The sequence below is a fragment of the Enhydra lutris genome, unplaced genomic scaffold, assembly GCF_002288905.1.
Source record: "Enhydra lutris kenyoni isolate GAN:26980312 unplaced genomic scaffold, ASM228890v2 scaffoldscaffold28, whole genome shotgun sequence".
NCBI classification, from domain to species: Eukaryota; Metazoa; Chordata; class Mammalia; order Carnivora; family Mustelidae; genus Enhydra; species Enhydra lutris.
In genome coordinates this window covers 22301580-22373668 of record NW_019154112.1, presented here as the reverse complement: position 1 = coordinate 22373668, position 72089 = coordinate 22301580, and the positions used below count along the sequence as shown (strand labels likewise).

General features: G+C 36.8%; 1 protein-coding gene across 1 annotated transcript; it reads left to right on the top strand.

Moving 5' to 3' along the window:
- The first annotated feature begins 11947 nt into the window (after window positions 1–11947).
- LOC111152519 (family with sequence similarity 83 member B) lies at window positions 11948–70962 on the top strand. The gene is made up of 4 exons (XM_022511006.1): window positions 11948–12403; window positions 60310–60474; window positions 61237–61361; window positions 68661–70962. The coding sequence occupies exons 1-4, from the start codon at window positions 11948–11950 to the stop codon at window positions 70960–70962; spliced, it is 3048 nt and encodes a 1015-aa protein (XP_022366714.1).
- Window positions 70963–72089: the final 1127 nt, after the last annotated feature.

Sequence of the window (72089 nt, the reverse complement as noted above, 5' to 3'; positions counted from 1 at the left end):
TCATTTTTCCGTTTTCCTGAAACTTACAAAATAGATTGACGTTTCAAGAAGATATTCAAATAAGGGTGCAAATAAGATAGTAAAAAAGAAGGATAATGGTGTTATTCAAACTGGATATTGACATGCCCACATCCTCTGTGCAGTAAGTTAAAATATTTGTTAATTGATGGGTTGAAAACTGGATTCATCACAGGAAAGGTACTTTTTAGTGTCACTGTCTAATGTAGAAAAGTTCAAAGGTCAAAAAAACTAAGTAGGGTACTACTAATACATATAATTGAAACTTTGTTTAAAAAAAAATCTCAGTAAGAAAATGACACTAAAGAAAATTAAAATCTTTCTAAGACCATTGGACCCAAAACACAGTTATGCAAAAGTTGGGACAGGAGCCTATGAACATTGTAATTAAGTGTGTGTTCACATATTATATATAGAATAAATGACTTGATAAAATCATGAATTGCTTGAGTTAAAGAAACTAATTATTATGTTTAATTTTCACATCTCAGCATAGTGGTGTCCTTATTTGGGGTATCATCTCCCTTCTCTGACACAGTTATACTGACGTGGGCCTTACAGACAAATGGGAGTGAAATGGAAGAGCTGCCAGGTGCAGTTTCTGGCCCAGGTCTGGTTTAGAGAACGATGACTAAAACTTTAGAAGCCTGAGCCTTCACTCAAGTCATTACAGTTTCCCAGGGTAGAACCACTGTCACAGAAATGTAGCACAGGAGTGGGAACACTGTTCACATAGGATCCACAAGACCTAGAAATCCATCTTTACAAATTAACAGCATTTTACACATTAAAAAAAATGTATTTTTATCTTTTTGGTTAACTTCTGTGTGTGCACGTGTTCTATAACTAAGTGAGAGGAGCCAATGAAGAAAACCATACGAGGTCTAAACTAGGACGGGCTAGATTTCCAATTAGATTTTTTGGGGGAATTCCTGAGGGAAAATAAAAAAGAAGTACTTCATTTCATCTGTGATAGAGCTATCTAAGCAGGCTTAATTAAAAGTGAATCTTGAGAGAAATAGACTTTGGAATTGCTTTACATGTTCTGTTTACTTATATGGCTCTTTATACAAATCAAATTATACAAATTAAAATCTTTCTGGGCTAGGTATATTATTAATACTTAATATTTTTTGGCACGTTAACTAAATAAACTTGTGTCTCCTTGCACAGTTTCTACAATATTATTTGTTTTAAACCTCTATTTTAATTTTTTTTTAAAGATTTTTGTTTATTTTAGAGAGAGAGCTCGCACACAAGCGGGAGTGAGGGGAGGATCAGAGGGAAAGGGTCAGGCAGAATTGGAGCACTGCGCAGGGCTCGATCTTAGGACCCTGAGATCATGATCTGAGCTGAAATCAAGAGTCGGATGCTTAACTGAGCCACCCAGATGCCGCACTTCTCTACTTTTTAATAGTCCCAAGATTTTTTTATTGCCTCTAAATACTTACAACACTGACTTTTGATTGACATTCCCAAGGTGCATAAGGAAAACACATTTTCTTCAGACCTTTTGTTTGTAAACTTCCACTTTTTCATAGATGAAGCACACTGTTTTTGTTACCAGTATTTGGAAAGCCACTTTCATTGTTCATCTGGAGCACATATTTATGATGTTTTCCTATAGCACCAGTTCTGTAAATGTCAGTGTGTGCCCAGATTGGCTTTCTGTTGTCTTAAGTAGACTCAGAAGCTGGGACAAGAGGGCATATGAGACACATTCAACATTTTGCTCAGTGGGGCCCTTGTGCTCTCATCTAAATATATCAAGTCCTTGTTTTATATTCTACAGAGGTTTAGAAGCTGAGGTTGAAAGATCCTGAACCCACTTCTGTGGTAATCAGGGAATCATGGATAGGTATTATGACTTGGAGAGGGTTGGTCAGGCAAACAAGTAAGGAAATAGGGAGAACCCTAGTTATTTCCCCTTTGTGATGACAAGTGAGGAAGAGTGGAACATAGATCCCAGCATACTTAAGATGTAAGACAATAGGCCTTATCTAAGACAGAAGTGATACTCAAGGAATACCCGATATGACAGTGGCACAGATAAATTAGAATAAACAGCTTGGTGGCCTTTGATCAACTTCCGTTTTAGTGAGGAGGACACAGCCAGTGGCAAATAAATGTCTTGATTATTTTTACATAATTATAAGTGCTAGAAGTTAAATAAAACCAGGTAATAGAATTAGGCATAACAGAGAGGGTAGGTTCTTGACCTCCCTAAGGAGGTGCCACATGAGTAAGATAGGAATGAAAGAAAGATAATTCCAGGCTGTTGGAATGACTAGTGCAAAGATCCTAAAATGGGAATTAACTCGGCATGTTCAGTGTAAAGAAAGTAATCTGGGGAAGGTGTTCAGAAACCAGGCGGATAGATGAGTCTGGAGCCGAGGGGAGCAGTCACATCTGAACATCTGAAGATATTAAAATCATCCGCAGATATAGAGTATTTCCTGTTGTAAGACTGGATGACGTTATCCTGGGAGGAATACTGACAGAGAAGAGTGAAAGTACAGCTGAGTCAAGTTCCCAAGTCCAAGCCCAGATGGCAGAAAAATAAGTAGCTTTGATGGCATTTGAAGGAAATTCTTAGCCTTTTGACCTACAACCCAGTATCCCAAGCAATGATATTCAGATACCATTGGCAGTAACAGTAGTCTGTCTTCAAAATCATTTCTTCTAGGACTGTAGGACTCTCAAGGGGAGGGGAAAAAAAAAAAAAGATTCTGATCTTGTTGCAAGTTTTCCTACCTTTAGGGTAGAGAGATCTCCATACTTCTTGAAACTAGAATCTGTCTGGATTTGCATCTGGATGACGTGATAGATAAACTTAAGCTTCACACTGCTCAGTTTTACCACATTGGAAAATATAGACTTTGAAACTTCTCAGTACTCCTCTGGAATATATAGTTTACTCTAATTTCACCTTAATGGCATACTAAATATCTATAATTATAATCCATTTAAACACCCAGTGAATCCTTTCTTCCTGGTGAAATGAATTCATATAATGACAGAACAAATATCAAAAACAGAGGAAAACTAAGTCCTACTTTACAACTAATTTGTATCACTGTGTTAAAAAATAAGACTTAGAACTTTGTTTCATGAAGATTAATTTAAATACACAGAAATGATTTTCAGACTGATTTGAACGTAATTAAACATTTCAAAATACTGTTCTTAGGGAGAATTCCCAAAGGACACTTGATAACAAGTCTATCCTTTTCACAAAGTGCACATTTGAAATTGGTATTTATGTTTATTTTTGATAGAGATCTATGGATTTATCTAATTACTTTTGCAGTGCTCAGTGGTTTTGTAATTAGTCTTTTAAAAGCCCTTTTCAATGGGTAATAGTTCGTATTATCAAAAAACTAACCTCCATTTAATAGAAACAGCTATGTGCTTCAGTCTTAAAAAGTTCTGCATGGATATCACCATTTTAAAAAAATTTATACTTTAGGATTTGTTGGGCCAATCATATTTAATCAGCTCTCATTCTATTACGCTGTTATTAAAGCAGTGTATTATTAGCTTGTTATGTAACAATTATGTACTAAGCATTAATAATTGTGCTAAACAAAGATAATCTCCACCATCACAGAGTTTATAGTGAAGAAGGTGGGGAATAATGCATTTAAATAGTACATGGAAAGTGATAATATGTGCAGAAATTGCTATGGGCGCTCCTTGTGATGCCTTTGTTCCTAGCCCCGGAGAGTTAGGGAAGGCACTGCACCATCAGTGAACTACTTACTCAGTCCTCATTAAGTGTATGCAGTTACTTTTATTTTACTTTCCTTCTTGGTCCCTGAATCCATATAGCTTTAGTTTCTCATATTCTGCACTTGTTCATATGTTGCTCTGTTAGAATTATTAAACTCTTTTATATGCAGCATTTTGAATTACCTATGCCCGTCAACTTAGTACATGAATGGAAGAAGAAGAGGATATTCGAAAGTAAAAAATAACTATTGGAATAATTCTTTTAAAAATTCCTTTTTTCCCAAAGCAAAATAGTACATGTGTATTGGTAAATGTTTGGTAAACACAGAAAAGTGTAAAGTAGTTTTAAGAAGTCACCCATAAAACCACCTCTCCAAGGCAGCCACTTCCATTTTTTTTTTTTTTAATATTTTATTTATTTATTTGACAGAGATCACAAGTAGGCAGAGAGGCAGAGAGAGAGAGAGAGAGTGAAGCAGGCTCTTGGCTGAGCAGAGAGGCCGATGCGGGACTCAATCCCAGGACCCTGAGATCATGACCTGAGCCGAAGGCAGCAGCTTAACCCACTGAGCCACCCAGGCGCCCCGCCACTTTCATTTTTATGTATATGTTTTTACTTTTGTTTTTGGATGAATTTTCTTTAATTATAATTCTGCTGTTATATAGTTTAGTAGCCTGCTTGCTATCCATAGAGTATCATAATATACGCATTTTTGGGGTGCCTGGGTGGCTCAGTGGGATAAAGCCTCTGCCTTCCGCTCAGGTCATGATCCCAGGGTCCTGGGATGGAGCCCCGTATCGGGCTTTCTGCTCAGTGGGGATCCTCCTTCCCCCCCTCTCTCTGCCTGCCTCTCTGCCTACTTGTGATCTCTGTCAAATAAATAAAATCTTTAAAAAAAAAATAAGCATTTTTGCATGCTATCAAAACTACTGGAGGCGGCTTTTGGCTTCTTGGCTTTTTGTTTGTTTTGCATTTGAGAATGAGTGTGTAGAATATTCTTTATGTCACCTCAAAACAATGAAACTGAGGGGCTGGGTCTGAGTGGCTCAGTTGACTGGTTGAGTTTCTGACTCTTAATTTCAGCTCAGGTCATGATCTCAGAGTGGTGAGATCCATGCAGCCTGCTTAAGGTTCTCTCTCCCTTTCCCTCTGCATCCCCACCTTTAGCTATGCCTGCTTGTGTGCGTTCTCTCTCTCTCTCTCTCTTTCTTAAAAAAAAAAAAAAGAAAGAAAAGAAAAAAAAAGAAAAGAAACTGACCATAGGGGACGGGAGGGAAAACTGATGGGGGCGGGAATCAGAGAAGCAGAGGAACCATGAGACCATGACTCTGGGAGACAAACTGAGGGTTTGAGAGTGGAGGGGCGTGGGATGGGGTAATCTGGTGGTGGGTATTAAGGAGGCCGGTATTGTGTGGAGCACTGGGTGTTACACGTAAACAATGAACCCTACATCAAAAACTAATGATGTACTATATAGTGGCTAACTGAACATAATAATAAAAAAAAACGAAGCTGAATTGTGAAGGCTGACTTAGAAACTGAGAAGGATATGAGGCAGTTCCTTGTCATATGATAAACACTTTTTTTAACCACCTCCCTCCCTCCAGACAATGTTAGCAGGTTTCTGGGCATCACAGATCTTTTCAGCAGGCAAAATGAATATCATATTAGAATTTTGGCAAGGGTGCCCTGGAGCCCAGCTTATTACACATTATAAGATTCTTTCAGAAATATGCCCTCTGCTTGATTACATACAGAAAGAGGATACTCATTAAGAAAGTAAGAGAAAAATAGAACCATATTATTATCACTATCGTTATTTTTAAAGATTTTACTTATTTATTTGACAGAGACAGAGAGAGGGAGGGAACAAAAGCAGGGGGAGTGGGAGACAGAGAAGCAGGCTTCCTGCTAAGCAGGGAGCCCAATGCAGGGCTCAGTTCCAGAACCCTGGGATCATGACCTGAGCTGAAGCCAGATGCTTAAGGACTGAGCCCCCTGGTGCTCCAACCATATTATTAAGTAAAATTCTCCTCTATATTACTATAACCAGGGTGTGGGGTGCAAGAGTGCCTGGCTCCAGGGTCTGAAACAGACCAGGTTCAGCCACTTGCTGCGGACGAAATCCAAAGGCAGAGACAGTAGTGGTAGGGAAAAGAGAAAGGAGTTTATTTCAGTGAGGCCACCACCAGGGAGACAGAGGACTAGCTCCTCAAACATTGTCTCCAAAGTGCTGAAAATACCTCCAGGTTTATATAAGGAAAATGTGGGACAAAGGTCAGTGGGTACCTGCAGGTGGGTGGGAAAGGTCAGGCCCATAATTGTCTTGGGGTCAATCATGAGGGGTGTCACTGGCTCAGGGCAGTCCTCATTGCTTGAAGGGTAATTTCAGTTACCATCACGGGATGGTTTGCCTGAAGGGTCTTTTGCTTGAGCTAAAAGATAAGCTGGGAAGAAGAGTTTAATCAATTACAAAGTACACACTGAGGTCAAAATGGAAGTATTTGAAGTCATCTTTCATTACTACCTATTTTGGCAGTCTTTATGGCTGATACAGAGTTGAGGGCTTTTATCTCATTTAGTCCCTTTGCAGTCAGTACCGTTATTTTACCCATTTTCCTAGTGAGGGACATGCAGCTTAGAGCCCTGAAATTTTGTGACCAAAATCTGAACACCAGTATGTGGCAGAACGAAAGGCATAACTTGAGCCATCTCACCCCCTCTGTGTCCCTGAGCTAACCAGCAATTTGTCACTCAACCCTACTTTCCCCCTTCATGCAGTTAAAAGACTGCTTTTCTGGGGCACCTGGGTGGCTCAATGGGTTAAGCCTCTGCCTTCGGCTCAGGTCATGATCTCAGGGTGCTGGGATCAAGCCCTGCATTGGGCTCTCTGCTCAGCAGGGAGCCTGCTTCCTCTCTCTCTCTGCCTGCCTCTCTGCCTACTTGTGATCTCTGTCAAATAAATAAATAAAATCTTAAAAAAAAAAAAAGACTGCTCTCCTGTGTCTCTGTTAGTGTTCCCTTTGGATTAAACCCTCTAATTTTTCAGCTCTTCTTTGTGACATAATCTGTCTCAAATTCTGCTCAATCCTGTACTTGTATGGTTAATTTTAAAATATTTATTTATTTATTTATTTGAGAGAGAGAGAGAGAGAATGAGAGCGAGCACAGGCAGGTCGAAGAGCAGAGGGAGAGGGAGAAGAAGGCTCCCCGCTAAGCAGAGAGCCCGATGTGGGGCTTGATCCCAGGACCCCAGGACCGTAGGACCCTGCGATAATGACCTAAGCTGAAGGCAAACTCTTAACCAACTGAGCCACCCAGGTATCCCTGTATGTTTAGTTTTTACTGTAAATTAAAACTTTTACATTTATTGTATTGGATTTAATCTCATTCATGTTGATATAGTGTTTCACCAGTTTAAGATCATGTTGTGTATTAATTCTGGCACCTGATGCATATACTGTTTATTTCTGCCAACTGTATCAATGTGTTTCTATTGATTCATCCGGATGATTGTAACATATATTGATCAGGATCAGGACAAGATGAAACAGTTTACAGCACAAGATTCAACCCCATTAGGATGACCTTATCTCATCCATTGGATTTTCTGGAATGCTTGTGTCATGATAGAATGCAATTCAGGAGTAATTTAGGTGTTGGTAAAACAGTAATTTGTTTTAATTCCACTTGCATTTTAAGCCATGCATAGAGTAGTCCTCTAAAGTTTGACTATCCAGTATATGCTCTCCAAGAAAAGGGTTTATTTTTATTTTTTTTTTCCTTATGAATTTCTCTGTAGAATTACTCCATGATTCCAAATGACAGTGAATGGGTATGTTTTAATATTGTTAATATATATTGGGGGCCTTGTTATTCTTATGTCTAGACTATCATTTACACTGAGGATGGAAAATATATTGAGTAACAGGTAATACAAATAAACCCTGGAATTAAGTACTTTGATAATATGAAATCAGTAATGTCATACCATTGCCCGATTAAAAGAAATTAAAGGATTAAAAAATGTTTAGATATGGAGCAAGTGGAATTTTTATTTGGGATTTATAAAGTGACTTGGAGGCATTTAGTTTCCTTTTCATGACTTGGATGAGATGGGTGATTCCATCTGTGATCTGCAAATGGAGATATTTGCTTTCAGAACCCTGTGACTGTGTGTGCCGTGTGTTCATGTATTCCTGGGCCTGTAGAAAATCAGACCCTGTGGAAGACTGTAATTGGTACTGTTGGGCTGTCTTGTTGTAAGTATTATTATAAAGCCTGCTGAGAATTTTTTTTAAAAGTTTGGATGCCAAAATTTGATATCAAATTGCACTTGGCAGCTTGACAATTATAGTAAAATTTGTAATGTAATAACATCTTTAATGTTTTAATTGCCATCTTAAATTTTTGGCAATCAAATTCAAAGTCAAACACAATCTTGGTAGCTAAAATTTCAAGGGAAAAAGAGATACATAATTTTCAACTATTGTGGACCACGGATTAAATATGACCTCATCCTAACTGGATTACATCTGCAAAGAAGACCCTGTTTCCAAATGAGATCACATTCACAGGTACTGAGGGCTTGTACTTGAACATACCTTGTTAGAAGACATTATTTAACCCATAAGAGCATTTAGGAGTAGAATAGAAACAGCCTAAGACAGAGGCTGGAAAAGGTACCTCAGAGATACCAGCAGCTGTGATCCTTTTTGTGTTTCTTTCAGAATCTTGACCTTGGGTCATCTACTTGTACATTTAAGGAAGTTGTAATTTCTCTTTGGAACATTTTTTTCTGTTGACCTGTTCTTTCAGGAGTCTTTTCAATGAAGCTTCTCAGATCAGAAACCATAAACAAGCGTGTCATTTGTATATTTTATTTTATAATGAAACTGCCAAAATGTTTTCCAGAGTAGCCCATGAGTTGAAATCTAATGTTTAATACCTTTGGAATTTATACTTCCCACAAATGACACCAAAGATTCAATATCAAATAAATTTGTAATGCTTTTGAGGCATGGATTTGAATCCCATATTTTATAAGCCTATTTTCTTGGAATGAGTCACTTTACAGGCAGATGAGACAAGTGGTCGGTTTAGCTTTTATATCATAGTGAAATTTTATTTTTCTCTACTCATTAACTCTGTTATGTATGCTTATATACTTTTTAGGAGTTTTTAATTGTTATTAATAAAATAATACACCTTTACATGTTTAAAGGCATACCCAATTAATTTTGTCCTCAAATTAAGCCCTTCCAATGTTCAGGGATTGAACTCCTGAGTGCTATATTAAGTCTGTAACTAAATACAGGTGCTGTTTTATTGTAATACCCACTTATGCAAGTGCCATTACCTTACTGGTCTCCCTTAAAATTTGTTTATAAATGGTTCTTTCACATTTATCCCTTGTAAACAGCTCTTGTGATAAATGCGTATCTTTAGACAGTGGTTAGAGGGTGTAGCTTCTCTAGCAGGACAGCTTCAAGCTTGTTTATTTTTTGGCTTAGCTCTTTTACATAATATCTCAAATTCCATGCTCACAGCTGTTGCATTTTTTTCCATGACGTGATTTTCTGCTTGTATCTGTCATTGCCATTTGATGAGAACTGTAGTGTTTTATTTTTTTCCATCTTCATTTGTTTTTTTTTTTCCCCTTCATAATTAACTGTGTGTCTTTGTCTTCATGGCTTTATTTTACGTTCATGGTCCTTTTTGATGTCTCTGGTTTTGCCGTTTACGCATAGCTCGAGTGATTTTTTTTTTTTTTTTATAGTTGCAGTGTACATATTTACCTAGATAAAGCTTGGGAATCAATACAGTTTTTTAAAGCACTTCATGCATTTTAGCTTCTACATAGATAATAGGTGTTTAGCTTCACATGTTACAGGAGTTCAAAGTTACATTTTAAAATTTAGGAAATAACTGCTAAGAAAATTAAAGATTTTTGTAAACAACCAGTAATTAACTACTGTCTTAAGCAATTACAAATAATAGATGTGATTTTCATGGGATCACTGGATGCTGTCCCTACATGAACTGGAATTATCAAATGAACACTCCACCTCAGTAAACCTTAGGGAACTATACTATAATCCAATGGATTGATTCGGTCAAGTAAATAAAAACCGTATTTCTTTGTTAAAAATGAGTCCAGTGTAGGTACAAAAAATAACTTTAATGTACATCGAAAATGTCATTAATTAGTAGTATGATACCATGCATATTAAGTGAACAACTTGATGAAGATTTCTCAACCATGGTACCATAGACATTTTAGGTCAGATAATTTCTTAATGCAGGTGGCTGTCCTGTGTATGGAAGTAGGTTTAACAACATCCCTGGCTTCTACCCAGTACATGCCAATAGCATAAACATGTGTTGTTTTGTTTTCTTGTATCAATTTAATCCTTAGGCTCTCTATACTTTTGGACTTTGTTGGTAAAAATTTTGAGCCTAGGGATGGGGACAGGATTGTCTCCACTAAAAGAGCTAAGTGGATCCTTTTATCTTCCTTGTTTGTTAGCTCTGCCTTAGTATGTGTGCTGAACCTTTTCTGCTCTCCCCACCCTTTCAGCAAAACTTGTGGCCCTGTTTCCCATTTCCTGACAACGTCTCTGTATGATTAGTGACTGGTAACATCTTTTGAGCTGAGGAGTTAATACTGGATAATGGCTTTGTGGGTTACCCTCTCAAATCAGGTTTGAGTTTCCATAGTCCTGAGTCTGAAAAAGCTGGGTTAAGTGGAAAATTTTAAATTAGGGCAGAGCCCTTGACAAAGATATTTTTGGTCAAATTAGTCTTTTAGTGCTTGTAGCACATCATGGAGCTGAATTTTGTTTGAATCTATACAACGGAGAACATGACTTCAAAAGATTGGAAAGTCCCTTATTTGATAGAGATAAAGTCTGGTGTGGCATCTTACACAGTGAAGGAGAGAATGAATGACAGTTTGTGGGCATTGTGAGGGTTGGGGTATGAGCTTGGTTAGGCAGATTTGAATTCCTAAGAGAAATCCCTGAATTATCCTGGCTATGATAAATTTCTTTATCACCTAAATGCCGTCAAACCATCAAATCTCAGGAGTTCTTACTTTGAATCAGCTCTTGAATATTCTTGTCACTACTTGACTGGGTGTTTGAACACTGAAAGATTTAGCTACTTGTCTCCCCTCCACTCCCCTGATACTGCCAGACTAATTGTTTTAAAGACTGGTTTTGTTGAATCACAAAAGTCTCCTGTGTCCCTCCACACCTGGCTCCACTGTGTCTGTTCAAATTTGTCCCGTTTGTTCCTAGTGAAAGGAGCCTGCTTTCCAGCAGTTTTGTTTTTGTTTTTAACTAATTCATGAATATATCAAGCTCATACCTGTTCCGTGCTTTTGCTGTTTTTCACTCTTGTGTGGGGTTAAAACATTCCTTGCTGCCTGATCGCATTCTTACTTATCACCCTAGGTTCAGCTGAAGCCTATGTCCTGCACAGGGATATACGTAAATAGTTTATTCTGTATTGATTTCTACTTGCTTTAATCTGAAAGCATTGACTATAGGCAGTACTCATTTTGGCCCTTATCAATATATGGCTTTGTTCAAAGTGGTAACAGTTTTGTGTGTATGTTTCGGCTATTCAGCTAATTAATACATTTCTGGAAGGCAAGTATTTCTGGTTTCTATATTCCATTAGTATGTGAGTATATGCGTAACAGGTACCTAGTAAAAATTTACATTCATGGATGTCCAGGTACTGATTGCATTCTATTTTAAAATATTGTAAAACCCAAATGCAGAAAATGTATAGAAACTGATAGGACCATGTATAGTCCCAGATTAAAATGAAGAAAGGTGACCTTTCTGGATGTCAGAGAAAGGAAGGTGTTTTTTCTTAAGTGAGAAACAGTAAATAGAGGTACCTTGGAAAAGGAAAACCAACTAGTGGCTTGTAAAAGGAAATCTGTTTAGCTTATTTGTAACATGTATGTGAATTATGGTGCAATTAATGACACTTTGGATGTGAAGTGTATGTCATATTGAGTTACTGTCAGTCGAGGAAATGAATAAATGCAAAACTGTTGGTTGATGTGGATCACAAAAAAATATCATTACAGAATCCTAACTGATCTTCATGTCCTTCCTTTCAGATACGCAGATACCTCTCATCACTGCACCAATGGACATTTGAAAGTGCTGTTGTCAGATGCTTGGAATCATGGAAACCTCATCGATGCTGTCCTCATTGAATGATGAGTGTAAATCAGACAATTACATTGAGCCTCACTACAAGGAATGGTATCGAGTAGCCATTGATGCACTCATTGAACATGGGTTAGAAGCATACCAAGAATTTCTTGCCAAGGAACGAGTATCAGACTTTCTAGCCGAGGAAGAAGTTAATTATATTCTGAAAAATGTCCAGAAAGTTGCACAAACTACGGCTCACGGTACTGATAACTCCTACGACGATACCTCATCTTCAGGGACTTACTGGCCCATTGAGTCCGATGTGGAAGCTCCAAATCTTGACTTGGGCTGGCCGTATGTGATGCCAGGACTCTTGGGGGGCACCCATATAGACCTCCTCTTTCATCCACCGAGAGCACAATTACTTACAATTAAGGAAACTATTCGGAAGATGATCAAAGAAGCAAGAAAGGTAATATTTTCATTTCTAAATGAAATTTTTCTTTTAAGTGAATTTTTTTTTCATCGAAGTAGAGTTGACACACAATGTGACACTAGTTTCAACGTGTATAACGTAGTGATTCAACAAGTCTGCCTTATCTGGTGCTCACCACAAGTGTACTAACTCTACCACCATACAACACTATTATGATACCATTGACTATATTCCCTATGTTGTACTTTTCATCCCTGTAACTTATTCATTCCACTCTAAACGAAAAATATGTGGAAAATGCACCAGAGTAATATAGCAGGTATGTTAAAAGAATCTCTGTATGTGTGGACCATGCCTATTATTCTCAGAAAATACACATATGAGTACATAGGAGGGTTGTACTTCCCATATCTTGTGTATATTTAACAGAGTGGTTAGGTCCCTGCTACAGGAGATTTCTGTCTTTTAATGTACCTTCTTCTGCCTGTGAAGGTGAGGGTATATGAACCGGCAACAAGCTGATGTGATATATTCATTGAGTTAAAAGCACTCACGTTTTCCTTAATCTCTGAAAGGAAATATGTTATTGGGAAATCTGGTGAAATTTTTTTTGTCCTCAAAAGGACTGAACCCTGATTCTTGCTCTGGACATAGTTTGCACTATTAAATAAACCATAGATTTATTTATTAATTTCCTCAGTTGTGTGGAAACAGTATAAAATCAGGCATGACAATGTAAAATTCTGAGGTAAGGTCCTGAAGTACTTAGCATTTTAGGCCTCTGTGTTCTTTATTAAATATTTATATTGCCTTATAAATCTCAGAAATTCTTTTTTAGGGCTTGAATAAAACTGTAGAAATTTTCTTTAAATCAATCAAGTAAAAGTTATTGAGTGTTTGCTAGGTAATCAGTACCATGATAGACAATTTTGAGATGACAACAAAATTACCTAAGCTGTTTATTGAACCCAACCTAGAGTTTTAAAATGAAAGGTTAAGGAGTTATGATTTTTCACTATAAAGTTTCTGTTTCTTTCTCTTTTTTTTTCTTTTTTTAAAGATTTTATTTGACAGAGATAGCGAGAGAGGGAACACAAGCAGGGGGAGTTGGGGTGGGGTGGGGAGGGGAAGCAGGCTTCCTGCTGAGCAGGGAGCGGAGACCAAAGCAGGGCTTAGTCCCAGGACCCTGGGATCATGGCCTGAGCAAACACTCAACAACTGAGCCACCCAGGCATCCCTAAGGTATCAGTTTCTTACAGATGCCATGCAATATAGAAATGTAGATCTAAAAGGGACCTGAGGATCCACACATACATGACATTGCTTTGTTTCATGTCACTAAGACCCGGAAATGCTCCAAAAGCTTGCTTTTATGAAGTACAGAAGTATAAGACTCTTGAAATTCTCAGTGACCTTATCGTTTGCAAGATAGGCAACTAAAAGCCTCCTAATCATGTTAGGGAAACGCAGTGTTCTGGGGCTAATGTCAACTGTGGACTTTGCAAAAATAAGGTGACTTTTTCCCCCCCATGCCTTTTGAATTCAAATAACCTGGCTTTTAGCCATAAACTTAGCAGTATTACATGAAAGAAAGTACTAATCTAGTCTATTTGTTAAAAATTACCTATAAAAGCAGGCACATGGTAGGTGTCCAAACTTACTGAATGAATTAAACTGTTAGTTCAATTTTCTGAATTGAACCATGAGTATTTTTATCTTTTTTTTAAAATTTTATTTATTTATTTATTTAATTTTATTTATTTACTTAACAGAGAGAGTGAGAGAGAGCACAAGCAGGGGGAGCAGCAGAGGGAGAGAGAAACAGCAGGGAGCCCAATGTGGGACTCAATCCCGGACTCTGGGATCATGACTTGAGCCGAAGGCAGACACTTAACCATTTGAACCACCGAGGCACCCCGAGTATTTTTAACACTACCATCCTATGCTCTGTGGACACATTATATAATTGTATTTTGTAAAACAATAGAACAAAAGCCAAGAATATACATGAATTCTTGTAAAGGTAGAATAACAGATATCAAGTACTGTAACATTTGCTCATTTCTGTTTCAAGAGACAGTATGTTTTTGGACTATAATAAAAACTGAAAATTTGAAACATCACTGAAGACTAAGATTATTATTATGGTAAACTTAGTTATGAATTCATGAGCCTACATCACAGCTAGTTTTCTTTGGAGCATTGTATTTCTGTGGTAGAAAATGAAATTCAGGAGATATCCTAAGTTCGTGGGCTAGCACTCACTGGAAACTGAACATCCGTCATGACCGTTTGATGTGTTTTTTTCTTTCTTTCTAATGTGGTGGCTATTTACTTAGTGAGCCTCTAAAAGTAATATTCTCTGCCTGGTCATTGTCTGCTGGGAGCTCCCACTTGCATTGGCAAGATGAGAAACGTGAAGTCCATACTGTAAAACAGTGATCTAATGTTCTGCTTCTCTTCCACAAAATCGAAGCAGCATGAAATTAGAAGGAGAATTTACCTTTATTGGATTTTATGTGTATATATTCCAAGAAAGAATTATTTGAACCTTGTGCATTTGAATATAAATCATACTAGATAACATAGTGTTTTGTTTTGTTTTCCAAAAGTGTTGGGGAACATTTTGATTTCTGCCAAGATGCATTAAATATTGAGGTCAAGTGGTCTATATATGTATGTAACATGTATTTCTCCAGTCTTTTGGAAATATCTTTGTGTGTCACTATGTCTATTTAATGATTTTTGAAGGATCCAGTACTCCAGAAAAGAAAAAGTTATTGAACTAATTTTTACAAAATGTTACACTATTTAGCCCATAACTGGACAAAGTCTTGTGAAAAAAAATTTAAAATAAGAAGAGCAAATATTATTTTGAAGTAAAATTTCATCAGAACACATTGCTTTGTAGATTAAGTGTGGTTTTCATGACTGTTATTTACTTAGCAGATAAGTCAGGTTCTTATAATCTTTGGAATCAAAGGAAGCTTATTATCAGGGTCAACTTTCTGTTTTCAAATTATTTTCAGAAGGCGAATTCTCTTTATTGGATAACTCTCAGTGAATTGTCATGGCATTATGAAGAAGATGGTATTTTTTCCATAAAGTGTTTGAGTAATATATATTTTAATGAATAGAACAAATTTTCTTGGCTTTAGATTTCTTAGGGAGATTCTTTAATCAACATTATGAAACTACTGAGATATGAAGCCAAACAAGTAGGTCAAGGAACCGGCAAAGCAGAACCCAAGGAAAGTGATCTCAGAGAATAATTTAAGTGCATTTTCACTGTCCTGTTTGCAATTGACAGAAAGTACTTACAAAAAAAAAATTTTTTTTAAATAAATAAATCATGGAAAAATCTTAAAATAATGAAAAGAATCCAAAAAGCACTTCTCTAAGAGGTCCAAGCATTGCAAGTCTGACTACCAAATTAACTTTCTAGTCCCTTGAAAAAGGAAATAAAAATGAAACTATATCATATCTATCTTTATTGGAAATACTTTGTTTTTAAATTTCACTGATTTATGTGCTCTTGTTTCTATCTCAAGTGAGACAGTCTCTGAATCATTCTATTTTACAAGCAAAATATAATCTTTATAGTATTTCAAAGATCCATAGATTTTTCTTTTAACTTACTCATTTTATTTTTGCCAGTTGTCACTCAGAAATTTTATAAAGGTGGGCACCTGGGTGGTTTAGTCAGTTAAGGGTCTGCCTTCAGCTCAGGTCATGGTCCCTGAGTCCTGGGATCGAGTCCCACATTGGGCTCCTTACTCAGTGGGGAGTCTGCTTCTCTCTCCCTCTGCTGCTCTTTCTCTCTGTGTCAAATTAAAAAAAAAAAAAATCTTGAAAAAAAGTTGTATAGAGGTTTTTTGTTTTATTTTCTTGCTTTTTCCTTTTGTATGTTTTTTCTTTATATGTCTCCTTACTTTGTCATTAGAGAATTTTCCTTTGGGAAAATCCAATTAGGAATAACTTCTTTCCATACCAGAAAATAGCTCAGAATCCTGTTGAGACAACATGCATCCACTGGAGATGGAGATGCTAAGTCTGTTTTCCATACCAGAAAATAGCTCAGAATCCTATTGAGGAATAACTTCTTACTTGTGCCCTAAATGCTCCATATTCTTATTGACTGGCTCTTTTTTCTAACTCCTTCCTATTTTTCTCTATGTGGTTGCCATAATTATATTCAGGTCAACTTTATATCATCTGATAGCATCTAGCAAGACTTTTCCCAGGTAATTACTTGTCTCTCAAGAGGTGTTCCCAAGATGATACATGCATGTATTCCTAATTACTGTGAACACTTCTTATGAAAGTATCCTCTCTAATTACTTTAAAGAGTAATCTTTCATTAAAGTAATTTTTCTTCTAGTCTCTCTGCGGATATCCCAAAAATTATGATTTCTTCTGATAGTCTTCAATATGGGAATACTTAATCAGAATGCTCTTTTCATCTGGTTCCTTATTCTAGGCTACCTATCTTCTGTGAGGTATGAATCTTACTCTTGTGAAACAGGGACTCAAGAAGACACATAAGCATGAATCTAGTGAGAATTAGGGCAGAGTAGTTCCTGAGGTGTTCAGTACTGTCTCTCCTGAGTCACTGCTGTTGGGTGTGGCTGTTATGGCCTGGGGAGCTATTAGTAATACAGGGAAACATTAACCAACAATTGGCCCATGGCCACAAATGGGAAGGTGAACAGTCCATGGGGCTTTTCCTAGGATTTGCCTGGCATTGTAAAGGTAGTGCTAGACTAGAAGCTCTGTTATCAGGGGTCTACCACTAACTAGTCAAGAGACTGAACAGGTCATGGTACCTCCCCAGGTATCTTCATTTATGTAGTGAAAGATATGAAGCAAAGCCTTTCGGTGTTTTTTAAAATCTAGTGTTTCTATCCAGATCTCTAACAGTGCTTACCAATTCACGATTATTTCAATATGTTATACTCCTTGCTGAGTTAGTCTATTATATGAATATTTTTTTGTGTCCTAGTGTGTCATTTCCATCTGCATGACTTTGTGGTCATATCCTGCCCACTAAGTGATATTAATATATTTATCAGGGCTTTTATTAGGCTAGGATCATCACTGCCTTGATGCTCCTGATTTTTATTAAGAATTTCCTCTCTGCCCTCCCTATTGCAGCTCTCACTGTGAATCTTTTCATTCTTTGAACTTGAGTCAAAATTTGTATTTTTTTGTTTTGTTTTGTTTTTTCCCCAGGAAGTGTTTGTGTAGTCAGATTTAATGACATTTTTTATCCTGTGACATTTGTGTGTATAATTGGGAGAGGGCAAGATCTTGTTAAAAATGCACTGGCTTTGCTGTGTGAACTGTTGCTGTGTCTGTTTCGGAGTCTGCTCTCTGCACTGAGCTCCTGTGACATACAGGGAGAGAACACTTTCCACATTCTCCCCAGTTCATTTACCTGCTCCCTTCCTATACTATTAGCAGTAAGTCTGATGATACAGTATACAGTTTTTAACACAATTGCTTAAGGGAGGGGAGAGGAGAGAAGATAGCATGTAGGGACTCTGACCTTATTGCAAGATCAAGTTTTGGGCTTTCTTTGTTGACTTGAAAACTTACATGGACAAAATACTGTAGCTTCTTTGCTCTTTCCCTTTCTTTTTAAATTACCCAAATTTCAAATAATGCTCTTTTTTTTTTTTTTTTTTTTTTTTAAGAGGCTTCAGGGTATGAAGGCTCTGAATCTTGGGGTCAATTAGAGCTGGGTTAATCCCAGCTCAAACAGCTGTTTGTATGATCTATTATACTACAAACTCTCTGAGCTTTATTTTTCCCACCTGTAAAATGGAGTTGCTAATACTCCATAGGCTCCCTGTGAGGATGGAGTTGAGGTAGTTGACATGTCATACATGACACATAACACACATTCATCCATTCGTTCATTCATTCATTCATTTTAAAGATTTTATTTACTTATTTGTCAGAGCACAAGGAGGGGGAGCAGCAGGCAGAGGGAGAAGCAGGCTCCCCTGCTGAGCCAGAGGCCAGATGTGAGACTCCATCCCAGGACTCTGGGATTGTGACCAGAACGGAAGACAGACATTCAATAGACTGAGCCACCCAGGTGCCCAAACTCAGATTCGTTTAGGGCCAAGCTAGAAAAATAACTGCAGGGGAGAAGAAGGCATGTGGTATTCCATTCCAGCAGGGGGTGAAAAGAACAAGGGCAGAGGGAAGATAACTTGACTTTGTAGGCATTCTTGTTTAAAATGTAATAAATGAAACGTACCTTGAGGCTAAATGAGATAAGGTTAAGACCTCAAGTGCACATTGAGGCCTCTTATCAAAAGTTCACTTTCCTGAGAATAAGAGGATATTACCGTCTTTTGCTTATCTGTCCCTCTAATGAGATGTAAAATGTAATGGCGGTTTGCTGTGGGAGCCTTTTTGAGATGATGAGGGCTGTAACACCAGATTGACATTTTGTATTTAAAGGATTCTGCCTGCCCTTCCATAGTTGCCACAGATTCATTTTGTGGTGTATACTTTTATATTAATTCTTCTTCTTTTTTTTTTAAAGATTTTATTTATTTATTTGACAGACAGAGATGACAAGCAGGCAGAGAGAGAGGGAGGAAGCAGGCTCCCTGCTGAGCAGAGAGCCCGATATGGGGCTCGATCCCAGGACCCTGGGGTCATGACCTGAGCCGAGGGCAGAGGCTTTAACCCACTGAGCCACCCAGGCGCCCCTATATTAATTATTCTTTTTTAAACTAGTCACTCTTGAAATTATCTTGAAAAAAATTGTTGGTTTTTATCATCAGGACTAAAAATGGGATCTGGTTTTGAGTAATGGATTTCTGTTATGTAATCTAGTAACAGTATCTGGTAATATATACCGAGCATCTATGTGTTAGGCACTGTGCTAAGCACTTTACCTGCATTACCTTAAAGTGACCTTTACAACTATACTGTCAATTACATACTTTTATCATCCATATTTTACTGATGGATAATCTGCTTTTTTATGATAGGTATGACTCCAAAATGACCATAATTGGAAAGCAGGGATGACATCCTATTCCTAAATGGTGGTATTAGAAGATATGGTGGAGAGGCCCTAGGATTAACACTAGATGGTGGAGATGTAGAATCACTGGTTTCTAAGTGAACCAAATGCAAAGCCATTATGGGCTTGCTATTAGAAGTCACAGTAATGTGGGATGCTTGTGTGGCTCGGCTGGTTAAGCGTCTGCCTTCAGCTCAGGTCATGATCCCAACGTCCTGGGATCGAGTCCTGCATTGGGCTCATTGCACAACAGGGAGCCTACTTCTCCCTCTGCCTCTTCTGCCTGCAGCTCTCCATGCTTCTGCTCTCTCTTTCTCTGACAAATAAATAAAAAATCTTAAAAAAAAAAGGAGTCACAGTAAGTGCCAGCCACTGACAGAAGGTTATGATTAAGTTGATGAGAGGTGGGATTTGGATGCAGACTACATCAGGAGGCACTAAAAAGAAATGGGTTCTCTTGAGTTTATATGCAGGGGAAATTTGAAGAAGTAAGAGAAGGGACAGTCACATAATGATGTTGTCCTTTGGCCTCTCTAGGCTTCAGCTGTGAGGGGGATCAGTCCGTCTTTGCCCAACTTTATAGGTAAAAAAAATATGACAGTGTGTTCAGTCATTCCAGCAAATATTTAATGCCTGCTGTATGTCAAGTACTGTTCTAAATTCTATGGATAAAGTATATAAGGTATATAAGAAATAAATAAAGTATATAAGAATATACTTTATAAAATATATTCTATAAAGGATAAAGTATATAAGAAACCTTGCCTATGAATGGAGCTTACGTACAAATGAGGTAGATAATAAGCATAATAAATGCTTATGGAGAAAAAAACTGAGCACAAATATGGTTGGGTCAGGAGGACTGAGAGTGGTAATGGTGTTAGTCTGCATTTTAAATAGCGTGCTCAGAGGGTACCTCATCAAGAAAGCAACAGTTGAAGAAAGAGGAAATGAGCCATGCATATCTCTGCAGCAGAGCTGGCTAGACATAGGGTAGGCTATAGGGCAGGGACAGGGCTTCCTGTTTGTTAAAGGATGCCATTAAGGATGCCAGTTGGTGGACTCAGGAAAACGGGGACATGAGTTAGTGGGTTCAGAGAAGTAACCCGGAGGCCCGCATGAACTGTTATGCTCTATGTAAAATTGGGAGCCACTGGAGAATTTTGAGCAGCAAAAGAAAGATACAATCAATTTCAAATATGCTATATTAAAGGGTTCATCTGGCTTCAATATTGAAAATAACTGTTGGGCTCAAGAATAAGCACATCAGAGGCTCTGAAAATAATTCAAGTGTGAGATGATGATGTGTTAGATGGTCAGGATGGCAGCAGTGATGGTTAGTTTTTGGATATATTTTGAAGACAGTAAATGTAGTTGTGAAATAAGTTACAGAATATCAAATTACTTCAGAATTTTTGGCCTGAGCAGTTGGAATGATGGCATTGTCATTTGAAGGTGGCGTCAGTCATCAGAGATTTGGAATCAGGAAGCACAGAGACCAGGTTACAGAGGCCTGGAAGTTTCTATTTTCACCACTTCCCCAGGATGGTTGATCAGTAACCTAGCCACCAACACCTACAGACATGTCTGAAAAGCTATTTGGGAATCACATCTGAATCCAAACACAGACTGGATTTGGAGATCAGTCTTGATCCTCAAGACGGTGTAGGTGAGGGATGAAAAGTAACTTACATAAGATTCAGATACAAAGTAATGGGCAGATACAGAGTGAGAGATAAGAAGACTGGCTGGCTGGATGCTGACACAGGACCTGATAAAGCAGGAGCTTACATAACCTGCTGAGACGTGGAGGCTCCCAAAGGCAATTATTTTGCAACTCTCATATGCTGGGTCAGATGAGTGAAAGACAGAATAAGATACTGGAAAGTTGTCACTTGGGAGGTCACTTTTTTCACAGGTCATTTGGGTGGATAAATTTGGCATTTTCAGATAGTAGGGAATGTGGTGTGGTTTTGAAAAAAAGGCATGGGTTGGTGGGAGGGGTAGATTGGGATCAAATTGTAGAGGTCTTTCAAAACAAGTTCAGTGGTTGTGGCCAGTAGGAAGTCATGAGACAGGGAAAAACACTGGGCAGAGATAAGGAAATAAAATCTAGATGTTTTCTTCCTTGTAAGAGAAGTGGATGGATCGGGAAGTATATGCACATAAGTGTGTGTATACATTGTAACACCTCTGTAGATCTCTGAAATTGAATGTTGATATGTAATATACTTGAGATCATACTTGAAATTATGTATAAAAATTTGCCTCCGGGGCTGCCTGGGTGGCTCAGTGGGTTAAGCCTCTGCCTTCAGCTTAGGTCCTGATCTCAGCGTTCTGGGATTGAGTCCCACATCAGGCTCTCTGCTAGGCAGGGAGCCTGCTTCCTCCTCTTTCTCTCTCTCTCTCTCTACTTGTGATCTCTCTCTGTCAAATAAATAAAATCTTTTAAAAAAAAATTGCCTCCTACTTTTTTCACTTAGGATTTTTCCCATAATAACATAATTGATTTCCTGTACTGATAATCAGTGGCATCACAAAGCAGGAACAGTGAGAGCTGTCTGGCCTGGATGCAGGTAATAAGGAAGTTCATTATCTCTAGGGAATTTAAAAATAGCAAGAAGATTCACTAAAAGGCAGTCTGCTTTTTAGTACACCATATGCTGGCAATTGTAAATAATGTCAGTGATGATATGCTGCTCCTCACCAGGGCAGATCCCTGCTCCCCCCACCCATTCTTACCCCTCCTGTCATTCGTTGGTTCAGCAGCGCTGATATGATGAGAGTCTCATGGTAATATTCCTTTCGATAGGTTCAAAGCTTCATAACTGTTTTTGTGTAATCATCAGCCACTCCATAATTAGTTGACTCGCAAAGCTTTAAAAGCAGAAAAATAGTAGTACACATTATTTTCCCCACAAGCTAACATTTTCCTTTGGGCTGTATTTTCTTATTAATAATCACCTTTCAATTTCCCCCTTAAGAATTCAAACATATTATAAACAAGTAAATAAATGTGAAAAGCAGAAACATTGCCATTTGGCTAAATATCAATCCAATAGGTGCTACTGGAAAATCCATAATCATGAACAAAACTCAGTATCTGTTTCATAGTAGTCATATTGAAGCCTGCTGAAATCCTGGAGCAGTGACTGGAAAAAAAATAAAAAAAATAAAGAGTCGTGAACCATGTAGTCTTTTTACAAATGGGCAGTTGGAAATTGAGAAAATCCAAAAGTCTGAAGTCACCCAACTCATTAGTAGCTATTAGGGCAGATAGTATGCAGGCTTCTCAATTTCCATTACCAGACTGTTTTGTTTTTTTTTTTTTTTTTTTTTAAGATTTTATTTATTTATTTATTAGAGAGCATGTGCACATGAGGCGGAGAGCAGAGGGAGAAGGTCAGATAGACTCAGCACTGAACAAGGAGCCTAATGTGGAGCTCTGTCCCAGGATCCTGAGATCATGACCTGAACCAAAATCGAGAGTCAGACACTCAACTGACAGAGCCACCCAGGCAACCCTCCATTAATCAGGCTGTATATTATGTTACTTCTCTACTGGGAAGGAGAACTAAATTTCTCAACAACATCAATAATATCTAATGTTCATTGTCGTGTGCCAGGCAGTGTTTTAGGCTCTTTATTTGTATTAACATATTCATAACCACTCTAGAAGATAGATGGCTCTATTGCTTCCTCTCAGAGGTGAGAACAAAGAGATCAAAGAACTTACACTAGGATTTAGAAGTAGGAAATGGTATTTGAGCCCCAGCAGGGAGTTCAAACAGAACACATAACCATCAGTATTACCTCTGATAGATCATTCCATGCTGGTACCATGTAGACCAGCTGAGTTCTCTTCTCACCAGGCTTTTGGGCAGGTCCTGTCACACTTGATTCCTGCTTATCTACCAGATAAAGTCCCACTCAGTAAGCATGGCATATATAAGGCTCTTGATGCGTTCTTACCTTTGTGCTTTATCTTCTTTCCTCCTCCCATCAATCACCTTAAACTCCAGTTTTATTGAATTGCCATTTTCTGGGCATGCCATGGTAGCTTATTCCTTCTTAATTTTGTAATGGTTATTCCCCCACTTGCAGCTTCTTTTCCTGTATTGTCTCCTGTACAGTTTTTAAAAATCCATGTTAATGATGAGTCATCTCCTATGATATTGCCACCTTTGTACTTGTCCTTTGATTTTAATTCTAATTCTAATTCAAGGCATGGTATACATCATTGTTTCTTTATTTAAAACATCCCATATAACTTTCATGTTCATTTTTGTAATTTTCATAGTTTTTGCTCTACTTAATTTTTGGATATTTTCTATATAGTTATCTTTAAGTCATTAATCCTTCATTTGAGTACTATTTACTATTAAACTCATCCATTGAGTTCTTAATTTTGGTATTGATATTTTTTAATCATGTAATTCTTGATTGCCTAAAAAACAGTTACTTTAAAGTCTGCTTATGAAAATACCAATATTTGGATTACCTACAGGTCTGTTTCTATTTTTTGTTTTTTCTCTTGGTGTTTGCTCATTTGGTCTGTCTTTGCATTTACTTGGGATTTTTTGATTGAATGCTGAATATTTAGTATAAAAAATTGTAGAGGTGGTCTCCATTAGATAGGATTTAGTTTTCTTTGATTTGACAGCTAAAGTAAGATTAGATACCCCCCAGATAGGGATTGGGATATAATGAGACTGAGATTTAGTCTTTCAGAATAGTGATTTATCTCCAGTTTTCCCTTACCCTTAGGGTAACACTTCTGGGATCTCCTTTAAACACTGATGTTGTTTACAGGGGCCTCTTCTCTTAGAAGAACCTGAAATCCAGTGTGATTCTCAAAATCATTCTTAAGCATTTTCCCCTCTTACCAACTTCCTTCTGTTTGGTTTCTTATCCTTTTACTCAGGCAGAAATTTTGGATTTGGCAAGTGTCTCAAGGGCATCAACACAAGGAATCTTGAGCTCACTTTATTATGATTCCCTTTGCTCTGTGATTACAGGTTATCAAGTTCTTTTCCCTTTGTGGTACTGGCCTCCAGTTTTGTTTGTTTTCTCTAACCCCCTGAGATTGCTAAAAGGTTTTCACCATAACTTACTGTTTAGTATCAGTGCCTTGCTCTGAATTGGCAAGCATGTAAAAGTGTTAGGTGAAAAAGTGGCAAGAAAAATTTGTCTTACCTTGTTATTTCTCTTCTATCTATGATCTTGGCTCCATAAACACTGGCTGCATTTATTATTTTTTTTTCTGAACCTTGTTATTTCCCATAGGAGAGTTGAGCTAATAAAATTATCATTGTCTTGTATTAGAGAAGTCCCTTTTAGTTTATTTTGAATGCGTTAGTATGATTAAGTATCACAAAATCTGTAGGTGAATTTAAGAAAAAAAAAACACATATTAGATATATATTAAGGAGTTTAAAATAAAAACCAATGATAGTTTTCATTTCAGCAGCACATATACTAAAATAGGAACAATACAGAGAAGATTAGCATGGCCCTTATGTAAGAATGACATGTAAATTCATGAAGCATTCCATAATTTTGCTGGATGGGGGATGGGTCTTAAGGAGGACATTTGTTGTGATGAGCACTGGGTATTGTATGTAAGTGATGAATCACTGATTTCTACTCCTGAAACCAATATTGCACTGTATGTTAACTAATTAAAATTTAAATAAAAATTTAGAAAAATGATAACTATCACTATTTAAATGTTTAGAAAAAATTATTTGAAATTTTCTGTCTTGTATAAAAATAAGTGCATTTCTTCTCATTCAGTGAATCAGTTAATGGCTAGTTTTATTTTATTCTTATTTGAGTATTTCCAACATGTTTATGAATGGAAACCATCCTGTATATTATTTTAACTTCTCATGCCTTTGTCAACATTTCTCTGTATAATGCATGTCGTGAAACACATTATTTTAACCATCATTCCAATGAAATTTTGTCTGCATAAATTAAAAATGATAAATTCTTGTGTTTAGAATATTAGTCAAATAGTATACGTGTGAGAATATGTTTAGGTATAGATATGCTACCTATGTAAGGATGGACATTCATGTATATATATGAGAGTATAGGTATAGACTTTTAGTTCTACATGTTTAAAATACTAGAGAGAGAACTGCAAGTCCTTGAAAAATGCAAATATTTAACTGGGAAATTTAATAGAGCTTAAGTGCTCTCAAGTTTAGGGTCTTAAAAAATTAACTCTTTGTGTCAAAAATATCATATACAGCCATATTTAATTTAATAATAGTTTATAAACTTTTTATAACTTTTGTATTTTTGTACTTTTGTATTTTTTTATTTTTTAAAGATTTTATTTATTTATTTGACAGAGCTCACAAGTAGGCCAAGAGGCAGGCAGAGAGAGAGAGAGAGAGAGTGGAAGCAGGCTCCCTGCTGAGCAGAGAGCCTGATGCGGGGCTCGATCCCAGGACCCTGGGATCATGACCCGAGCTGAAGGCAGAGGCTTTAACCCACTGAGCCACCCAGGTGCCCCGTAACTTTTGTATTTTAACACTTTCAGGTAAACTTATTTTTTAAAACAAAAGTATATATGCCATGATCTATTCAAAACATGAAGATGAAAACAACCCTGAATGAAACCAAGAGCAAGAATTTTGTAGCTTTATGTTCTTCACAGTTGTGCTCTATAAAACGCACGTTTGGGAAAGTGTAATATTAATTTTTTTCAAGTGTCTGTTTACCTTATCTTTTTCAAAAACATTTGCCACATTCAAACAGTAAATGTATCCATTGAGCTGAATACACTAACTTTTTTCTCTTTGTAAGTTACATTCCAAATAGAGTATTTCAGTTAACAGTCCAATGTGAAAAAACCATGTGGCTCATTCCTAAAATAAAAGATTGCTCTGTCAGCTGCCATTTTATGTTTTGTTATGTTTAGACCAATACTGATTCAATCAACATACCTTTTAGGATTTATTTACATAGTTTCATAGTAGCAAAATCCCTAGAGCTCAAAGCCACAGATTTCCCAGAGCTTAGTTTCACATAAATACGTGTATCCACACTGTTTTATTTTTAAGGGTGATATCAAAGAAATTGAGAGGCCAAACAGATATTTTAAAATAATACTTAAGGAAATGTGACCCAAAGAATGCACTTATTTGTTAATTCTCAATACCAGAAATAAAAAAGTCCATTTTCTGTTTTTCCTGGTTACTGCTGAAGAAACTGGTGCAGATTGCTATAACCTATGTAACAATATATTCGACTCATGTGGTCATATTAACTGAGAAGAAACAGTGATAAGAACAATTTTTTTTTTTTTTAAATTACACACTTAACATGGGGCTTAACATTTAAAACTGGACTGAACATTTTTGTTTTGCCAAGGGCTGCTTTCATAAAATCCCCAAAGCTTCCTTTCCAACTGGGGACTGTCCAAGCAAATACCTTGAAGTTTTCAGCTTTTCCACCTCAAATGCCACCCTCTCTTCTAATCAGTTTTCTTCGGAGGAAAAAACATCTGTGAGCTTGACCCACACCCCTGCGATTCTATTACTTTGATTTTTGTTTTTGTTTTTGTTTTTTATTGTAGTTGACACATGATGTTAAATTAGTTTCAGGTGTATAGGTGTATAGCCAAGTGATTCAAGGACTATATATGTCATGCCATGTTCACCACAACAAGTGTGGCTACCACCTGTCACAATACAGATTACAACATCACTGTCTTTTATTTCCATGACCCTTATTCATTCCATAACTGGAAACCTGTATTTCCCACTCCTCTTCACCCATTTTGCACCCCCCCACACCAACTACCAGTTTGTTCTCTGTATTTATAGTTAGATTCCACATATAGGTAACATCATATGGTATTTATCCTTCTCTGATTTATTTTACTTTGCATAATATCCTGTAGATCCATCCACGTTGTCACAAATGGCAACATCTCATCCTTCTTTATGGCTGAATGATATTTTGTTTATATATATATATATATATATATATATATATATATATATATATATATACACCACATCTTCTTTATCCATTTATCTAATTGACAGACATTTGAGCTGATTCTCTGTCTTGGCAATTGTAAATAATGGAACAACAAATATGGGGATGCATGTATCTTTTCAAATTAGCATTTTCATTTCTTTGGGTAAATACCCAGTAGTGGAATGATTGGGTCATATGGTAGTTCTATTTTTAATTTTTTGAAGAACCTCCTTACTGTTTTCCACAGTGGTTATACTAATTTTCATCCCTACCAAGAGCGTAGAAAGGTTTCTTTTTCTCCACATCCTTGCCAACACTTGCTATTTCTTGTCTTTTTGATTCTAGCCATTCTGACAGACGTGAAGTGATATCATTGTGGTTTTGATTTGCATTTCCGTGATGATGAGTGATGTTGAGCATCTCCTTGGATAGTATTTATATGCAAAAACATATAAAAGGAATCTTAAAGAGGACTTTATAATGGACATTTATATGTGTGATGGGTATTAACTGTTGTTTCTTAATGTTTCCTGAAAGTGAATGTTTAAAAGATTTTTCTCCTTGGGTCTGTTCTCTCTGTGCATTTTATTCCTTAGTGCTGCTTTCCACTCCACACCTTCAGCTACCATGCTACGCATGACTGTGGGGTCACCTGTCTTCTGAACATTGGCCTTGGATTCTAGCTGACCGTCCGGTGGCATCTTTACTTGTTTGGCCCACAAAACGTTTAATGCAGTGTGTCCCAAGTAACAGCTACAAGTTTATGAACTTCACAGTACCTCCCCTCCTGTCATCTCTCTGTGAAAGGCATCACCACTTTCTTAGCTACCGAGGCCATCATACTTTGGAATCACATATGATTCATCTCACATCTTACACCTCCAGTTCTATGTGGACTGGACTTAGTGACTCTCTTCTAATGAAAACAACATGGCTGAAGTGATGGTGTGACCAGGTTACAAAAGATATGATGCCTATTCCTTGCTCCCTTTCAACTACTTTCTGTGGGGAAGCCAGCTTCTGTGACTTGAGGTCACTCAGCAGTTTACAGGGAAGCCCGTGGGCTGAGGAAATAAGACCTCTTACCAACAGACATGAAAGTGAAGCATCTTGGAAACAGATAGGCCCTCCCAGCCAATTCCAGATGACTGCAACCTTGACTCTGAGTCAGAACCACTCAGTTAAGCTGCTCTCAAATTTTTCACCCACATAAACTGTGAGTTAATAAACATATGCTACTTTAAGCTGCAAAATTTGGGGAGTGATTTGCTATGCAATGATAGATCACCACCACAGGAGGCCTGAAATCTGTGAGTGAGATGAGATTCCTCCTTAGAATTCTCTTCATTTATACCACTGACCTGTTCCCGGACACTGTCTATTTGTATTGTAGTTACTCATCAATAAATTTTATACTTCGGTGAATTCAGGCAAATTTATACAAGTCTGAACTGTTTAATAACTATGTAAATACATCAGAGCTTAAAATATGAACCAATTCAATTCAGTATCAATTCAGTAACAATGTATCAATTCAGTAACCACACTTTATGTCTTAGGAGATTCTAGATCGTTTACCATCACCTCATGGTTCTTAAAAGACATTCTCAGCATCTTACGTTTCATATTCCCAATTATGTTATATGTCAACATCCATGAACCAATTAAAATATTGTAATTCTTCTAAATCAGGTTACAAGTTGCAGCCGATTTCTAAATTGAATCTATGGTTAAAGACTTGAACAAAGTGATATAGATGGGAAGTGATTCTTTTTTATAAAAACCTAAAGTTTAGCACCAAGGATTCTCCTTTGGTAACATTTATATGCAAAGAAATATAAAAAGGAATCTTAAAGAGTATCTTATAATAGCCATTTATATGTGTGAGGCCTCAATATTTATGACTATAGCCATCCTACTTCTCCATTTTGGGAGTGATTTGACAATCTAATCACTTTAAGGGTTACAAGTGCTAAAAGATAATTGGCTTTTTTGTCATCTTATTTTAACCTGAAACAGTATGTTTTATGGTGGTCAGAGAACAGTCCTCTTTAATTATGCCACCAAGGAAACTCTTCTTTTCCATTTGGACATTTATATTTGTAGAGGGTTAGTTTAAGGGTGAGAGAGAAGAGTTCTTTCTAGGCTCATATTTAACAGTGTGTAATTTGCTCTTTAATCACGTTAATTCTGTAGTATATGCAGCCGGTGGCCTTCAATGATGGTGGTATCCACTGTGCTCAGTGGCTCTCCCAGGTGTTCCATATCTAAATTCAGGAAGCAATGGATCTACCAAGAATTTATAACTCTCAAGGCCTAGAAGCATTTTTTTCTTTAATTTCCTGATAAATAGTGGTCAGATGGTATAAGTAGTCTATTGGATTCTGATGAATGTCTTGATTTTAAGATGATAGTCTCATAGGTAAATTAGGGGACTATAACCTACTTTCTATAACTTAACATATGTGTTTGATGTCTGCCAATAAAAAACACATATGCCAAAAAAATGGACAGATATAATCTGTTTTATGCAGGTGTCTAATATTTGAGAGAACATACTTGAAGAGATTTTAATTAAGAATATATGTCATCTTAGGGAACCTAAGAAACAACTCTACAGGGGTTTGTCCTTAACCATCTGGTATTTGAATTAACATTTTTATTTTTGACTGGAATAGAATGCAAAGCTCTTCCTTAAGGTTTCAGTAGATGACATGCTAGAAATGTATAGGCCCTTGGGATTTAGGCTTCTAGTGGAGAATGGCTTTGTTTGGTGAGAAAAGTATTAGAAATGAGCAAGGACAAATCTGACATTATACCTTTCAGAGAGAAATTTCAGAATATATAAGGGTACGTGGCAGCTTGGGGCTGTGGTTTTGAGTGTGGACTCTGGATCCAGACTGGCTTTGAATCCCAGCTCTACCAGCTTAGTTTTCTATTATGTGCTAGGTATGGTGCCCTGTGCCTAAAAGAATATTTCATTTGATCCTTGAAAACACTGTAGGTATGTTTTATTTTTCTGTTTTTTCAGATAAATTGAGATTTCAAGAAAGTAATTTGACCAAGATTATCAGCTGATATACATGGTAGATGGAGGACTGGAACCCGTGTCTGACTTACTGCCAAGGGTTTACAAATACTTTATTGTTGTAGACTTTGTAACTCAGAAGGGATGTGGGAAAACAGTAATAACAATAACTTCCAAATACTGGAGGGAGGGGTGAAAATGAGCATGACAAAGAGCTATTGAAACAATGATCATTCCTGAGCTGGGAGAGAACAAGTTTTGGTTTGACTGAAGCAAGCATATTCTTGGGAAGGTGAAAGGGAGGGTAAAAGGCCCCCTCTTCAGTCCTTATCATTTTAGCCTTGCATTAAGTTCTATTATATGTCTTTTTATTTCCTTGAGATTTCCTTCATGATATGTGGGTACCTTTTCTGTTCTCAGGTAGATGTGCGAGTTTGTGGTTCTTTTACTTTGACAAGCTGACAAGCAGGATGTGTTCAAACATGGTTGTTTCATCAGAGAATGTTAATACACACTCACATAACCAAGGTGATGCCTGTCCTTTTTTTTTTTTTTAAGATTTTATTTATTTATTTGACAAAGAGAGACAGCAAGAGAAGGAGAACACAAGCAGGGGAAGTGGGAGAGGGAGAAGCAGGTTCCCCACTGAGTGGGGAGCCCTATGCGGGGCTCGATCCCAGGACCCTGGGATCATGACTTGAGCCAAAGGCAGATACTTAATGGCTGAGCCACCCAGGCACCCCGAGGTGATGCTTGTTCTACCATTGAGCATGTGAAGTTCACATTCATAGTTTTAACTTTGTATGGGTTGTATGTATTATGTATAATGGTTGTTTCTGTTGAGAGACACTTAAACAAAATTAAGGAAAATGGGTTTCAAAGCCAGTAACCAAGAACATGGCATAGTTTGTTTGTTTGTTTGTTTGTTTTCAATCATTGGTTAAAATACTTTATCAACTGCTTAAAACAAAAGTATATGCCTAATGTGTTACCTTTCATGATTCGGTTGCCGGTTTATAGCATCTATCTAGAATGATGGAAAGAACCAAGAAATTGATGAATCAGCCCTAAAACAGCCAATATAGACATGACCAGAACCTACAGCTTTTTGGTGAGGCATGCTGTCTGGTCCTCCTCCAGAGCCTATTTACCTTTACTTTACACACAATTAAAATAAACTCCCTAATCTTTCCCAACCCAGATCAGATTACAACTATTACATTAGAATACAGGGAGCCATGCTGACAAGAGGAAAGATCAGTTTGATATCTTGATAACAAGAGAAAAACTGGGAAGCCGCAAAAGAATACTCTGAGCTTTAGCAGTTACAACTTAGAATGTAGTGATTGGCACGGTCAGCAACCTTCTAAATTGCCATTGTCAGTAAATATGCATTTTCACTGTTTTTTTTTATCCTGTACCATTGCTGAATTCATTTATTAGCACTAATAGTATTTTTGATTGCTTTAAGATTATACATATATATCCTCATGTATATTTATTGACATTAAAAATATTTATACTGTGTTATGATAGGTAAACAATGAATCCCTTCACATGGATTCTGCAAGTTCCCTATAACGCATCCAAAAGACAGAGGATTAAAAAATTAAAAAAGAGGGAAGGAAAGTAGGAAGGAAGGGAGGGAGGGGTGGAGGCAAACAGGCAGACAGGCAGGCAGTCCTGAGACTTCTACCCAGTTGTTTTTGGCTCAAGAACATTTATTATCTCCCTGTGAAAAGAGAGACTAGTGATCCAAACTAAATTATCTTTTCTGCAATATTCTTATGATTATGTTACATTTAACTGTTTATTAAATCAAAAGCATTTTATACATTGAAAAAATTAAATAATTTGCCATTGTCTTAGAAACCTTTAAATAATTCTAGATTTAAATTATATTCGGTATACTATGCTTGAGAAGTCAAGGAAGATAGTTCTTTACGTGAGAATGTTTTCCATTTAAAATCCATTGGACAAAAACAACAAAAATATTTTGGTACTTAAAGTCACATTCAACTATCAGGAAAACTCACTGTGGATGTTAGGCAGAACAAGAACAAGGACCTTCTTTAATAAAAATCAAGCATATTTGTTAAAAATTAAACGTAATTGAATATTACAGTCAAGCCTAGATTCTTAGTGGTCAGTAGGAAAAGAATAAGAATGAAAAATAACATAAAAATAGATTTGACGCATCTTGACTATTAGTATTTAGTTAAAAGTTGTATCTGTATTTTCTTCACTTGAGGTCTTCTCTGTTATTAATATCTCATTTAATTTTTTATTCAACACTGCATCATTCCTTCCCATGTCCTCTCCCTGAGACCCTTTGGACAACTTACTACCTTCTAACAGGGCGGGGACAGCTTTACCTGCTAATTCTGCTGCTACACTGGTGTGCATGTGACCTAGTGAAAAACCACAACAATGACATCTGGATAGTAGGGAAACCTCAGATGGGACACAGCTATGGGTACCATCATTAATCTAAAATAATGTTTATAATCTTACTGATAGGGAAGCCTTGATTGCATTATTATGTATTCTGGGTAGTTTAAATCTTATAAATAGAAGGCTCCTAAATAAAGTCAAAATTTCTGGCATTTACTTACATAATATTGTGGTCTCTATGAATAGAATAGAGGGGCAGAGGGTTAAGGAAATTGTCTTAGAACTTTTGACAGAAATCGTAATAATTTCCATCTAAAAAATTTGGCGGATTTCTAGAAAAATACAAAAGAACATAAAAACCTAACTGTTAAGTTAGCTGTCAAGTTCAGGTCAAAGAGTTTAAGCTTTTGTTTGGTAGATTTATATTCTGGAACTTCTTAGTAGTTCTGGACAAGTAGGATAATAGGACAGTAATAAAGACATGGAAGCAACACTGAGATATCTCACCGAGGAAGAACTGAGCAACTCAGTTCACAGTCCGTAATGCTTTGGCAAGCAGGGAGGGATTAGGCATGTACCAAAGAAAAATAATGCCTGTCCTGTTTTCCTAATCAGCCACCTTACAGTTTAAAGAATTTCAGTGTTCTAGCTCAATCAAGTCAAACAATCAATTATTTGTGCCAAAGAGAACACCTGAATAAGGAAAATATCTGAATTAGTATACATTTTTACCAGCATTTTCAGGCATGCTCAAAATCATGGTATCACTTACATACTTTGCTTTTTCTATTCAGGTTGGCCTTTCTTAGAGTCTTAGAGTGGCTAATGTTACCTTCTCCCTACCTCTTTGGATGTTTAGCTACTTTACCTTTTTCTTTTCTTTTCTTTTCTTTTTTCTTTCCTTTGCTTAAGTAGCGTTTCCAAGGAACCAACATAGCTTTCTTTATACGTCCCCTGGGAATTAATGCTGGAGATGAACAAGAAGGTTCTGGCATACTCAAACTGGCCTTTTGCTGTCAGTTGCTGTTCTCCTCCCAAGCTGCTTATAGCTCAGAAAAGAATTCTCAGCCAACCCCAGGACTCTGCAGGAATAATACGATTCCTTGGGAGACTTATCACTAGCTGTTTTCAGGTGGGAAGCAGGCCCGGGTATTCACTATACTTTGTGCAGAGACTCAGACCTGGAGATGGCTGGGCTTGTAGGTCATTTGTTACTTGTTGAGAATTGGGACAAAAGCAGAAAGAATGAATTACTGCCCATCATTAGTTCACAATCACTGTCTTCTGGATATCTCCATCCGAGTGCCTCCTCTACCCCAAACTTAGTACTTGCCCAACTGAACTCTTTATCTCTACCCTTCTTACAAATTGGATATTACATTTATATTTTCTCACTAGGATAATGGTATCACCATCTTACCATGCATTGAAAATAGTAACCTTGAAATAAGATATTTTTTAACTCTCCTTCTCCCATATACCTTCTTTTACCCCCATTTAATTTTTTTCCTTTTTTTTTTTTTTTTTTTAATCAAGACCTGTTGATTGTCTCACCAACATATGCCAAACTGGCTTTATCTGTCTGTCCCCAGTGCCATCTGCTCTACTTCAGGCTTGCATGATCTCTTGCCCATACTGTTGTGGGAAACTCTTATCTGTCTGTTCTCCTGCAGTGTCCCTTCCTATTAATTTCTTCTTAACCTTCAAGTTTTAATTAACACATTGTCTTTGCTAAGTGTTTCCTGAACTTCCCACGTTAGTTCAGTATGGCCTTCTGTGCTCCCATGCACTTCGTTGTAGCACTTACTCATGCTGTGATCCACATCTTTGTTTATGCCCCTGTTTCTCCAACTAGACTTGGAAGCCCTTGAGAAAGGACCTTTGTCTGGTATACTTTGAAATTCTGAGCACCGAGTAAATGCCCAGCTCTTTCTTAAATCAAAATGATGAATAGAAAATGTTCTGATGGGTTATGAAATCCAAAATTAGTGGTATAAATGGATAAAGTAGAAATCAGGAAGGTCTTATTATTATATTTTAAACACACATTATGTACAGCATTTATGTGAATAGGAGAATAGGTTCCAGGTTTACCCAAACATTTCTGTCTTAAGCATTTTAAGAATCACAAGCAAATATGATTTTACACTGTGAATTTAGGTTGCAGTAGTAAATGTGGTAAGTCTGTGCCTGAATCAAAATGCACAATATTCCAGCACTCTACCTGGTTCTGTCAGTATTCTTTTCAAAAGCTAGTGGAAATTACCAAATTGAATGCTTTTTAGGGGTTCATTGGTGACTGAAGGTAAGTTGAGCTCCAAGGGCCAGATGACCCAGAGCACAGTTTTTAAAATGAAATGATTCATAATGAAATGATTCAGGTAAAAACAGACAAAAATAAAACCGATACATGAAAGAGGTTAAAATAGTTTATTCCATGATATATAGTTTATGAATGGTTATAAAATGCGGTATCACATTTGAGATTGACTAGGATTTTGTGAAAATGTGCATTTATGTGCAAATGTAATTATGTACATGAAGTTATTAATGTAATTATTATAGCATACTTCAGCTTAATGGTGGGGTTTTGCAGCTTTTAGTATCCTCATGTAAATTACAAGGCACAACTTGAAAGCAAGAACATAGAACTTATTTATCTTTAGATCATTGCCTTTCAGTGGGGTGGGGTGATTGGAAGAGAGTGAGGCACTCCCAGCCTCATCCCACCATGGCAGCATATCAGAATCTCTGGGGGCCTTTTCAGGCCTTTTCTCTGCTCACTGTTCTTGGACACAGTAGGAATCACCATGTAAAGCTAGCTTTTCCTTGATGAGAGTGTGGTATTCTTGAAGAATATTAAGGCAGAAAAAAACGAGAGTACTACTGAAAAAGGAGTCAGTGGTTGAGAACACTTTTGTTTCATATTTCAAATATACCAAAAATAAAATGCCATTTATATTTTCACATACTCGAAAAGAAGCATTTACAAAATAATTTTGGTTTTACAGTTTCTGTCTTTTCTCTTAAGTAAATATTGATGACTGAAGGGAGGAAAAGGGATATATCAGTGACAATATATGCATAGATACCTACAACACATATACATTGTAAATAAAATGCATGACATAGGAAGGCTGAACCAACTCTGCTTCTGTTAAATGGTGGTAAGCCTCAAATACGTCCCTTTAACAAGAAAGTGAGAGATGCCAAAACCAAAGGGCATGATAGATGGCCCATTCTACTTAATAAGAATGGCTGGGAAATATGGATGCAAGACCACAAGAAATCTTTTTAGGTGTGTAACTGCTAAGTAACAGCAGGCACTGGTATACTCACCATTCAAAGCAATGTTAATTGTATATTCAGACATTAAAGGGCAGTCATAGGTCAGAATTTAAATTTCTTCAATAGAACATGACTGTTCTTTGACACAAGTCAACTTTGCTGAGTTGCTGGCAACAAAAGCTATTATTGACACATATGTAGAAGAACTGGGAATCTGTCTATCTAGCCAAATCAGGATTCTTGAGTAGTCTAAAAAGAATAAGCCTGAAGGTTAAAAATATAAATGTCTCAGAATATAATTTATATTGATCCTGCTTTTTTTTTTTTTTTAAGGTTATTATCCTTGAAATCTGTTGCCCTCCTCTTAATACATTAGCCGTGTTTTCCTAGACTAGAAACACCACAGGGACTAGGGAATTTGGTAAACACCGAGCTCAACATAGTATCTCAGTAGGCAAAATTGCATCAGATTAACAATGTGACTCACTTTTATAAAAAATTGTATATTATTATCCACTTGAAACAAACATGGTAAAAGCCCGTTATAATAAGGCCAACAGGTGATGGTCTTATCCCCTGAAACCGTTATGTTAAAGACTTTTCTGTCCTATGAAAGAATATGTAACACATCACATACTCACTGAAAGAAGCTTTTAAAAGTTCTGTGGTGACACAGTGTTGCCATGATAGAGGTAGTTAATAAAATGACATGTAGGTTCTTATAAAAATAGCCATGCTCCTTTTATCCATTCCTTTAATATTGAAACAAAAGAACAGTTGCTGGCTGAAGTTGTGCTGTTGAGGTAATACTAAGTTCTACCTTGGAATGACTTTGAAGAGAAGTCAGTATTTTACATGCAGATCATTTTTATTAACCAGCTTGATAAAGAAGTAATTTAAGATAATTAAGCACTTTAACTCTGACAGGTCGATGTTGTTTAGTGACAGGTGTGTCATTTGTATGGCAAGTAGCTAATTTGACAGATTGAATCTTCTTTCAGGAGCCCCTCTCCTGCCTCCTTTTCCAGTCTTTAGATGTTAGCTGTTTTCCCATCCTTGGGTCTGTCTTATTTAGGGAGGCTAAGACTGACTTTATTGGGGTTCCTGGGTGGCTCAGTCATTAAGTGTCTGCCTTCAGCTCAGGTCATGATCCTAGGGTCCTGAGATCAAGTCCCCAGTGGGGCTCCTTGCTCTGCGGGAAGCCTGCTTCTCCATCTCCCACTCCCCCTGCTTGTGTTCCCTCTCTTGCTTCTCTCTCTCTCTGTCAAATAAATGAATAAAATCTTAAAAAAAAAAAAAAAAAAAAGAAGAAGAAGAAGACTGTCTTTATTTGCATTCATCATATGTGATTGTGCCACCATTTGCCTGAATCACTTTCAGGACAGTTGTTTATTTCATCTAACTCATGGTAAAAGGATTGCCTTTTGGGATTGAACATTGTTTCCTATATCTCTGTGTTTTGCTTCTGACACTGAAATCAAACAGCGTGTTGTGAGATAGCAGAGTAATTGTGTTTTGTGATGTTGACTCTGAAATTGGAAGACTGTGTCCCCAAATGCCTCTACGTTTCTATTTCAGAGGCTTATGTGAGTCTATAAATCGTGAATTCACTTTTAGTAATTTTGGATCCTATTTCCATTTTTTTGACTCTACCAACTACCAGAAGTAGAAATTTTGGAAGTCTGATCCCTAGATAGAATTTTGTCTTACCTAGGGACACATTAGCAGGGATTGTCCCGGCTTCTCATGAGAGTCTTCAACTCTCTTGTGATCATCGTCTTTCTGAGAATTATAATCAGTTTGTCTTGGTTATCAGAGAGGCTATACATGGCCTTCTTAATTACAATCATCTTGTTTTTGACAATGTCCAATACTTTTGTCTTAAAATAAAAGGACTGTAGAATTCTAGGCAGACCTCCCTTATATTGTATAAGAGTAAGATTTAAGAGTGTTCTCTTCATTTTACTTCTATTACTCTACTAGTGATGTCTAAAATCTTTTATACGCATAACCCATCATTCACTTGGGCAGAAATAAGTCTCATGAAGACAGAATTTTTTACAGTGCTGGTTACTGTATTTTCTCTCTCTATGCACAAGAATCTTGAGGGGCTCTTTAACTTTAGCTTTTAGGATAAACCAAAATGATTTGTTCAGAATGACTGACTCCCAATTATATAAGGTAAAATCTTTATAATTTAATTTCATAAATATTTAAATACATTTTGATAATCCAAAAAATGGAACTATCCCTACTTATCATAATTGTAATACAGCACAAGAGGTACATAGAAGAAAATAAAAATAACCTGAAATAATTTGGTGAGTATAATGGTAGATTTTTTCTATGTATATTTCTCTATATTTCAGTAAATGGGTTTCTATCCTACATACTCTTTGAATCTAGCATATCTTCATCACTTTTTTACTGCTATGTGGATGTACCATAACTAATGCCCTTTTATTTCCCAGACATTTAGGTTGCTTTTAAAATTTTAGAAAATGGGGTATTGAATATGCATGTACTTACATCTCTACATTTGAGTAATGTTCCCCCTTAGGATAAGTCCAGAGAATTGGTCTGGTGTAGTATAAGGTATAGTCACCTTTTAACTGTAAAGAACATTGCCAGATTGTCATCTAGGAAATTATTTCAATTTGTACTCCCTCTGAGATTTCATATGAGTACTTGTTTTCTCTCATTACCTGACAACACTGACTATTGCTAATCATTTCGGTTTTTTGACATGGTGATAGGTAAAACCTGATAACCAGTTTAATTTGCAATCCTGTTATTGAGGTCATGTACATCTTCTCATACATTTGTTGGATATGTATATTGGTTTTAATCATTTTTCTATAGAAGTATTAGTCTTTATTTTCTTACTTCCTAACTCCATTTATGTAATACATTGTTTTTTCTCAACTGTTCTAAAATCATCTGTATCAAAAAGCATCTTGAATATATTTTTTACTCATTCTTCTTTCCTTTGTTATTTTTTTCTATTCCTTTCAGCTGGCCTATTTTTTATGTGTTAGTACCATACTATTTAACTCTAGCAAAATATTATACTTTTTACTTACTCAGATTTTTATGAATTTTTCTATATATTCATGTGTTATTTTCCAGGAAGATATTAGAATCACGACTCCATATATTTACACATCATGCACATATAGAGTAGGTTCTGCTAGCACTGCCCAGCTCTTCCTCATTAAGGAATTAGTGTCAACCCTTATCCAGTAGGACTAAAGGAAGAGTTCTTCGTTAGAGTGAAAATTATGTCATGCACCCTCGATTGTTACTGCCCCACCCCATTTGGCCAAGATATTTGCTTTTTATTTTAAGTCTCCTGTGACTAATCACAAATAAAGTCTTTGTTTACATATTGTTCATTGTTTAATTAAGTATTGAGTCAATGTTTTAAAAAATTATAAATGAAAGACTATTTCTCTTTATTCTAAAATGCAAAGTAGTTCTCAGATATTTAACAGTGTTAGGGAGTAATGATAAGTAATTATGTTGACATGTAAGCAGTTAACAAGTTCACCTAAGCAAAATTTATTTAAAAGTAGTGAGTAGCATTATCTTCCGAAAGTCCTAAGGCACCTTGTCAAGTGAATGTACACATATTACCATGTCTGTCTAGAAGTACTATTGCCCACAGATTGAATATTGTTGTAACCTAGATACTGCCTCCCACACTTTTCTAAGGTAATTTAAGATAAACAGTCATCTACAGTACCCTGACCCCTCTCCGTCCTACCACAATTTAGTACCTCTCACAGTGTCTGGCAGAGAATGAGAGCTCAGTATACTGTTTGTTTGTTTGTTTGTTTGTTTTAAATAAAAAAAATATACAGATGGACATGACTCTCCTCTCCCCATTTCATTTGTTAGTGTTTGTTTCATGGACGGGCTTAAGAGGTTCTGAGCATTAAGATACCAGACTAAGAGATTCAAAACCTGAGACTGTAGATGACATTAGCACTAGAGCTGTGAGGCCAGCAATAGACCCAGAGCTTAGCTCAGGCTACGTGAACCTCACACATGCCAAAGTTGGCCAAGTGGCCTTGGGAAGCAAAAACTAACTCTGTGGAGAAGCCAAGGGATCAAGAGAAGCAAAGCAAAGAAAAATACATCTAGAGGGACAGAGAAACGGGGGAAAAGAGAGACAGAGAAATAAAATGAGAGAAGAGAAAGTGCTGAGAGAAGAAAGTCGGGGATGGGAGGGAGGACTGATTACCTGTAAGGAAAAGGGATGTTCTGGCAGGGAGTGGAGAGGAATCCCAGAGGCAGTAGTCAGGTGGAAGTAGGAAGGCAGGAGGCAGAGGTGAGGAGGAGCTGCAGGCCACTTGCTAATGTCATGCCGCTTACTCAGTGTAAAGTCTTCTCTGTTTCCACTCAAGGTAAGAGGAAGAGGGTGAGGAAAGAAAAGGGGAAACAGAACTGCTGCCGAGAAAATGTCAGGCTTTGGAGCAGTTGGAGGTCACTGTGAGCTTCAGCCGTGCCTGCTGGAGCCGCTCTCATACCGACCATGCGGCCAGGTGTCCACTCCTTAGGAAACGGATCTCCCCATTGTTCCGACGTAAAGGCATCCGTGTGTGTGTGTGCTGATGGAACTAAATGTAGAATCTGATCTTGCTTCAGCCACCCACCCTATTCCATCACTGCAGAGAACCTGAACTCCATTTAAGTGGCACTTTCAAAGGCCACAACTTACAGAATGTCTGGCTCAGTTTAGAAATAAACTAGGTCATTTATGCTATCAAGAACAGATAAAAGCAACCGAACCTGTGACAATGATCCCATATAGGTGACACATGGACTGAATGGAGCTGCTACTTTATTTTATCTGATCATCTAAATTGAAATTTTTAAAAAAATCCTTATTTTACTAGACTCAGAACTCAATCTAAGTCACTACCCTAGAGTATACTGTCAAAGCAGAAGTTATTTACTCTTCCTACAGTTGCTATTGGTGATTTTAAAAACATGGAGATTTGATACAGTGTTGCTAAGAATTATCTTTAAGTCCTGGTAAAATGCTCTGACTAAATAACAACATGGTGAAATATCCATCCACAGGTCCAGCAGAATGTTGCCGTCTCTTTCATTCAATATGTATTCATGAACACTTTTGGTTAGACATTCTTGTGTGATTGTATTAAAATTCATTGTTCTCCGAAGTGCTCATTTCCATTTTATGTTATTATTGCAGTGTATTTAGAGTAAACAGTACCATCAAATATAAATCCCATTACAGTTATATGGAGAAAGCCTACTTTTTAATATGTGCTTTGCATCCATTTTAACTTTGTGCCCTTTCTTGAATGTGCATTAACTGTTAAAAAAAAAAAAAAAAGTTAGAAACATATTCCAGCCTCTTTGGTTGTTGATGTTGTTTCTGTAATGCACAGCTATTATTGAGATAAGTCTTAGTATATTTTTAATTAAACTAAAGAAGATTGTTCCTATCATTATTTTATTCAATCAAATAGTATTTAAGAATGCATTATTTTTCTTAGACAGTATAATTGTATTTACTGATCTCAGTTATTTAGAAACGTTACAGTGGAAAACCATCAAACTCCGAAGCATTGTTACAATGTTGCTAAAATATAAAAGTAAAATGTTTCATTCTGTGGCTAACACTTTTGAGTACTGTTAGCCATTCTCATAAAAGGAGTTCTGTGTCTCTTCAGTTCCCTATTCTCTTTGCTCTCATGTGATCTTTACTTTCAACTTCTATACCTAACATCTCTTTAGCTTATAACATAAGGAGCCTCTTGATGTCATGAGACCAAGAGAATAGAAATCTTGGTAACATTTTCATAGGGGATGTGTTTTATGAAGGTATTGTTTGTGTTTGTTTTAGTTTGTTTTTTTTTTTTTAAAGAGCATGGAATCTCAGAATTTGAAAGAATTTCAGAGGTCAGAATTGACCTAATTGCCTTTGATAAATGAATGAATTTCTTTACTCTCTGCAGGGTTCCAGTTAAACATTGTAGTTTAAAAATTTCAGAGAATATAAAAAATGGAAGGAATCTCAGTTTCTAAAGCTAAGATTTTTTTTTTATTATGGCTTGGAAAGGGACCAAATATCGAAAATGTTATGGTAACACATTTAACCTGAGTCACCATATGATTTTTATCAAAGGAGTGGCATTAAACAGATGTGATATAGAACTCATTATGAAAGAAAATCCACTCAAGGGATTAAAAAAATTACCACTATTTATTTAAGGGTTTCCTTTACCAGAATTTAGAGGAGGAAAAAAAAAAAAAAGTGAACTTGATATTTGTGTAATAAAAGGCAGCTGTTGCTACCTCATTTGTTGACCGAATGGAGAGGATTGCTTTCTTGGGATTCCCTGGAGGGAAAAAAATGCCTAGCAAATGCTGGCAAAGATGCTGGGAAGATATTCCACTGATAGAAGTTGTAGTCAGTAATTCCATTCACTCTCAAATTCCTTATTCTCTCATTCCACTTTTTTCCCCTTTGTTTCTTTATTAGAAACTAAGTAGTTTCTTTCATGAGCCATTCTATTTATACTTTTACAGTTTTGATTCCTTTAAGGTTCTTCTATTCTGAAAAATATTTCTAAGATATAGTTCTACCACCAAAGAGAGGAGCTCCTTTAAACATTCTGAAACCTGTCTTATATAATATTATATGAATTTTAGCATAGATGAACATGATTCACTTTACTTGATTTTTAATTTTTAAATTAATGAGATAGATTTTTCAACCAACGACTTTTCAGCTATACTTTTTAAGAAAAAATCTAGTAATTTTCATGTCTCATATAACTTACGCATATATTGGAAATCACCCATAAAGAGTTTATATACATTTGGAACGGACTCTTCAGACTAACGATCTGTCCATAATGGTTTTAGATAATGGCTCTATATAGACTAAATAGAGAGAAAGTAGAATTCAATACTAGTTTAATCCAAAGACAATAATATGGAGAGTGTCAGATTTTTTAGATAACATTCAGAACGTAGCATACAGCTTTATTTCAAGAATGCAACTCTGCATCAGACTATTCTTTGCCTCTTATTATCAGTGAAGCATTAACCATACATCTGGGATCAAGTTGAACTCTATCACAAGACATGGCCACCATGTTCTGGAACCTCCTCCAGTAAACACATTTTTTACTGATACAGATGGGCTCATATGACATCATCTTAGACTGCTGAACTAGAAGAAAATTAGTTCTAGTCATAACTTCATCGCTTACTGTGTGGTATTAAATAAATATCTTAGTTTCTGTGATCGATAGCTTTTTGTCATGGATGTCATTGGTGTGTAATACTCCTTGTCCAGCCCAAATCATAGGGCTGTTTTGAGAAATATGACTCTTGTTAATACCTTCCACAGTACAAATGTTTGCATTCCCAATTTACTGAGACCCACATTTTTTTTTAAAGATTTTATTTATTTGACAGAGAGAGAGAGATCACAAGTAGAGAAAGAGAGAGAGAGAGAGGAGGAGGCAGGCTCCCTGCCCAGCAGAGAGCCCGATGTGGGACTTGATCCCAGAACCCTGAGATCAGGACCTGAGCTGAAGGCAGAGGCTTAACCCACTGAGCCACCCAGGCAGCCCCCCCACATTTTTAATATATATTATCTGTGGCAATCACAGTGCATTTCAGCACCTACTTTATTTGAATAGCAGGCAAATAACCTTTTGGAATCTTCTGGCTTTTTCATACAGGTGCACATACATAAAATATTGCCTATAAACACAAGACGGTAAACATAGTAATAACAGTCCATGAGCTTCCTTCTACCTCCTTCCTGGAACTCTTTCAGATTGATTGATTGATTTAAATTCTGTCAGTTTTAAATGGCAACCACCATGAGAGGTTTCTGAGACAGTGCTTTATTTAGAAAATCACAAGAATCTTGAGGAGTTCAAAAGAAGAAATGTAAATATTCATTTAAAATATTTGCTTGTTTACTATTTGAAAATAACTACACTTGATGCTTTGGAGAAATATCAGTCATATTATTGTTTTATGGTAAATTGATAGGAACACAAAAATGACTGGAATACCTCCCACCCTCTGGTAGCTTATTTCTTCCTCGAATAAGTAAGCAGTGGAGCTGAGTGAAATAAATGGCTATGCTATAAGTATAAATAACCTACAGATGGACTATAAATAAAATCCAATATAAATTAATATAAACTGGATATGAATAAAATATGAATACAAGTTAAAATGCAGTTAATTTAGGCTCAGGGAATTGGCAAAGGCTTTGTGAAAGGGACCTGCAGGTAAGCTAGGGACTGAAAGGTAAGCTGGATTTTCATAGAGGAAGGGGAAGATGGGGATTTTAAACAAAAGGAACCGCAAAAGTACAATATGAAAGAAAGATGGTCAAAGAATATGGCCATCAGAATGGGATGCATGGAATATGCAGTGATGTGTGAAACTAAGAAGAAAAGTTGGATTGGTGAATCCCATTATAAAAAAATCCGCATTTGAAAAAAAATTCCCATTTGATTCTATACATTTTTTTGAATAGTCTGAAATATAGAATGGAATATGTGAAATTGGAAGCCAGAAGCATTCTTCTGAGCCCTGGCCCCAGAGGCCAGCAGCCAGTGTACGTTTCCACATACTGTGTCATAGATGGCTGAAACTCAACAGACCCAAAGCCAAGTTCATTCTTTCCAACCTCCCATCTGCCTGTACCTGTCATTGATAATATCAACTTATCAGTCACACAATCTAGAAATCTGGACATTTTCTAGAAATACACTCTCCTCATGTACCCCATCATCCAGTTGACTGTCACATGTTTTTGTTATCTACATCCTAAATATTGTTGAAATCTGGCTTGTGTTCTACATCTGTGAGTGTTTTATCCTCCTGCCCCGTGTTTGTCAGATCTGTGTTCCACCTTTCTCTGCCCTTTGGGTTTCGGAGGCTGTTACAGTAGCCTGCATCAGCTGGGTCCCCCCTGCCTGCTTTCCTCTTGGGGAATAAGAGTGCCCAGTGGGAGGCATCAGCAGGAGAGTGAAGACAGGACAGAGAATAGTTCATTTTCTTTTTGGTTCTTTTCCAGGCACACTCCCTGCTTGAGTGCCAGGCTTCCATCTCCCTTCTTGGTACCCATAACTATGCCCACATTTCTGTAAATAGTCTTTTCACAAATTTGTCAACATTAAAACCCTGCAGGAAATTTGTTTTTCTACCAGAACTCTGCAAGATAGAATCCCCTTTTCCAGTTAGGGCTCTGGGCTTTTGTAGCAGAATTCTAACTGGTCTTTCTCTTTCCAGACTGCATTCTTCACACTGCTTTGGAGAACTATGTTTTTTGAACATGTGATTTTATGACAGTTTGAATAATAGGTGAATATTCTGTAATGACCAATGTATGGCATTACTTAAATAATATAATCTCAGTTTTGTTAAAAAAACAAACACGAAAACAAAACGCATACTCCAGTATGAAAGGGAGATGCCATTGTTCCTGGCATAACTATGAAAATATTGCTGTTTTTCTTTACTTAGTGTGAGTTTGTTTGTTTTTGTAATTTTTACTCTGGGGGTGGAGAGAATTAGACAGACTCTGAATTTGTATAATAGACAAATGTTTTATAACTTTTTTGTTACAAGAATTTTGCTAACTGCTGATTTGTTTACTTTCTGACCCAGATGCTAGAATTGAAAGAAATGCCCCTAAATTTTACTTAGAAAATTTGAGTTCAATATAGAAAAGGGCAAATCTAATATTAAGTCTAAAAAAAAGTGAGATAATCTTTTAACTGGTAATATGAAGTAGGGTTGGGAGTCTTTTCTAGATGCTAATGAATTATAATTTAACTTAAAACTAAATTTAAAATGCTACATTCTATCAGTTATTTAAATTCCCAAGAGTATTTTGCATAACCCTTTTCTACATCCTCTCAGAGGACAAATTACTTTGGACCCCTTACCAGTTGGCAGGCTTACTGCTGCATATGATTAGCTCAATAATAAAAGCTATGGTTGGATTTCTTATTGAGTTGCTCCACATTTTAATCATTAGGATAATTTTATTCTTCTGCCGTGATTATCTTAATGTTTTAATGCCTATCTGGTATAAGTTTCTTTTGCCATTTGATCTGTTTCCAAAAATTGAGTCTCAAGAAACCTAAATTATAGGCATATTTAGTTTTTAAAAAAAAACTTACTTGCCCAAATTGAAACTCCAGTCTGAGTTTTGTTAGAATGGAAGTACAAATTTAATGTATTATTCCAAGAGAATTTTTGTATAGTTTTTCTTCTTTTTGTCCTCATCTCATTCTGTTCCTCTTTAATCATTAACTTCCATTTTACCTATATTTACAGCTTGACTGGATGCTTGAGGATATATTATATGGAACACATTTTATTTTTCAAATGACATATTTATGTAGAATTAATCAAGGGTTATATATGAGGACATGGGACTTTCTTAATTTTATAGATGAAACAGTTGGGTTTAATGAAATGGAAATGGTTAGAATAAATGTGATTATATCAGCTCTTGATGGCAGTCTCATTTTGCTAAAAACTCAGCTTTCAGATACAAAATACGTAATAAACAGAAACAGACTTTAAGTAGACATCTGACCCATCCCTTGCTATGAACCTGTCTTGGGAAAACAAATAAATGATACTTCATCATTTTCTCAGTAGAGAAAATGAATATTTTCACAATGGGATTATAATAATATTACTGAAAACTTGAAAATAAAATAGCTGCTAATAATACAAAAAAAATCTGTGTCTTCTTATTAGAGCCCCACTGAAAACTATTTACTGTTTTGTGTCTGTATAGCGTTTATTTGTCTAGAATGACTGCTATTAGGTGTTCAAAGTGCTTAAGAAACCTGAAGTGCATGGGAGAGGGATTATTCAGGAAATAGTCTAAGTAATGTGGCCAAAGTTTTTCAATTTAGCTTGATGATCTCCTGAAAATTACTGCCCATATCTCCTAGCTGTTAGAAACATTGCTCCCTATACCAAAGGAATGCTGTCTTGCAACTTTCAAGCACCAAAGTGAAAAATAATACACAGTTCACAGAAGTTAGTAGTGTAAAAATTACCCAAGAGAGAAAAGAGGAGTATTCGAGTTAAATGAGCAAGGGATTAAGTACATACGATTTGACTGTAAGGAGGACATGGCAATGTGTTGAATTAAATACAAAAGCCACTGCAATTATTTCATGACTTTAACTCCTTGATATTTAAGTTCCTTATTCAAATAGAAATTACTAGAATAAATAGGATTTGTGGTATTTTTGTCATGCAGTATGTTTGTTTTTTTTAAATGTCATGTTAATTATTTATGGTTGGCATTAAAGTAAAACAATTATTGCCCAAGTAAAGAATGCAGCCTCTTAAAGCAGGAATAGAAAGTCTTGTTCTGTTTTGTAGTAGTTGTTGTTTTAATGATTCAAGTATTTCTTTTAGACCAGCATTATAAAAGAAGAGGATAATGAAGTGAGAAATGTGAAATACTTCACTAGTCTTCTCGTTAAATTAGGGACTATAAAGTTCTGCTCAATATAACAAAAATGGCTATTCTTAATGTATGTTATCACCAACATTTTTTTTTTAATAATAGCAACTATTTAATGATCCTTTGCCATGTGCTTATAATACTTATTATTCTTTATCATGGGCCACTTACCAGCAACGTGATACACGTCATCTTAATTTCTCCAACAATTCTACAGGATAGGAGTTATTTACTTGATTTTATAGATGAGAAATTTGAGGCTTAAAGAGATTAATTTTCCTTTCTTGATTTCACCCAGTTAGAAAGTGGCTGATCCCAGATTCGAATAGATATGTAAGGACAGACATTTGTAGAAGAAAAGGAAACCTCGAAAAGTGACTTAGGAAGAATGAGTACAAAAATAAATGGAAAATTTAGCATGGATGGCATGAGTTAAAAAGATAAAAATAGGAAAAGAAAAAAGAATAAGATGGGTTGAGTCAAAGTCTAGTTTCTTGAGTAATTCTCTTGTTAGGGAAGTTTTCAAACATATGTAAAAGAGAAAATAATATAATGAAACCTCATGCACCCACCACTCATTTCAGTAATGACCAACTTGTGGTCAGTTTTGTTTCCTCCATACTCCCCATTGCTGCTGAATTAAATCAAAGAAAATTATATACATATATCAGATCATTTCATTTCATCTGTAATTGTTTCCGTTTCATTCTCTAAAAAATAAGGGCTTTTAAAAAAATCAAACCGGGGCGCCTGGGTGGCTCAGTGGGTTAAGCCACTGCCTTCGGCTCAGGTCATGATCTCAGGGTCCTGGGATCGAGTCCCACATTGGTCTCTCTGCTCAGCGGGGAGCCTGCTTTCCTTCCTCTCTCTCTGTCTGCCTCTCTGCCTACTTGTGATCTCTCTCTGTCAAATAAATAAATAAAATCTTTAAAAAAAAAAAATCAAACCTAAAAAAATCATTAATATTATTAAATATCCAGTCAGTATTAAGATTTTCCTATTTGCTACATAAATGTCTTTGATAGCTCTTGAACATTGCCGGAAAATTTCTCAAAAACTTGCTTAAAAGTCAACGACAAGTTCACATTTTTTATCCCAATTGGTCCTACTTTACACCACAAACTCTTTTAATTTCCGCCTAACTTTTTACTGTATTCCTGAAAGCAGCTCTTTTTTATTCCCGTGCAAGCCCACAATCTGAACTCTTACTGACCACACACCCAGAGGACCACTTTAACTCCAGCCATGAATTGTATGGTATTTCTGTCACTTACCACTGGTTCTCTTCTTCCCTGTGGCCTTAGCACTTTTGTGTAACCTAATTTGAAGACAAAATCTTCTTCCTGTGCTCACTCCATCCCCTTTTAACACCACTGAGATCTTATGCCATCAACCTAATTACACTCTTTCCCATTTTATTCTTTTGGTGTTCACCTAGCTTTTCCCTTATACCTAAAAATGCTGAAGTTTCAGTGGTTAAAAAAAGAAGAAGAAAAAAAAAGAAGAATGCATGGATGGGTGGGTGGATAGATGATTGGGTGGGTGGATAGATGGATGGATAGGTAGGCAGATAGAAAAATCAAAGAATGCAACTTTTTTAGGACATTGTTCATCACATTGTTTTGGCTTTCCTACATAAAAAAGTGAAATGCTACTTTTGAATTTTAAGTTTTCTTATAATGGTGCTGTAATTATCCATTTAATTTGGGTCTCTGATCCCTAATAATCCCAGACTAGCTGCTCTGTGTTGTGTTCCTCAAGCACTCAGTCGTTGAGTGTTGTCAAAACATCCTTTGCGAATTTACCTCCTCCCCTTCTTTTTCTTTCTGCTACCACTATCCGCGTTGGAATCCTGTACATTTACTCTGCATTTGGATTGAAACCAGCTAACTCCTCTACTGCTGATAGATCTTCCAATTTCTAACTCATCCCATATTACCAACATATTAATCTTCTCAAGTACTATTTTTGATCACATCGTTCTTTGACCATAAAACTTTAACTGTTTCCCCATTGTGCCTTATGGAATCTGATTATACTGGCATTCAAGGACTTCTCAATCAGGGCCAAATTGACCATCCTAGGCTTTCTAGCCTTATTGCTAACTCCTCCTCAGCAGATTTCTGTGTTGCAACAAAACTGGATCACTAGCTGTTCCTACTCTAGTGCTTCCATGCTTCTGAGCCTGCCTTATGATTCAGCTCCTGTTACCCAAACCCCTCCTCAGGCAGTATTCTGCAATGTTCCTAACACACCAGGGTTTCCACTCTTCTCTTTCTGACTCCAGTACCTTTCACTCCTCTTTTCATGACAGACCCCCTTTATATTGCAGAAAGTCACATAACAAGGTATTTCAAGCCCATGGATGATTATGTTTCAGAATAAAAAGATCTCCCAGGAGGCTCAGCAAGAACAAAAAAAAAGTTTAGTCAGCTTATCAAGACCTAAATCTTGGACCTTAGACTTCAAAACCTCATCCATTTCTTTAAAATAAACTTATTTTGACTAAGTTTTGAATACTGATGTATGACATCAGAATGCCATTTTAACAATGCCCATTGTAAGGGCTCACAGTCCTGACAGACCTCAGTTACCTAGCTGTCTAGTTCTCTCCCTGTTGGCAATACGCATAGTAAGCCCCAGTATACTTAAAAGCCACAAAATTAGAATAAGAGAAACTTGTTACATGAGGTTTAAAATGTGTCTGGCTCAGATGCTGTTACTAAACCAAGTCTACTTGGCCAATATTACGGAAGGGTCAAATTCATGCCTTTCGTCACCCATCTGTCCCTCTGGACACTACTTAGATGAAAGTGGGCAGTATTTGTCTCTGTGACTCTATTTCCACAGTTAACCTACTGCCCTATTCTTCTGCTGAAGCCTCTACCTTTATTTATGCTGCTGTCACTCATGTGGACTCAGTTGGCTGTCCTCATATTGTGCAGACCTCTCTTTCTCTGCTAAGGGACTCTCTGTACCAGTGCTTTGATTCACTCTTCAATGGCATTTAATTCTTAGAAGGTAGTCTCCTTCCCTTATTTCACAAGATCTAAGGAGACACTTCACTCAGCTAGGCTCCAGGTACTGATGGCGTACAGTTTTTAGTTAGAAGAAATGTTTCCCTTACAGTAGTTTGGTTATAATTTTATCATGACAAGTATCACATTGATTTATAGTTCTACAAGTGAATCTCTCAGAAAACTATGTGCTTTTTTAGACCAGGCGCCATGTAGCCACTGGCCAACAACAAAAATTAAACACCTGATCTATTTCAGGTATACTTGTCCATAGAGGCTGGGTAACAGTGTAAATATATTTAAGTTTTGTGGAGTTAATTACAGAAGGGTTTAACTAACCCAATAATTATAGCACACTTACTCAGAACAACTAAATATGTTTTAGTCTAAACAGGTTTTACTTAAAATTATAGTTTTTATAAGACTATAAAATGATTTTTGGGGCGCCTGGGTGGCTCAGTGGGTTAAGCCTCTGCCTTCGGCTCAGGTCATGGTCTTAGGGTCCTGGGATCGAGCCCCACATCGGGCTCTCTGCTCAGCCGAGAGCCTGCTTCCCTTCCTCTCTCTCTCTGCCTGCCTTTCTGCCTGCTTGTGATCTCTGTCTGTCAGATAACTAAATAAAATCTTTAAAAAAAAAAAAAAAGACTATAAAATGATTTTTAAAGAATTTTCCACTCCTAATTATTTCTTTCCCAGTGGCTTCTTCTTAAATTTAAAATATTTTTAAAAAATTGTTTCTCATTTTATTGCCATGCTAATACTCATGGTTGGTAAAAAGTAAAAAGGAAAAAAAAAATATAATGACGTACCCTTTGCCATAGTTTTACCTTTTTGGTCAGAGTTCTGAGTAGTTTTGTTTTGTTTAAATTAATGATTTAAAATGATAAATACTCTAAGAAAGTCATTTTCCCCATAATGCTTTCTTTTAAACATCATCAGTGAAAATAACCAATTACACATACAATTTTAGTGCAAAATTGAAAGGTTAATAGCAAGCTTTTAAGAAACTAAGTAGAGAAATGTTTATTACTATTAATGAATGGCTGTTGGTCTCAAGTGAATCTTCTGTTCTAGTCAAGTGCCTTATGTTTCATCCCAAACCATCTCCCACACCCTGGGTAAAAATTACAGCCATAATCAAATTTCTCTCTATTTTTATTCTGAATTTTGATCCCGAGTCTCTAATACATTGACACAGAATTAAACATGACAGCATTTTAACACTTATTAAATATTGGTGTCAGTCTTTCAACTTTTCTATATGTTTGACAATTTTGATAAAGTTAAGATTGAAGTTTTTTTAAAAAGTCACATATAAATATTGCATTTTAATTCATTCCTAAGGAGGTAATACTACTATATTTCTATACTGCCATATATACCTTAGAGTATTAGGGTACTATATAGCATGTACTGTGTCTTTTAGAAATTATGAATGTGTCATAGTTTCCTAGTAATTAGGAATTTTTACTATTAAATAACTACATAAATTTAACTTGCACCTACTATTTTTTTTCAAATGTTGCCAGAATTTGACTAAAATGTGACTGATTTTTCGATAGCAGCAGAATAAACCAGCATTTCTAGTGCTATGACAGAGCAGAGGTCTTTATTTTAAAGAGCATCCTTTTGACCTACGTGCTTTGCACAAAGTCAGTGGGATGGCAGCTGTTGCCGGTTGAACAGAATTGGCTTCGGAGCTGCCTGCTGTCGTTCAGGCTCTCCCTCTCATTCCTGGGCTAGCTCCTGCTTTGGCTGTCAGATGGACGGTTGCTTTGATCACAGAGGCTGGGAAGTCCTGAGCTCATTTTTCCCACCACTGACTGCTCTGACATGTCAGCTTTGGGGGCTCGTGCAAGAAGACCCTTGCCAGGCCACATTTCAGGAAAAGTCACTTTAGGGAAAATACTGAACTATGAAATCAGTGAAAGGAGTAGGGCTCTTCTTTGCAGTTGCTTTCAGGCTTTTAGGCTTGCTCCCAATTCATTCTTCCCTTCCCCTCCCCTATCTGACTTGCACAGAGCTGATAAAAGGCTTTGATTAAATTATAAAGATAAAAACATAATGCATTTTCATAGTTGTCTTAGTCCATTTGGGGAACTGTAACAAAAATATCACAGACTGGGTAGCTCGGTAGCTTAAATAGCAAACATTTATTTCTCACAGTTCTGGAGTCCAAGATCAAGATGCTGGCAGATTCAGTGTCTGGCTGGGGACTCCCTTCCTGCTTTATACACAACCATCTTCTCACTGTCCTGACATGGTAGAAGGTACAGGACAGTTCTCTGGGGTCTTTTTTATAAAGTCACTAGTCCTCTTCATGAGTGCTCTGTCCTCAGGACCTAATTACTTCCCAGAGTCTTCACCCCCAAACACCATCACATTGGGTGTTAGGATTTCTTTCTTTCTTTTTTTTTTTTTTAATTTTATTTATTTATTTGATAGATATAGAGATCACAAGCAGGCAGAGAGGCAGGCAGAGAGAGAGGGGAAGCAGGCTCCCTGCTGAGCAGAGAGCCCAATGCAGGACTCGATCCCAGGACCCTGAGATCATGACTTGAGCTGAAGGCAGAGGCTTTAACCCACTGAGCCACCCAGTCGCCCCGGGTGTTAGGATTTCAACAAATGAATTTTGAAAGGACATAAACATGCAGTCCGTAACAGTGATGTGTAAGTACCTTCTATCATATAGTACAATGTAAAAGATGCAGGAAATAATTTATGCAGTTTCTCTTCTGAGTTGTCAGACAGACATACGAGTTCGACAAATCTATGTCGCAGCCATAATAGAGCCCAAACATTTCCCCAGAGGTTGGGTAATTGGGAGTAAATCAACAGTTCTTGAAACACAGAATTTTAGAACTTGGTAAAATGCAAGATCTTCTCTGGTTTATTTAATGTAGAACAGAGATCAGTGAGACTCAGAATTGTTTCAGCGGCTTCCCCAAGGTCACTTGTGATAGACCAAGCAAATGATATATTGGTAACAACTATTAGTACAAGTTGTTAAATGTCTGCAAAAATTAAGGTATTCATAATGTGAAGCTGTCATACCAAATAATATAGTACACACAATATAGTGTATGTTACATTTTACACAAAATGAACACTTTTCCTTAGGCTGCAAAAGGATAAGGACCAAAAAGCACTTATTCTTAACATCGCCTTTTTTTTGAAATCCACTTAGCTCATTGCTTTTGACAGCTTTTACAGACTAAAAAATATGTATTCCCTAAAGAATCATTTCCCTTGATTTCTATTATTCAACTTGAAGTTTTCTAGCTATGTTGAATGTTATTAAAAATATAGTTATTATAGAACTCCATTTGTTTACTTTTTTTAAAATTTGAACTCCTTATTAGCTTTTCTTCTGTTGGAGAAAATAAATCCTCCTGTATCTATGCAGGCAATTACGAAGGAAGTCTGAACCCTTTCAAATGGTGCTTAGTATTTTGAAGCATAAAAGGGATAATATTCAGGTTTTCAATTTTGAGGATGATCATGACAGTTCTGTGACTACAGAACATTAACCCAAGGTATACTTACATTTCATGACGTATCTAGGTCACATAAAAGCATATTGCTAATGGCTTTCTTTCCTAATGGATGACAATGAGAAAAATAAGATAGGGCTCAAAATTAAAAATTCTGAAGATTGTGAAGCATGTTTCTAAGGCCATGCAGGTATTGAATATTAACATTGTAATAAAAATTTTATATCAAATCTATCTTCCATTTTCAGTTCTTTTCATCTTATCACTGGTTTCTACCTCACCTTTTTTTTTTTTAATTTTAGTGCATTTATAAATATGAACATTACAGTAAGAATAATGAGGCTTCATAATCTTCAGTCAGCATCACTCAGCAGAATTTAGATATTTTCAGTATGAATATTGCTATCAGACTTATTTTCTCAGGATACTGTTTTGTCCAGATACTTAATTTTTCAGGCTTTATATTGCACTTCCAAATCAAAACTAAACATGTCAGATTTTCAAGATCTTTCATAACCTGTGTAAATCCTGTCTATTCCATATTCATAAGGAATGACCTTTGTGTTTAACTTGAGGTTAATTCAGTAAACATTTTTTATAAAAATATTACTATCTTTATTCTAGTCTTTGCTTCCTTATCTTTGCAATGCTGATCCTCCCGCTTGGATAGCTGAAAGCAATCTTTACTCATTATTTTAGGCTTATCCATGAAGCTCTGTTAGTCTGTTCCCTTCTGCTGTAGACCCACCCCTAATAACCATGCACATACAGAGCATTTTTTTCTTTCTCTGAATTACGATTATATTATATTACTTAACAGCTGATTATACAATCTCCGGAATGGCCTTAGACTGTGTCATGTTCTTGAATTTATGAGAAATTTATTGTCAGTATTCATATTATTTTAATTTAGTGTGACCTGCAGTGTCTGGGTCACTTTGGGAGAATTTGCCTGCTGTAAGTAGGATAAGAGAAAACCAATGACCTTGAGTCAGGTTCTCTGAAACTACTAAAAGATGTGAAGTTTCACTAAAATCTTAAAAATGACCCAGAATATCTTCTAAAAGTTTTCTAAGTCTCATGTTGCTGATGAATGCATTTATTTGTTTACTTTTTCAATTTACAAAAGCAAGAATAAAACAGGAGTTAATGAAGAAGCAAAATAAGAATTTAAACCATATATAACATCATAGTAGTTTAATGAATACCATTTCATGTGACTGGTTTCTTTATTGACTTATAAAAACCAATTGATGTGCCTTTTGAAAAGCCTTGTGCTAATTAGGTATATAATTTTTCTTTCATTATAGATAGTCATTGTGGTGATTTCTACAGCACAGTGTGATTTAGTTAACTACTTGAGATTATAATACTTTCAGATCAGGTTGGCATACCTCCTTAGTAATTATTATTCCTTTCCAGGAATATAACCCACCATAAAAAAAAAAAAAAAAAAAAAAAAAAGCTGCATTTTATTTTGCCATTCTTGGCACAGCTGAAATTTTCTGTAGACCTTATTTAATTTTCCATCTCATGAGAATGCAGGAAACCAGAAGTCCTGATAAGCTACCTGACTCGGTTGACATCAGATAAGCTTGTCAAAGATGTGTAATCTAGTCTTTTGGATCCTGATCCAGTATATTATCTGTCAGGCAAGAGAGACTGTAATTTGTTCTACATTTAGTATGCTAGAATCATCCAATGGCTGACTAACTTCAATTACGTTTTTACAAACAGAAACCTTTATTTATCCTGGTAATGTATTTTGTTTATTTCCAAAGTCTTAATTAATTTATTACATGAGATTCTAGCAAATAAAAGACATTTTTTTAGATGTGCTAATTTCCTAAACAATACAAATTTGCTAAACAGTACAATGTTTCCTCATTTTATTTTATTTTTTTAAAAGATTTTATTTATTTATTTGACAGAGAGAGATCACAAGTAGGCAGATAGGCAGAGAAAGAGAGAGGAGAAAGCAGGCTCCCCACCAAGCAGAGAGCCTGATGCGGGACTTGATCCCAGGACCCTGAGATCATGACCTGAGCCGAAGGCAGAGGCTTAACCCACTGAGCCCAGGCACCCAATGTTTCCTTATTTTAAAAAACAATTTCCTCTCTAGTTATTCTGTAAAATAGGTTTATAATATGGACATTTTCTTTTCCTTATCTCAATGTTCTACCTCATCATACCACTTGTTATTTCAGTGTAAATTCATTAATTAATAATTTTGCTGTGACTTGAAGGTTTTTTCCTCATATCTAGTTTTATAAAGAATATGCACAAGACATGGATGAGGTTGTTACCACTGTCTTTTTCCTTCTTCTGGCACCTCATACCATTCATAAGTAAGAAAAGGGTCATTCAATCACTACTAGGGTGATTGAAATTGTTCTTCCTGGAACAAATCTGATTCAAGTATGTTTCATAGGTAGTTTGAAGAATGTCATCAACTTGTATAATTTGGGTGTTATTATGGTCCAGCATTTTCCTATAATATCCCAATAGAATAAATACAAAGAAGTATACATATCATCCATGAATTTCTTTCATCTTCTAACATATTCATAATATGCCCCTTACATTTTCCTGGTTATTATTGCCATGTCTATTCCATCCCCTCTCATTTCTTGACAGTTTTGTTCCTTGGTCTCCATCGTTCTTCCCAGGGCTCCTCCTATCTCAGCTATCCATTAAGAGATGCTTCTAAAGATTAGTTCCTTGCCTCCCATGATCTCGTCCTATGTAGACCTCAGCCACTGACTCCTGTTCGTATCCTTGGTAACAGCATAGCCTATAACTGTGGATCCTCTAGAGCCTAATTCAGCCTATCCTCATCTGACTGTCACTTCCCTCTGGTACTTGATAGTATCCAGCATTCCTTTATTTGTTTATTTTTTAAACTTTGTGCTGTGGAAGTATCCAAAAGTAGAAAGTAAGTATATAGAACCCTCATGTTTTGCCAGTTTTGTTTCGTTGACTATAATATGAACTAAATACAAGGTAACATATCATTTCACCTGTAGCCATATTAATATGTATATTTAAAAGATAAGACTTTTATTATTACTGTCAACATGAAAAAAATTAACAGTAATTTCTTAATATTTAATTGTTTTTTAACCTCAGCAAGACCACAATTCATTGATTCCAGTCTTGTTTCACTGCTTCTCACATCCATGACACCCTCCTTCCTCTCTTTGTCTAGTCTAAATCCCATGACAAGTCACTTTAGCCTCCCACATTACCTCTACTCTCAGTTCTTCTTCCTTATCTCTCTCCATTATACTCTCATGGCCGTAACTACATCCATGGTTTAATCAAACTTTCTGCTTCCTCCGAGCTGGCATCCCTGCAGCTGAAAAAGGTGGAGAATAACTCACAACCGCATTGACTGTTCTCATTTTAAATTTATGATCTAGAGAGTTCTTAATATGTCCTGTAATTATACTGCATTTCTGTAGTTGATTCTGTTTCCTTCCATCCTAGATGATTACTTAATACCCCTGTCATCATTCTCTATCTAACACATCTTCCATAATCTAGGGTCTTCTCAGTTGAAGCCCTTGCTTCCCGGTTCATGGAAAACATTGAAGCATTCACAAGAGAACATGCCCAATGCCATTACCACACACTGGGCCTTCTGTCTTGATATTATAGGTGATCTTTTACTGGTCTTTATTCTCTGTGCTCTCATAACTTTATTTTTACACTAGATTTGCTCTTTTATTGCCTCCTCAAAGACATTGCTCCAGAAATTCTTTCCTTCCCCACCCACCTCCCACCATCTCCTACATCATTCAGTTTCACTCATTCCATTAGCATGCAGACATGCCATTATTTCCCTCACCCTAAAACAGCAAAAAAGTAAAACCCTGTTTGACCCAGTTTTCCCCACGGCTACCTCTTCATGTCACTGCTTCTTCTTATAGCCAGTTTACTCAAGAAGAGTTGCCTATACCTGCTATTTCCAGTATTTGTCTTCCCCATTGCCCCTTAAATGTCTTACAGTAATGCTTTCGTGCTTATCACTCCACTGAAACTATACTGTCCTTTGCTGGTACCTTCTCTTGTCCCAGGGTACAGTCCTTGGTCTCCTTTTCTTTATCCAGTCTCCCTTGGTGAGTTGGATTTAATTGTCATCTCCGCACAACTGACGCCCAGTTGGCATGTCTGGCCTAGACTTCTCTACTTAGCATTCCACCTGGCCCCTCAAACTTAACTAGCCTTTTTAATCTTCTACCTAAAATTTAACGTAGCTGTATTCTTCCCGATCTTAGTTGATGACAACTTGGTCCTTCACATTGATGAGGCTAAGAATTTTAGAGTCAGTCTCTTTCCCCCTTTTCCTCTCACATGCTATGTTCAATCCATTCAGAAATCCTTGGCTCAAAAGTATCTGACATTTGGCCATTTGTCTTCATCATTGATGGTGACTAGGACCAGCAGCCATCACCCCTCACTTAAAATGCTCCAGTAGTTCTAACTGGCCTGCCTGTTTCCACCCTAGTTTCGACCCTTAGAATCAACACAGTAACCAGAACAAATCCTTTTCAAACATAAATCATATCGTATTGTTGCCTCAATTGAAAAACTTCATAGTTTATAATCTTATTCAGGACAGAAGGCTGAAGGCTTTATAATACCTTCAAGGCCTTGTGATTTCATGTCATTTCTGCTGTCTCCTTGCTGCTTCTTGAATATGCTGGGCAAACTCCTGATGTTGGGCCTTTGTACTGCTGGTATCCCCTGCCTGGAACACAATTTGTCAGGATAATCATGTTGATGACTAACTCCATTCATTTTTATGTCTTTGCTCAAAGGGTGCTTTCTCAAAGAGACCTATCTAGAAAGTCCCAAACCCTACCTTCTCAATTTGGGGGGGCTTATAATCCCCTTATTCTTTTATATTTTTTCCCCAGTAAGCTTCTCATTTCACAGAGGTGCTTGGTGGCTCGGTTGGTTAAGCATCCAGCTAGCCCTGCGTCAGGGCTTAGTTAAGGAGTCCGTTTCTCCCTCTCCCCATGCCCTTCCCCCACTCATGCATGCACACAGGCACTCTTTCTCTGTCCCTCTCTTTCTCTCTAAAATAAGTCTTAAAAAAACCTTATAACTTATTACCGAATTTATCTATTTATTGTATTTATTGCTTATGGTTTCTTCCCTGACCTAATATGTAATCTTCATCAAAAGCGGGAATTTTGTGTTCTTCTCCAACAAATAGGAGGTGGACAGTCGAGTCATTTTGCCCTTCTTTCAGCATTATTTCCCTCCACTGCTTCTCAGAGTCAATAATGTTTCTGTTGCCGATAGTTAACATGCACTCTTTCCATTTTAGGGGTCTGTTCTTTAGGAAATTTCTGTGTTTATCTTCTTAATCATACTGCCGTTTTGCTTATTCTGCTTATTTTGTCTGCTAAGCTCATTTTAGGCATATATATTTAATTTTCTGGTCTTTTAAGTCCTATGCCCTTTCTCAGCTTTGGCTGTTCCCTACCTATATTTCTATTTCTTTAAGATTTATTTCTCTTGGCACACCTGGGTGGCTCAGTGGGTTAAGCCTCTGCCTTCCGCTCAGGTCATGATACCAGAGTCCTGGGATTGAGCCCTGCATAGGTCTCTCTGCTCAGCGGGGAGCCTGCTTCCCCTCCTTCTCTCTCTGCCTGCCTCTCTGCCTACTTGTGATCTCTGTCTGTCAAATAAATAAATAAAAATCTAAAAAAAAAATTATTTCTCTTTCCCAGTATCCCAAAACATGTATTACTAACAGCTAGTTTCAGAGAGGTTGCTTTTCCCCAGAAATATTTCCCACAAAAAATTTTAACACTGGTTTCCACCTTCCATCTACCTGTCCCCTCCCATTACCCTATTCTGATTTGGGTTTGTCCTTTGCTCAGCAAACTTACTGAAATGCAGATTCCCTTTGACTTAAAACCAATATAAAATTACTTAGTTCTGTAAATCTGTATGTTGTCACTTGTTTATTTTCAGTATACTTTTGCATCTTCTACTTTAGGAAACGCACACACATTGTGTATACATTTATAAGTATTATGTATTTGAATATTTTCTATTGTATCAATTATTATTGAAAGCAAGCAATTTCTAAACCTTTACCTATTGAGTATCTAAAATTGTTTTACATTTTTGTCTTTAATAGGTCATTGCTTTAGTGATGGATATATTTACAGATGTGGACATTTTCAAAGAAATAGTGGAGGCATCAACTCGAGGGATATCTATATACATTCTGCTTGATGAGTCCAACTTTAATCATTTCCTAAATATGACTGAAAAACAGGGCTGTCAAGTTCAACGACTAAGGGTAAGAATTCCATGTTTATTTGTTTGTTTGTTTTTCCTTCACGTATTTTGTGTATCATTTTTATCTTAGTTGAAGTTAAGCAAGTTAAGCTATATCACTCCCAAAATAAATATATATACATATATGCGTAAATATATTTAAGGTGGTATAATGATTTATCACTGAAGGGTACCTTTGTATTTTTTTGGAATGTGACTGAGAACACACATCTTCATGATGGTTTTAGAAGATACTTTTCTTGATGGGGCACTTAAGCTTCTGAGTTAACTTTGCTCAGACATAATAAATGCTTTAGTTTCTCCATGAATAACCTTGAAACCACTGACTTGAGTAATTCTTTCATTCAGCAGATGTTGCTTATCACAATCATTAGGCATAGTGTTTTCAGTTACATTTGACTTCTTAAAAAGGAGCATGGAATTTAATTGTAGTTATTGTGGAATCATGCTACTGTAACCTGAACGGCTCTCTTGCAATAGGACCCTAGGTGATTTATGAAGCCCTTCTGTATAAATGTAGAATAATGCCTCCTATTTATGTTATGTTAAAATACATATTTTAAGTGTTTTTCTCGAGCCTTTTTTTTTTTTTTTTTTGGTGATGTCTTAAAATTTGCTTTTACCATTTTTTTTGTTGTTGCTGATTTAAAAGATTATTTCAAGTATACTTTTTTGGTACTAAGATTTTATATTGCATATATTTCATTTTCAAAATATCTCTTTTCTGGTTATAATTTTACTTTCTGTTTACATGTAATTCTAGAATATTCGAGTGCGGACAGTAAAAGGCCAAGATTATCTTTCCAAAACAGGAGCAAAATTTCATGGAAAATTGGAACAGAAATTTTTGTTAATTGACTGCCAGAAAGTTATGTATGGTTCCTACAGGTAAGATCATTGTGTTTACCTTCAGCATTATCAGTCATTTACAGAATTTATATTAGTTTCAAATTTTAACATACTCTGTTTAGCTATTTCTTAGACATAAAACAAGAACCTTTGCATGGAAGTTTGGAGGCTTCGGTTTCAGTTCTGGTTGAGCCGCTAAAGAACATTAAGACATTGGGCAAGTCGTATAACTTCCTTGGGCTCCAAGTTCTTCATCCCCAAAATTAGGGGTGGGGTGTTGAGTTGTATTTAGGTTCCCTAAAATTCTATAATTCTAGGAGTGATTTTGCTCCTTATGAAAACAGTCTTAGTATGGGCTTAATAATAACAGTTGTTCATAAAAATAGAAGCCCTGGAACACCTGGGTGGCTCAGTCAGTTAAATGTGTGCCTTTGGCTCAGGTCATGATCCCAGGGTCCTGGGATCGAGCCCCAAATCAGGCTCCCCCAGTGGGGAGCCTGCTTCTTCCTCTCCCTCTGCTGCCCCCCCTGCTTGTGCTCTCTCACTCTCTCTCTGTCAAATAAATAAATAAAATCTTAAAAAAAAAAATAGAGGCACTTTATCACTTTGAGCAGCCTGATCTCTCTGGATTGTTCTTATTTTAGTATTATTAAGAATCTGATAGTTATCATCATGTAGTCACTATATATAGAACTACCCAAAAAAGCATTTCAGAGTCAGGCTATTGAAAATGCCATGGTAGACACTGGACAGGGTTTACTTGGGTTACTGTTATCTGACCTCTTTCGAGAGACCACTGATGGAATGCCTACTCTGTTCCACCTTGGCCCTGCCACATATGTCATCCCCAGTCCTTACCACTTTTTGGATACATTTGTTCTCATCTACATTTATAAATGATGAAACTGAAGTTCCAGGAGGCTAAGCGATTTGTCTGAAAACTCCCCAGCCGAAGGTCAGAAGCAGTCCCAGATGGACAGCCCAGTCCAAGTTCTACTGGCTCCAGAGTACAAGTGCTACCCTAACACTCTCTGATATATGCCAGGCATTGGTCCTGAATGGGCTGCACAATAAGCTCAGATCAACAGGCAGATAAAAATACCAGCCAGCACAACTGCTGGGTCGTCAGGCAGCACAGACTCATTCCTAAATACCGTGGAAATGAGCCAGGACAGCTGTGGATATAAACAGGACAGTGAAGGAAAACTTTTCCCTCTTCTCTTGGAACTTAGGATGTCCGCAAGAAGGAGACAACATGTTGAAGTGATTGGCCATGAGCAAGTTACTCAACTTGGTTGCACTCAAGTTTATTCCTCTATAAAGTTAATGATAATCCTAGAGCCTACCTTGTGTCCTTGTGAAAATTAAAAGAGTCAGTGCAGCATGGCCCCTAAAGTCAGCTATTATTTTAGGCGTGTTTTAGCTGTTACTATCTGCTAACTTTCCCTTTAGGCTCAGGGACCTTTTCTTGAAAGTGCCTTTTGGAGTTCTAAAGGAAAACTTGTTAAGAGCAGAAATTACAACCAGAGCTTGAAATTAATGAGTCCTTTAAAGACTCATTATGCATGTATGTATTTGGTCAGACCCACTTGGTTTTACAGGGATTTTATAATTGAAATTTTAATTAAAATTAGGCACTCACTTGACTTCCAGAATGGTATTTATTAGTTAATTTCATCCTAATGAATGCTTTCTGTTTTTATTATTTAAATTGACTTTTAAGATTACCGTGAACAATAATTTCACCTTAACTTTGTTTTGCTAGTGCTAGGCGTTAATAGCAGCTGTATGTTGAGATGACTGTGGCTAAACTACTTTAAAGTGTTGTTGGGAAAAACAAACAACAGCAACAGAAACTCGATATCTTTCTATGCATATCATAAGCGAAGGCAGAATTTAAGTTACTATTTATGGAAGTGAATATATAGAATATCTAGGACCACAGATGATAAAAATTAACCAAAACTCTTACATAACAACTCTATTTTCCTTATTATTCCATGTTAATTTTAAATATACTTCTTTTAAAAAATGACTGTCCCAACCCTCGTTTCCCGCTACCCCTGCATTATCACGGACCTTTCCTGTAACAGTATTGTAACAGGATCTGGTGGAACAGTTATGAACTAGTCTTCATGGAAACTGGCTAAAAATTGACTTATTTTTGGTTAAAAACAGCCTTTGTCTCTAATTCCAGTATTGCCATCATCTTCATCATAGCCCAAATCAAAATGCCACCTTCTTTAACTCAAAATTCTTTGCCGTAAAATGTCTCCATATTCTATTTCTTTAAAGGTATTATTTATTTATATGTCAGAGAGAGAGAGAAAGTGCACAAGCAGGGAGAGCAGCAGGCAGAGGGAGAAGCAGGCTCCCCGAGGAGCAGGGAGCCCGATGTGGGACTCGATCCCAGGACCCTGGGGTCATAGCCTGAGCCGAAGGCAGATGCTTAACTGACTGAGCCACACAGGTGTCCCAAAATGTCTTCATATTCTAAACTCCAAGCATTTCCAGAGAGGCATGATGTCTAGTCATACATTGTGTGACAATTCACTCATCGTGATGACAGTTTTATCAGATTGCAACAGATGCTTTGTCCTATGAGATAAAACAAATATACTTTTGTTGATGAGATAAAACAAATATACTTTTTATCAATGTGTACAAATCAGATTGTTAATTGGATGCCCTCTTTGAAATTATATAAAATCTAGAACATATTATTAGTAAAATATTGTCCACAAATTTGACTGGGAGAGAATTTTATAAAGTTCTTTTTTTTTTTTTTTTAAATCTCATGGTCTCTATAAAAGCCACTTTCAAAAGACATGTTTCACTGAAGTTGTTGGCTTCCAGGTGCCATTTTTTATCAGACTTGAAGACTGTCGCATTTAGAGACCCATGATACAACTGGTGTACTGTCACTACTTTCTCTGTGGATTTCACTCTCGATACCAACCAGAAAGTCAGAGTTTCCCTTTTGTGCTTGCTTTCCCAGATTTTCCCAATGTCATGAATATGACAGTGTGTCTGGAGGGAGTGGAAGTAGTGTTAATTTTATTTTTTATCCAGGAAAATATGTACATTTAAAAAAATATATTTATTTATTTATTTATTTGACAGATCACAAGTAGGCAGAGAGTCAAGCAGAGAGAGGTGGAAGCAGGCTGCCTGCCGAGCAGAGAGCCCAATGCGGGGCTCGATCCCAGGACCCTGGGATCATGACCTGAGCGGAAGGCAGAGGCTTTAACCCACTGAGCCACCCAGGTGCCCCTGCACATTTTTAAAAATAGCAAATATTACCAAGAGATAAGAATACAGGGGCACCTGGGTATCTCACTCGGTTAAGCTTCTGACTCTTGATCTCAGCTCAGGCCTTGATCTTGGGGTTGTAAATTCAAACACTGCAGTGGAACTGCATGAGTTCAAGCCCTGCCTTGCATGGAGCCTACTAGAAAAGGAGGGAGGGAGGATATGCATGCAATACAGGCCAGTTTCTGTTCTCCATCTGTATCCACTCCTGGATCCTGATCTCCAGATGCAGTATTTACTTCTTTCAGCTGGTTCTTCTGATGGTTATTACATTCTCTTATATAACATGATTATACTGTGAATGCTAAGTTTATCACTTTTAGATATTATCTCTTCATTCTATAGTATAGTAATTGAAGGGTTACATTTGCTATTCACCCAAATCCACTTGCCCTCCTGGTTGCCATTCACCCAGTACAGTTTTATCACAATTGTTTCTTAAGTAAGAAGTCTCCATTTACATTTCTTAAATTGTGTCAGAATTGGTCATTGATGAGCCTTGGAGTCATTTGTGATATGCTTCCTTTCTTATAATAAAGTTAATAATGACCATTTGGTTTTTGGTTTTATTTGCTGTCTTTTTTTTTCTGTTTATTACTATTTTTTTTTTCCAGTTGATTCTACAGAATTTTTAGCACATGAACAACTTTTCCAAATGCTAAATTACTACCAACAATCTGTCATGTCCCATCTGGCTTAACAGGTCTTTAACCTGGAGTGCTGCTGGGGTCCTGTGATATCCCATATTCCCGGGTAGTTTAAGCCACAATTTCTTAAACCCCATGTTAATCCCATTTTTACATCTTTTTTTGTTTCCAAATAATTGTTTTTCTCTCATATTTGCCTAAGAACAATTTCCATCAGGATGAAACTTTTTTTTTTTTTTTTAAAGATTTTATTTATTTATTTGACAGAGATCACAAGTAGGCAGAGAGGCAGGCAAGGATGGAACTTTTTAAAAGTCAAATTCGGGGCACCTGGGTGGCTCAGTGGGTTAAAATCTCTGCCTTCCGCTCAGGTCTTGATCCCAGAGTCCTGGGATCCAGCCCTGCATCAGGCTGTCTGCTCAGCAGGGAGCCTGCTTCCTCCTCTCTCTCTGCCTGCCTCTCTGCCTACTTGTGATCTCTGTCTGTCAAATAAATAAATAAAATCTTTAAAAAAATAAAGTCCAGAAATTCGTAATTTTAAGTGATTGATGGATTAACTGGGGATGATACTCTAAGCCAAATCATTTTTCCTCCAAATGTGAAAGACGCTGCCTGGCAATCAAAGTTACTGTTGAGAAGTCTCAAACAATTGTTATTCCCATCCTTCTTATGTAACTTTTTTTTTTTTTTTTTCTGGAAACGTCTAAGGTTTCTCTTCTATCCCCTGCTGTTCTCGAATTTATTATGTTTCTAGGTCTAGGCTTTTTTTAATTTATTGTTCTAGGCAATCCAAAATAGTCCTATCCTCCAATTCTGGGACATTTTCTTACTTATTCTTTGATCATTTCTTCTCCTCGGTTGTCTCTATTCTCTCTCTCTTTCTCTCTCTGGAATTCTTATTCATTAGATTTCTGCTCCCATTGTATTTTTCCCCCTCTGATTTTCTGTCTTGGGGTGGGTACTGCCTGAGGAATTTTCTCGGTTGTTTATTCTAACACATCTATTACAACTGTCTTTTAAAATTTTGCTATCAGATATTTTTAATATCTCCTGCTTGGACCATTTTCAAAGCATCCTGTTTGTGTTTTATAGATGCCTCATTTTCTCTGTTTCTTCGAGGATATTAATTGTAGTTTTTTGTAGCTCTGTTTTTATATATACTCTTATCCATGCAATTTCTGTTTCCTCCAGGTGCCTGTTTCCTGCTTGTTTTGGTCTCTGTTTTGCAACTAAACTTTTAAGCTTTATAAACCATCTTCTAAACATTCTTCAAATGTCTGTTGATCTTTAGCTGTGTATTGATGTTAAAGAATGAGGGACTCTAAGCTTATTGGAAATTGTGTGGGAAATATTTATCAACAGCAGAGTTTACATGAGAGCGATTGGCTGGAATCTTGACAGTTTTATTGTAAGTTGCCTGGATGTCAGTAAACTAGCTCTTTCATTTGAGGCTGTTCAGTGTTTCCAGAGAATAATCTCTACACTGAATATATACAGTGGAATGTCTTCTTTTAGCTGAAGTGATACCACAATATCATTTTTTGATTTACCAAAGTAGGGAAACTTCTCCAGTTGCAACATATTCACCAGTACCATTATCTTCTCAGTTTCCTGAGCTCAACACCTGGAGGCTATTTTTATTTCATAACCTATACATGTCCTTTATGACGTGCCGGTATTCTGGTTCTCTCTTCTTCTTGTTACTGGCTCAGTATTTTTAGTCTTTATTCCAATTTCCACTCTGGTTTGGGCTCTTATCACCTAACTTCAGTTATTTCAGTCATCACAGTAAATTCAGTCCCTCCTCTTTCAAATCTGTATTATAAGTACCTACTGGAAAAAAAATTATTCCTCAAACATCTTTTTATGATAATTTATCCGAATTTGGGGGGGAAAATCCTATACAGTCAAACTTTCTGCTTTGCTTTTAAGATTTTCCCCACCTGTTCATCATCAGTCTGTTATATAACTTTCTTTACTTCAGGTAAATGTAATTTGTTTTCTGTGTTCAACCAAAACATGGCCATTCTTTCCTTCTTATTCCCCTATGTCTCTCCTCCCACACAAACTGTTCCACACCTTCTGTGTTTGAACTTCTTGGTTGTCTAATCTCTGTCAAAATAGAGCTAAACTTCCACTTGTCTCTGGAGATTTCCTCAGATGTCATAGCTGACTATTCATTCCTCTACTTGCTCCTTCTCACAGATTTTTTATTTGTATCTTCAGTGGGGTTGAAAATTCCTGTAGTGATTCACTTTGTATCATTTATCTTAAGTCAGCCTGGTGGTCCACACAGGGTCTGTACAAAAAGAGCACCTACTGAGTTATTCTTCTCATACATGCATCCAGTAAGCATACTAGATAAAATTCAGTATATCAGATGGGCAGTGTTGTTTGTGTATTTAAAATATATTCTATATATTCTTTTAGTATTCATATGCCTTTGTTACTGTATCCCTTCTATAAAAACAAGCTCCTCTGTCTCCTTTTTCCTTTATTAACCCCTATCATGTTATGCAACAGTATCTAATATATAGCATATTATATATGTCTTTTTCTGCTCAGTGACTCTGTATGTTACATTATCTAAATTTTTACAAATCAGATTTAAAATTTATATGACATTTCAACTGTCACCTCTAAACTGCAGAAGTCCCACATAGTACTATAAAGTAGTTACAAACCTTAATTTCCTAGAAATTGTATTTTATATTAAAAGATCTTAATTGTCATTTTGACTGGCATGGCTCTTGAGGCTAAATTTACCAGTTCTCTGTCCACTGCATGCATAAAGTAAGTAGTTAAGTGTCTTTTATGGACTGAGACTGCAGCCCACAAATCCTCTCTCTGTGCACAAGCCCTGGCATTCCAAAGTACGCTTCCTGAGTAAGCTGCAGAGATAAAATATATGTATTAGCAAAAACCTATCTTATATTATAACATGCTAGAACTCTAAAGAATGTAGGCTTATGCTAGCATTTTGGAAACTGAGGTCCAAGCTCATGTGCGTAGATAGCTCAGTAAAAGCCAGATCTCTCAACTTTTCCACTGATACTGGCCTGTTTGCCCTCTGCCAAGATGCTTTATATGAAATATAACACTTCTACACCATAAAATCTTAGTAGGCAGAGATGCAAAATGCACAGCAGGCTTTTCTTTGGACTTCTAGAAAGTAATGTAAGAAGTTAGGGGTGGATTCAAAGCCAGGATTTGACTTGCTTTGTTATTTAAGATACGAATATGGTAGTAGGGGAGATAAGGCAGGTACTGCAATCATTTAATGACTGAAGATTAAACAACACATTTTTTCTTAGTAGAGTTATATATTGTCATTAATCTAACAGAAAAATTTAAATTTCCAATTTTGATTCTTTTTCAGCTACATGTGGTCATTTGAAAAAGCTCACCTCAGCATGGTTCAGATAATCACAGGACAGCTTGTTGAGTCCTTTGATGAAGAATTTCGAACTCTCTATGCCAGATCCTGTGTCCCCAGTTCATTTGCTCAGGAAGAATCAGCCAGGGTGAAGCATGGCAAAGCACTCTGGGAGAATGGCACCTACCAGCGTTCACTTTCTTCATTAGCTTCTGTTTCCAGCCAAAGAAACCTTTTTGGCAGACAAGACAAGATTCATAAACTAGAATCCGGTTACTTCAAAAACAGAGGGATATATACTCTAAATGAACATGACAAATATAGCATAAGAAATCATGGATACAAGCCTCATTTTATTCCAAACTTTAATGGTCCAAATACAGTTCGTCAGTATCAATCCAGTCAGATAAATGAAAATTGGAAGAGGCATAGTTATGCTGGAGAACAGCCGGAAACAGCACCATACCTGCTTCTTAACAGGGCTCTGAATCGAAACATTAATCCGCCAGGTAACTGGAAAAAGCCTTCAGATAGTCTCAGTGTGGCTTCCTCAGCGCGAGGAGGCTATGTGAGCCGCCAAAACACACCTGCCCAGAGTTTTGCGGATCGGCTCGCCCAGAGAAAAACAACAAATCTTGCAGAGAGGAACTCAAACGTACGGAGGTCTTTTAACGGGACAGATAATCATATTCGCTTTTTGCAACAACGAATGCCAACCCTTGAACATACCACAAAGTCCTTCTTGCGTAACTGGAGAATTGAATCCTACTTAAATGATCACTCAGAAGCTGCACCTGATTCAAACGGGTCAGCTCTAGGTGACCGGTTTGAGGGCTATGATAGTTCTGAAAATTTGAAAGCCAGTGCTCATTATACTCATTCTCGGCTTCGTTCCTCTTTTGTGTTTAAACCAACATTACCTGAACAGCAGGAGGTGAACAGTTGCACGACTGGCTCCTCAAATTCAACTGTCATCGGTTCCCAGGGAAGTGACACACCTAAGGATGTCCCGGATACCCCCACGAGTGGACAGCACGGGACGGACAAACCTGTGCCAGAATCAAGCCCCAAGCTCCCACTGCAGTCAGAGGCACCACAAATGCACACTTTGCAGGTTCCTGAAAACCACTCCCCAGTCTTAAATCAAGCTACAAATGGCCACACGGAGGCCAACAACTATTTATATACATCCTTGTGTGTAAATAAGCAGACAGAAAATCTAAAGAATCAACAAAATGAAAATGTGCTCAAACGGCGCAGTTTCCCATTCTTCGACCACTCAAAAGCCAACTTAGATCATGGACATAGTAAGCATTACGTATATAGCACACTTACCAGGAATCGAGTTAGACAACCAGAAAAACCCAAAGAAGATTTGCTGAAAAGTTCTAAAAGCATGCACAACGTGACCCAGAGCACAGAAGAGGACAGGGAGGTCATTAAGAGACAGCCTCCCAGCGGCCCCACGACCAAATCAATTTCTGTCGCTGCTTTGCTTGATATGAATAAAGATGAACCTAGCAAAGAACTCACTTCAAAGAAGGAAGTTAAGGGCTCTCCAAGTTTTTTGAAAAAGGGATCTCAGAAGTTAAGGTCATTACTTAGTCTTACCCCAGAGAAGAGAGAAAATCTCTCCAAAAATAAAGCACCTGCCTTCTACAGAATGTGTAGTAGTTCTGACACTTTAGTTTCTGAGGCTGAAGAGAATCAGAAACCAAAAAAATCAGAACCAAAATTTGATTCATCTCCTAGAAGAAAGCGTTCTTCCTCATCAAACTCTCAAGGCAGTGTTCACAAGAGTAAGGAAGATGTAACCGTTAGCTCATCTCAGGGTATAAGTTCTTCATCAGATGAAGGTAGCAAACTCGTACCTGCTCCAGGTCCAGTTGAAAACAAGTTCTTGGAAAGAGCAGGAGATGCCTCTGCCCCAAGATTTAACACGGAACAGATCCAATATCGAGATTCAAAGGAGATTAATACAGCTCTTGCTCCTGAAAGAAAACCAGCTGCTTCTCCAAGGCCAAAGCCCAATGAGCTTCTAAGATCTCATTCAACCGACAGGCGCATTTACAGTCGTTTTGAGCCATTTTATAAGATTGAAAGCTCTATTCAGCCAGCAAGCAACGTACCAAATACTGTTGTGCACCGCCCAGAAATAAAATCCACAACTGTGGGCAAGAGTTATGGCAGGTCCAGCCCAATGCTTAATTACAATGCTGGTGTGTATCACTCATACCAGCCAAATGAAAATAAGTTCCGAGGATTTATGCAGAAGTTTGGAAACTTTATACACAAAAATAAATGAAATACTGTAATTTCAAATAGTTTTTAAAACACAAATGACTACAGCTATAAACATTTGTCCAAAGAACTTTGTGGGCAGTTTTTGTAATGTGCCAATAGATTTCTGTAGGGAGAGAGTTTGGGGTATGATGTGTATGTTTACCAGTATACTAATATATGGTAAAGTTCTTCTGTGTGATAGAGTTAGTTGTGCTTAATTACAGTGTAGATGGAATGTCTCTATACACACTTTTAAATGGTAATGGTAAATAGAATGTAATTAAATTGTTTTCTGCAGACTGAAGATCTTAAGTCTCAAATAGAAGCTTTAGTAGAGAGAGATGGTGTATGGATTTGAAGCATTTGGTCCAAAGTCTTCCCTTTTAAGAAAGGATCCTAATACTATCAGGGGCCCTTTATAATATATCTTTATGGGTTTTCTTATCTCCAAATTATGAGAAGAATAGGACAAAGCCTTTTTGGGTTTTAATTACCTTTAAACTCTACAGGACAACTTGCTGTATTTTCTTAATTTCCCTGTGGAGCATATACAACCATACAGTTTAAACTCTGTAGCTCAGCATATCTTTCATTTTGACTGAGGTCTTTGCAAAATATCAACCTCATGTGGTACATGGTAGAAATTTCTTTTCCTCATTTTGTGAAAACCATCCAGGTTGTGCTGCTTTCCACTCTGGACCAGAGGAGCCCACTCTGCTCTCACCAGTCAGATGCTGAACTTTTATGGTCATTCCTTCCCTTCAAACTTAGAGCAAGTAGCAGATATTTGGGAAACCTGAATTATACCTCTCCTCTAAGAGAAAAAACCATTGAGAAATGTAAACTTTTGCATAAATTTTATCGTAGATCAGTATGACAGCACTTAGGTGTTTTGCTTGCAAAAGTCCTTGCTCTTTTTTATGCTTTGCCAAATAATAGTGGGAGCGCAGTGTTTTCACGAAAGTACCGTGATAGACATAAGAAGTGGCATCTGGCCCAATTCTTTCATGACCAGAGAACCTGGTTGAAAGTTTTAAATCTTTCCCTATCTTAACTGGATCATCATCAATCATTTAGAGCATATGAAACCGTTTGCCTTTCTTAGAATACTGAAATTAAAGCCCCACATCCATTAAATAAACTTTAACT

Coding starts and splice junctions, on each gene's coding strand:
- LOC111152519 (XM_022511006.1), top strand. CDS start 11,948: ATGCTTGGAATCATGGAAACCTCATCGATGCTGTCCTCATTGAATGAT. Junction 12,404..60,309: donor TGATCAAAGAAGCAAGAAAG/GTAATATTTTCA, acceptor TGTCTTTAATAG/GTCATTGCTTTAGTGATGGA. Junction 60,475..61,236: donor GTCAAGTTCAACGACTAAGG/GTAAGAATTCCA, acceptor ATGTAATTCTAG/AATATTCGAGTGCGGACAGT.